The following is a 72,089-nucleotide window of genomic DNA, read 5'->3' on the forward strand; positions in this document are numbered from 1 at the left end:
TACAGAGGAGGATAAGGTAGAAACAGGGGTGCACAGATTCAGGGCAGAAGGAGGAATTCTGAGCTCATTTGTCCCTCGTGGAAGCACATCTCATGGCAACAGCAAAAGCAATGGTAGTGGAATTCTCAGAAAGTCACCCTTACAGCAAAAGCTTTTCAAGGTATATGGTACTGCCCAAATGAGCATGGGTGTCGGTTTGTATGACCACCAGTAGCAAATCTTCATAGACTAGGCACACTTGGCTGATTTCTTCCTGATCTACATAGAAGACAGTAGCAAATCGTGAGTTGGAGCAGAGACATGACCTCCTGGCAGGTGGGCCACTGCTGCTTACCAGGATAAGGAAGGGCAAGGGTGGTGCAGCACTCTGCGGGTGCTTTTGCACCAGGCCTCCCTGTTGCCTCTCCTCTCCCCCTCCTGGTAAGGAGCAGTGACTCACCAGGTCAGACAAGTGCCTCCACCTCACGCCACCACCTGCTATTAACAAAAGATTTATAAGCAGCCCGCTCATTATATGTGATGTAACAGTGGCCATACCCCGGGAATAGCTTTGACTGGGCAGCTGAAACAGGTGAGGGTAGCTGACGGGTCTCAAGCCCTTGGTGAGTTAGGGACTTCTCCTGCGTGTGAAGAAAGGGTCCAGCAGATTGAGCAGATGAGGCCAATAGTGGGTCAAGAAGGCCTTCAACCTGTGGGTCCCCAGATGTTGTTGGACTACAATGCCTGTCATCCCTGAGCTCTGGCCTTGCTAGCTAGAGGTGATGGCAGTTGTAGTTCAACAATATCTGGGGACCCACAGATTGAGAAAGGCTGCTGTAGAGGGAAGTGAGGGGCAGATGGAGCTTGTCAACCCGGGAACAAAATGGCCAAGATTGACACTTAAATGGTAAACGATTAACTATGGTTTTACCATGCTGTGTGAATGTGGCCAGTGACACTCGTCATGCTCATTAATTTACCACTGCTTAAACTGATAGAGCCTATTCTCCATTTCAAAATGCATTCTGCTAACATGTGCATATGCATAGCACATGCAAGGTAGGATTTTTGTACCCACTGCAGGTTGAAGCAGGAAAACCTAATTGTCAACACCATCTGAATGCAATTAGCTGGGGAAGATGAAATATTGGCTAATATTGGAGCATTTCCAGGTGGAGCCAAACAGAACCCTGCCACTTGAGAGACCCTCTGGGCTTCCCTTCCCCTGAATGCTTCCCCTGCTCTAGGCAACCAACATTCTACGACATCCTTCCCTCTCTATAAACATACCCAGCTGGCTTCTGGCACCGAACCACATCTTCCCTTTGAAGGAGTTCTCCATTCATCCCTCCTTCTCAGAGACAAAATCTGAAGTCTTTAATCAAACAAAAGTGTCATTGAAATCAGCTGGAGGTTTGCTCAGTCAAGCAGTGCATTACTTGCTAACGAAGTTCTGAAGTTCAGAAAAGATGACGTCTGCATTTGCTCAGCTCTGGTGCATCAGACTCACAGAGTTAGATTTGACTTTCTGATGGCTCATGCTAGAAGTAGAGGCTGTGCTAGTGGCACTAGAAGAATAAAGGAAACTAATAAAGAAAGGAAAAACCTAAGCCCACAAATATGTTTTCAAATAGCTTTAGACAACCACAGTAGGATGCCCCTAGATCATGATTTCCAAGGTGATGGAGAGGAGGATAGGGGAAGGCAGGTTTGCAGGCATTTGGAATCAGATGGAAATATGGTTGTATGCCTTCACATGAATGTAGATATATGGCTGCTGTGATTTGCATTACCTCTACATCCTGAAATATGCTCTGTTTAGGAATGCAAGAAGCTCTCTTCCACTTTGTCAAACCATTGATCCATCTAGCTCTGTATAGTCTGTGATGACTGACAGTGGCTCTTCAGGGTTCCAGACAGAGGTCTCTCCTAGATCTACCTGGAGATGTCAGGTATTAAATCTAGGACCTTCTGCATGCAAAGCAGGTGGCCTGCAAACAAAATATGGCCCGTCACATACAAATTGCATATACTTGCAGTAGATGTGTGTGATACACACAGAGACAGAAATGATATTTCTGCACAACCACAGGTTGGTCATGATCTAGGAACATCCCATGGAGGGCACCAGCTGTATGAACTGGCCAATGCTTTCGTTGGCGTTCTGAGAATTGCTACATTCCAAATTATGATCTCTCCTTCGCTCTGCAATATACATCTTAAAATAGGGTTCAGTATGAAATGGCTTAGCTCGTTCTGTTTGCTGCATCCTGAATGTTGCCAACACAGGGATACGATTTGGGACACATTTTAGGACATATTTCAGTAGTCTGATATTTCAACTGCGTTTTGAAACACGGAGGACTATGATTCTCATTCTAGTGGAATCCACTTCTTTGTAACTGACAGGAAGGATCAATACATCCAGTCACTCAAATTCGTAAGGTCTCTGAACAGCAAACCCTGTTTGGACATTTTTTCTTGTTGTTTCTAAAGCAGGAAAAATGTGTTTACATCCATTGAATACATATCTATACACAGAGATATACACCACAGACACAAAACCCAAACCTTATTTGCTTTCATGAGGCAGGGGTGGGGGATTACTACTGGGATAAATTTCCATTTCCATCTTCCCCATCCCCTTCCCCTGGTCAAAACAGAGAAATAACTCATGTCCTTTTACTGGTGAGTGGGCTAGAAAGAAGTCAGTAGATTTCAGAGAGGTTGAAAGACTCACCAGCCACTGATCCTGCCTCACATTGCTTTTCTTTTTAAAATGCATAAAAATAAAAGAGAAAATTCTACCCTCGGCCACCACATCTATAAGTACGGTAAGCCAACCCTCATATCCTGAAATCCTCAGAAATTTCTACTGGCCTGTGCCATTCTTTGCCACATTTTCATTTTGCCCTTTCCTCCCAGCATATGGTCAGTGCTCAGTGAAATATCAGCCCGGCCTTTTGTTTTGATTTCCCACTAAATGCATATAATCAGGATATAAGTGTTGGAGAACATTTCAACTAAACAGAGCCAATTTAGAAAGATTTTATTCTGGAAGGCAGCCAGAATAACCCTCTCCTTGTTCCTGTGAAGTATTTTATTTTTTCCCTCATCTCCACTGCCTCCTTCTGGTGCATATCTCACTTTCTCTTCCGCCCTATTACCAGACAACTGCTGCCTGGTTAAACCCCAGAAAGTTCACTAGCATACTATAAAATGGATAATTTTCACGATAAAATGGTGGAAGTGGAATATAACTCAGGCATAATCCACTGCTTTATGGAAATGTGTTCCTTCTTTCTAAGACATAAATTCCCCAACAGATACCCCATTTAGGGTCAAACTACATATTCATAAGAAGCACAGGGGTAGCATTGATATGAATGTTGTCATGTCACATTCTCCTCCTACAGTGGAATGTGCCTTACCATATACTCAGTGTCTTTATATTATTATGGGAATTCCACACACACACACTATACATCAGCATTAGCTAGTAATATGAAATGGGGATAGGGAGGAATGAAAAGTGTACTGATGTCAGAATACAATTTTAATATCAAAGAACAACTTAGTGTGATTACTATTCAAACCCAGGACACCTGGAAGATTGTTTCTTCCTATACCATTCTACCCTTTCCGTAAGATCAGAAGCACAAGAGTCTTCTCTGTCCCATCTACAATGGAGGCATGGTTGATGGCAGCAAGAGATAGGGTCTTCTCAGTAGCTGCACCAGTATTTTGGACCACCTTGCTCAGTGAACTGTGGCCGGTCCCATCTGGATCTCTTGTACTATTTTTATTCCAGCAGGCTGCTGTCTGTGATGTAAAGGTCATATTTCATTTATACTCTCTTTTTTTGTTTTATTTTATTCCATGGTATTGTTGTAAGCTATCCTGAGTGGTTCACAGGCACTCAATGGGCAGACACAAATTTCTATATAGATATGGAAACTTTAAATATAAAGTTGCACTCCATCTTATGGAGGTGGAGGGGAGCCTTAATAACAGCCTGTCTTCTTTGGAAGAAGCCCTGTGTTCCATTAGGACATGTATTCAGTCCTCAGTCTCTACAACCTATGAATGCAGGCACCCCAATCTACAGAACTGTCAGGGCAGAATATCTCTGTGCCACTTGCTGATGAACAGACATAAAACTTCTCATCTTAGCAGATGGATGGCTATGATTGTCAATGGGTGACAGAGCTGACCATGTGTTTAGCAATGTGTGAATGTTGCAAAACTGCCATATGTGCAGTCCTAGAGGCGGGATATGAATGATTCCCCTGCCATGTACGCAAGAGCCTTCTGTGCTTGTATTACGGAGAATCTGTGTTTGGAAAGCTGTTGCTATGCATTATTGTCTTCCATTATTAGACTGGGGCCAGATAATCCACTATTTCATGGAATCGTGGAGTTGGAAGTGACCCCAAGGGTCATCTAGTCCAACCCTCTGCAATGCAGGAATCTCAGCTAAAGCATCCATGACAGTTAACCATGCAAGCTCTGCTTAAAAACCTCCAAGGAAGGAGAGTCCACAACCTCCCGAGGAAGTCCGTTCCACTGTCGAACAGCTCATACTGTCAGAAAGGTTTTCTGTATGTTTAGTCAGAATATCCTTCCTTGTAACTTGAAACCATTGGTTTGAGTCCAGCCTCCAGAGCAGGAGAAAACAAGCTTGTTCCCTCTTCAATGTGACACCCCTTGATATTTTTCTTTTCACTGTTATGATTTCCTTCTGAAGTCTTCTCCGTGACTTTGATCCAGTACTTCACAGTGACCCTGAAAATAGGACCTTTTTTTATTATTCCCCTTCAATTGAGTACTTCTTTCAAGGAAACAAGAGTCATCTATTGTTCTTCTGTAAAGGCTGACCAATACAGAAGCTGTTATTTTGTCTGCAGAAGAGGAACTATTATACATCTCATGGGTTCTGTGCTTTCAAGCAAACAGAGCTTTCTTAACAATTGTCCTCATCCAGCTTTTCCTTATATACTATATACTATATAGTATACCATTCATAGAAGAGAAGAGAAGAGTTTGGATTTGATATTCCGCCTTTCACTCCCCTTAAGGAGTCTCAAAGTGGCTAACAATCTCCTTTTCTCTTCCTCCCCCACAACAAACATTTAGGTAGGTGAGTGAGGCTGAGGGACTTCAGAGAAGTGTGACTAGCCCAAGGTCACCCAGCAGCTGCATTTGGAGGAGTGGAGACGCGAACCTGGTTCACCAGATTACGAGTCTACCGCTCTTAACCACTACACTACACTGGCTCTCATACTATACCTTTCACTTTAATGCAGGGGTGGATAACCTGTGGCCCCCCAGAAGTTGGTGAACTGCAGTTCACATAACCTCTTACCATTGGCTTGGGGCTGATGAGAGTTGGTAGTTAGCAGGCTTATGTCCTCCCCCCCCCTTCCCTCCTCTTGTGTAGACAACTCCTTTCCATTTTGGATCTCAATGTGCTTTCTTTAGTTAGCATCATTTTTATCCTGCTGTTCTGCTTCTATTGTGTTAAAAAGAGAGCACTAAAGGTGGCTAGGAACATTTTTTTTATAAAAAAAAACAAACCAAATGCAAAACTGTAATATAAAGACACAAAAATGCATAAAAGAGACAGGGGAACAGGCTTTTTTTTTTTAACGGAGTCAGCGTAAACAGTTGGTGTTGTGTGTGCCAGCTTTTCTGCCATCTGTAAATTAGCACTTTATTACATTTTGCAAATACAGTTAGAAGCTGGTTTGCAGTGATGGTTAGAACAAACTATGGTTTGCACAAACCCTGATTGTACATGCAACTCTAGTTAGCTCTGAAAAGGAATAATGTCTATACAAGATTCAAAGAGCCTGTGGGACACTTGAAATTGCCCATTAATGAATGATTCAGTAACCAAGCATGATGTAGCTAATTCACTCATATATATATTAGAGGGAGCTGGCTACATCCTGCTTGCTTGGTTACTGATATATATATATGGAAATTCTGATCTTGCAGGCATTTCATATGCACATCAGAACATTTATGAGGCTCAAGAAAGACAGTACCAAATGGGTACTTTGATCATCAAATCAATAGCTTTTTCTCCATAAACTTCAATGGGATAAGAATTGGAGACATGGAGTGCTTTAAATTAGAATCTCAAAAGAAGGTCTGGTATTTAATAAGCAGGTAGTTTTGAAAAGAAAGGGAATGGGCAGAATTCCACTGCTCCCCTTGAGAGAAACAGAAAGGTGTATATAAAGGCATCTGAAGTTAGATTCTGCACCAGCTAGGTCTGGAAATTAGTTTCAGAAGTTCATATTTTCCATTTACTCTAATCCCCTTATCCCTTCAACTAAAGACACTGGTTTTTTATTATTATTAGAAAAAGTATAATTGAAACTTTTGAAAATATATATAGCAATTCTGCATATCCTAGAAACTTGGCATTCATGGAGCATTCCCAAAATGTAGTGATTTTCTTTATTTCATTAGAACTTTAAAAAAAGTAATTAACATACCTATTGAGGAACAAGAACAACCCCAAAAAGATTTTCTAGAGTAATAGCATTCATATTTCAATAGTCTGAAAGAGATGGTTAAGGAAGTCTGAGGCTATTACATATTTAAGAGCTTTGAGACAAAAGACCTTGTTTTCTCATCAGTTATGAGCGCATAATTAAAACAAAGAACTATGTTAATTTCATTCATTATTTAATCCACATACTTTGCCAACCTGCCTTTTTAAACTGCCCAGTGGAGATGGTGAGGATATTACTGAGGTCTTTAGAAAGGTTTCCTGCCTATTGTTCCAAGAGAAACTACAACGCCATAGACCTGTAGTAAACCCCTGTCGGTCTCCAGTTTATCATATTGGCATGAAAGCCTTCTGAAATGCATCAGTTCACTGCTAAACCCTGATTTTGGTTGACTCAGAAAGAAGAACAACAGCTGTTGACATTTGATTTCATTAATTACTGATCTTCTGAGAAGGGCCAGATGACAGACTCAGAACATGTAGGGCTATCGCAGAATCTGGTTGGGACAAGGGTGAAGCCAGGGAGAGCTTGATGGTTTGTGGATGGAAAGTGGTGGCATGAGGTTGGTCATGGACAGAGCCTGGAAGAATCTGGAGTCCATTGAGGTTTCACACTCCAGTAGTGGTTTACCTGACAGAAAACAGAGCAGTGTTTGAATGTTGGGCATATCAGGGGAGCATAGCATCTTTAGCAACTGATTTAGAGCAAAGCCATAATTTGCTCTAGAGATAATTAGGCTCCACTCCTATACTTTCTGCCAGGAGCAAAACCCATTTTGGAACTTGGTTTTGAGTAGACATGCTGAGGATTCCACTGTAAATAACAAAACCAGAAAAGGTTACCATCTCTCACCTCTCTGCTCCCCATAGTTTGAATCACATGCAACTCTAGGGAATCTGGTGAACCAGTTTCTGAAGGGGAATCATCTGATCCAACCCACCCAGACAAATGTGCAGATCAGACCAGCAGTCTGCTCCAGTATCTGCAAGTTGCCACATTTCCTAGTAAGCATGTTGTTGTTGTTTATTCATTTAGTTGTGTCCGACTCTTCATGACCCCAAGGACCAGAGCACACCAGGCACCCCTGTCCTCCACTGCCTCCCACAGCTTGGTCAAATTCATGCTGGTAGCCTCGAGAACACCTTCCAACCATCTCGTCCTCTGTCGTCCCCTTCTCCTTGTGTCCTCAGTCTTTCCCAACGAGGTGGTTTGAGGGTGTTCTTCTCTTGGTTGTTTCTCAAAAGTAATTACAGCTAACATGAGTTTGACCAAACTGCAGGAGGCAGTGGAAGACAGGAGTGCCTGGCGTGCTCTGGTCTATTGGGTCATGAAGAGTCGGACACGACTAAATGGCTAAACAACAACAAATATATCCAAAGAGTTCAGAAAATGGATGCTCACCCTTGCCAGGTGAGTGGTAGTTGCTGCCCCTTGCCCTCCACCGCCATCCCATGTTTTCTGGACGTTTGGGAATTCCCCAACTGGAGCAATCTCAGGGCGGGACTTCCCATCTGAACCCAACTTCAAATGGGCCAATCTGAGGCCCCACTGGAGGTGCAGTGGTCTGCTGGCTGGAAAGGGCATTGGCTGTTTCCATGCCCATGCCAGGCAGCAATGCTTTAAATCCCTCCACTGCTCTGAAGCACCGTAAACCTGAGCACCTTTTTTGGAAAACTTTGAGGCCTTAATTCCTCCCAGTCCCAAAGCTAAACTTGTTTTGGATACAAGATAGTGGCTGAAACCTTTCAGATATTCATTTCAGCATTTCCCCAATACATACATTACAGAGATGTTAAGAAGTGACAGGTTAATTTTTTCTCTCAATTACACTTGGGTTATTCTGTAATTAAATACAAACGAATGGGGTGATAATTGCCCACAACAGTATTAGACTCAATAACAAAGGGTAGCTTGATCCACAGCAATTGGCGATGAAACATCAAGGTGCCTGCCAGCTGTGACAGGATTCCTTCCACAGTTCAGCTGGTAATTTGGACCCCCAGTTTATAGGATCAGCTTTCAGTTTAAAAGAGAGAAGTGCAGCATTCAACCAGCAAAGGAAAGTGTTGTAGAAGCAGATATTTCTAGCTTGCTAAACTGCAGTGTGTCCTCATGACAGCTCTGTGTAGAAGTAATTTCTCCCCAGACACTCACCAGATGGTGGTGCATGTTGCAAACAGGTTACCTGGGTACCTTGAAACCATGTGCAACTTGCCAGGAGATCAGCAAGCAGCAACTCACTATATCAAAGTGGGCTTTGTTTCAACTGGTAATCAAAACTCCACACACACATATTAGCATTTCTGAAGTATGCATATAATGATGGAGCAGCTGCTAAACCTAAAAGACAAGGCATCTACAAGAAACCTGACAACCACAACAAGGCACCATGCTTGCTTATGACGCTTTACTACAGGAGTAGCCAACATGATGCTCTCCAGTTATTGCTAGACTATAACTCCCATCATACCTGGCCATTGGTCATGTTGAGTGGGGCCTGACAGGAGCCTGACAATGTCTGGAGTGCACCGTGTTGGCTGCCCCCAGTTTTACAGTGTAACAACAAGGTAGCAAGTCCCTCACCTGATATATTTACAATCTAAAATTCAACTCAGGAGGCACAACAGAATGAGGGGAGGAACACAGAGGCGAAGATAAACCACACAGCTCATTCCATCAATCTTCAGCTACTTCCATCAATCTATTAATCCCCAAGATACTACTGTACTATTTTGGGTGTATTTGCTTAAATTGGTCTATATTGCCACATTGCCTATGTTTATACAGTGTTCAGTGTTGCCAAACTATATATATATATATATATATATATATATATATATATATATATATATATAAAATTATGGGGAAAGGGTTAAAAATTCAAGAAGATAACATTATCTTAAAGGAGCGTCTCCACCCCCATCGTTCTACCCAGACACTGAGGTCCAGCACCGAGGGCCTTCTGGCGGTTCCCTCACTGTGAGAAGCCAAGTTACAGGGAACCAGGCAGAGGGCCTTCTCGGTAGTGGCGCCTCCCTGTGGAACGCCCTCCCACCAGATGTCAAAGAGAACAACTACTACCAGACTTTTAGAAGACATCTGAAGGCAGCCCTGTTTAGGGAAGCTTTTAATGTTTGATGTATTAGAGTATTTTAATATTTATTTTTTGGAAGCCGCCCAGAGTGGCTGGGGAAGCCCAGCCAGATGGGCGGTGTACAAATAATAAATTATTATTATTATTATTATTATTATTATTATTATTATTATTATTATATAACCTAATCGATGTTGTGAAATTTTGGGCTCACACAAGGTGCTGCTGAACTTTGAAAGACTGAAGTCTTCCCTGGTTTGTGCACTGTCAAGCATACTTCATCTGACACCACAGGCACAAACATAATCTCGGATCTACATTAACCCCCCCTGCATTGGAAATCTCACTGGGGGAAGCCCACACTGTACTCCAGACGTTGTCAGGCTCCCCCAGAAATCCCCTCCCCAACACTGGATGAAGGATAAGAGAGAAAGAATGAGAAACTAAAATTGACAGATTTGTTCATCCTGAATCACAGCTTAGGCTAAGAATTTTTATTTCTCCTGCTTGTCTGAGGCAATCCTGAGCTATATAGCCCAAATGTCAAGCCCAGAAAAAGGCAGGTTTCTATATCCCATGCCAATCATTTTCACTTTTTGGTCTTTTTCCACTTAATTTGCTCCAGATTTTTATACACTTAAATGTTTCGGTCTCTTGGAAAAAAATAAAGTAATAATAATTACTATGATTGATATAAGTATGGCATTGAAGTTGAGCAAGTTTAGTGAACTCATGCTTGAAACTTCTTATACATACATTCATCTCTACCGTCTTACATTATGATGTATGCTTCTGTTAAATAGTTTTCTCAACATGGTGGGGGAGAGGACACCCTCCGCTTCATAGTTTCCAGAAACCTATCTCCATAATGTAATTTATTTTCTGCGTGTCCATTTAACAAGTCAGAGAAATTGCTAAAAATATATATATCGTAGTAGCTCAGAAATTTTTTTCCCCAACCGGGTTTATGCAATCATTGACAAATGGCTTGTTCTGCAAATTATACAATACAGCTCAAGCTTGCAAACTCTGCTTGCTGCTGGTTGGCAAACTCAGAGGGAAGTTAATGAACTGAAACTATTTTACCATTTGGGAGAATAACTCCATGAGAATGTTAATAAATGTACAGAAACTTACGAGCACAATTGCATGATGACGAAAATGATATTCAAGCAGAGTGGCTGACTCACAGCATTAAAAAAAACCAAAAGAAAAAAAAAACAGTGGAAAGTAATTAAAACTCGCTATTTGTGAAGGAATGAGATCCATTTGGAATGGAAATTTGAATTATTTTTGTTCATGGCAAATCAACACTCTTCATAGAACATAATGAAAAGGGAAGTATGGAATTCCCTGTGGGATTTAATCAAATGTAAAGCACAAATGTGATTTCAATTTCATTCATGTAAATTCTAGAGATTGATTTAAATGGGATATGCAAACACCACAGCTGTATTCACTGAGAGTCTTCCTCTGTTTGTTCGGAACTGTAAGAAAAGGCTGTCCATTCACCATTATTCAGAAGAGTTAGTTGAGACAGGAGAGGCTTTGGAATCGCACTCAACAAGTATCATTTTCAAAGCAACAACTTTTTAAAAACAGCAATTCCTGGGCAACTTGGGTAATTAAATGTTGCCTTTGCCTAGTCAGGGAGTAACAGCTGGTCTCTGAGTCAGGAAGCAAATATTTCCTCTCCAGATTTTTGGTCTACAGCTCCTATCATCCCCACAGGTTCCCACCTCACCATTTTTGCCACCACTGGAGAAGGAACACATAGCTAGCTACTGGTTTCCCCTGCCACTAGGGAGGAAGGAGACAAGCAGCAAAGCCTTGTGGAACACCTCTCTCTCTCGCCTAAATGTGGTGAGGGGGGACATTCAGAAAACTCTTGAGGAGTTTGCCCACCCCCTGCAAAGTGACAAGGTTTTGCAAGGATTCATGCTGCCTCCCCCCAGCACAAGGGGGGCAGTGAGGCACTTTGTCTCAGGTGCCAAAATGTATTGGGCCATCCCTGTCCCCTGTGTTCCCTCTCCACTATGCCACTGTTAAGAGGCAGTGGGTTGTGTCCAATGTTAGTCATAAAGCAAATCCACTAAAATGAATGGACATGGTTAATTTGGGACCATTACTTAGAGTGGGTCTGCTGATAAGGAAGGGAATGAAATTTGATTCAGCTCACACTTCAGTCACTGAACCTGCCTAATTCACATTCTACTAAACAATATGTGAACCGAAACACAACCATCCTTTGAAATTTGCACTTTTCTGACGCACACACAGCAGTTGAAATTTGCACTAAAATGATGGTTGCAAACTGTTTTTTTCAGTTGCAAACTGTTACGGAAATGTAGAAAATGTATAGTTGGGGATGGGTAAATAGAGAAAATGGAATTCACAAATTTGCCCATCCCTAACTCTAAGTAGAATTTGTTTGAAATAAAAAAGAAAGAAAAAGAAATTTTGGTCCTGAAAAGCAGGTGCTAAGGGCAATGAGGAGTCCTGCTTGCGAGCATCCCAGCAATTTCTAGCTAGACACTGTGGGATACTGGGCTAGATGCAGCATTGGTCCATTCAGAAGGGCTCTTATATTCCTACTAAATATTATCAGGATCCTTACCAATACTTTCTGCTTTCGCCCCTCCAAATTTCAACGCCACTTTTCACATCTTCAGAAATTGACTGTTGAAGATGTTGGCATATCATCTTTTTCCCCTCTGTATGGCTGGCCAATGTGTAATAAGAGGTCTGTTCTACAATTCTGACAAGCTGCTACAACGTTAATACAGCCGAAATGGAAACCAAATCCTTTTCATTATCGGCTATCATCACAAATTCCTTGCTGTTGACACAACATTTCCACATATCCAAATTCTTACTGAAAGCAGCAAAATTATGTGCCTGAAGTTACAGCTTTCGTATATGAGCTGTTCACACATAGATTCTGGATTTTTCATCTCAGTGATGGAAGCATTTTTTAAATTGTAAAAAGTAGGAGGGTTCCTTGAACAAGAGCTGAATAAAAGCTACACAATAAGATAATAATCAACACAGGGGATGAAATCTAATTCACTGTCTTGGTGCAATGCAGTGAGTGAGCATATGAAGTTGCCTTGCATATTTATTCAGACCATTGGTCCACTGAGCAGGTTAATGAATGATAACTGTCACCAGCAGTGGTTCTTCAGTGCCCCAAACAAAGATCTTTCTCAGCACAGTTACTAGACACTATTTCTCTGGAGAAGCCAAATACCTAACCTAGAATCTTATCAAAACATCTACATGAAATCCTTCCCCAAACCCAGTCCATAGACGGCAGGGTGCAAGGAAGCTACACATAGTGGCTATGTCTTCGCCACTTAGATGGTCCTGTAGGCCACATATGCTCATGTGATTGCCAATCGTCTTCTGCTATACCTACGAGCATCCAACAATCTGTTTATCCCCAGCCCCCTGTGTATAGGTCTGCTCTGATCCAACAAGCCTGGGGAGGGCTAGTCACTGCGCTCTTGGTCACTAGTTAGGTACAGGACTGTTTAATTTTTATGGACTTCCATGCCCAGCAGGGAACTCTGTCCTATGAAACTCCCAAGTTACTCAGAGACAAGCGAGATCAAGTCTTTTCTTGTCCTGCGGCTATGGACACAATGATGCCTAAAATCTCCCCCACACCCCGGTGCATTTTTCATATTTATAATTTGACTGAAAATCTTAAAGTGGCTAGAATGAACATTTCCTTTTTATTATTTCCAAGTGACTCCCTTCTGCTCACTCAGCTGCATTAAAAGCATTCAGAAGTAATGCCTCTCATACCAAAATACCCATCCTTAGCATCATTTATGAAAACAGGCTCTGATTTAGATCTATGGAACTGCCTTATGAGACCATTTCACATATTACAAAGCAGCACATTTTCTCACGTTACACTCAGCATGAATCCTTTCTCCTTCCACAGTTTATCCAGTGCAAATCAAATCTCTGGTGGCTTCCCCCCTGCTGGGATTCAGAAGGTTCATTTACTAACCTTATTTGTATCCCCTCCCTTTCTCACAGTGAGCTGGCTTCAGCTAAAAGGCAATGACTGAACCCAGTGATCCTCAACAATGAGCTTGAATTTGAACACCAGGTCTCCCTAGGTCAGAGATGGGGAAGCTGTGGCTCTTTAAATGTGGTTGGACTCCCATTTCCATCAACCCTAGCTCCACCCAGCATGGCCAATGGCCATCAGTGATGGAAGTTGTAGTCCAACAAATTTTGGAAGGTCAAAGGTTTCCACTTCCTGACCTAGGCAACTCTACCCATTGCAACACACTGATGCTGCACATAGCAGTGCGCTGTTAGTGCATAATAGCATATGATGGCAGGAGAAAAATAATGGTCAGACTCAGCCCGCAAGCCAGAATTTCGTCCACCATTTATCACTGATTCGTCAGATTCAAATCCAGTTCTATAACAACCACAATGACCCTGCCCATGGTATGTCAGAAGTGGAACACCAATGCTCCAAGTTATCCAGCTTGGTATATAAACAAAATGCTTCAAAACCCAGATAGCACCGAATGCTTTGTATCAAGCTAACTGGGACATTGGGACATGAATCCCAGCACTCCATATGTCAAATGTCAAAGGCAACTTTATAGTAAACCCCTATACACATCCTATTGATTTCAGTGAGACTGACTGAATGCAGAATCCAATGAACTGCTTCCACTAGTGAATTTTGGCTGTTCAACACAACTCACACAGTCCATGTGCACAGCCTAAATCTGCTCTTCAGTTTTCCCCAACCCTCCAAGACTTCTGGAGAACATGAAAGCTTTCCATTATTTTGTGACATTTTGGTTGTCCCTAATAAAGGTATTGCGGATATCTTATATAAGAAGTGTACTATGCTATCACCTTTTTAGCGCATTTCCCCCCTCGCAGGCACTTTTATTTTATCCACTTGGTAGAAGAGAAATAGTGAGTTATTTAGAATCATTGTTGATGCTAGACCTAGCACAGTTTAGCCTTGAGCACTGTATTAGCCTCTCAAAGGGACCAACTTTGAGCAAAGAATTGTCAGCGTATATAACTGCTCTGCTCCACTGCGATAAGTCCATAACATGGACAAGTGCCACTCATTCAAGGCTTACACTACTGATGGAGCCACTCTTTTCTTGAGGAAACAACATAAATGGAAGGTTGCAGTTTGAACTGAGCTGGTTTACAGCCGCCCAGAAACATCTTGAGGCTCAAATAAAAGGTACACAAGTGGATGAAGAACCTCCCACCCACCCTGAATACAGAGGTGGAATTAAATGTTGCACTATTACAATTGTTCTTCTTGACAGATGGAAGGATCTCCCCCTCTCCATCCCTATACGCTGTTCTGGGGGGGTTCTCCGAAGCCCACAGAGCTGATTGGGGGGAGCACAGGGGAACAGGGGGTGGAGAGGAAAGAACAGACCAGTTGCACCAGTGGGACTCATTGAACTGGCCTAGGCTAGTACAACTGTTAGTTGGAAGAGGCCCGATGTAAGCAAAGTTTTAAGTCCCTTTTATGTTAATGTTAGATAAAACAGCAGTAGAAACATAGGAGACTACTTTAGACCAAGCCAGACCATTGGTTCATCTAGCTCAGTAATACCCACTTTGACTCGACATGGCTCTCCAGAGTTTCAGACAACATACATTCCCAGTCCTACCTGGTAGTGCCAAAGATTGAACCTAGGATGCTCTACCACTAAACGGTGGCCCTTCTCCAAATAGGATATGACTAGTTCATCAATTAGGCAACCTGAATTAGCACCACATGGATTGGGCCTACATATGGAGCACCCATAGTGCCCAAAATTATATACATAGGTCATCCTAGCTACTTATATAGGCCACATATGAAGGCTCCGTTTCACACAAGTTGTGCCTCAATGTGATTCCTTTCCAGGTTTTGAGCCCTCTGGCTGATCCATGCTTCCCAGTAATAATAATATAATAATAATAATTTATTATTTATACGCCGCCCATCTGGCTGGGTTTCCCCAGCCACTCTGGGCAGCTTCCAACAGAACACTAAAATACAATAATCTATTAAACATTAAAAGCTTCCCTAAACAGGGCTGCCTTCAGATGTCTTCTAAAAGTCTGGTAGTTGTTTTTCTCTTTGACATCTGGTGGGAGGGCATTCCACATGGCGGGTGCCACTACCGAGAAGGCCCTCTCCCTGGTTTCCTGTAACTTGGCTTCTCGTAGCGAGGGAACCGCCAGAAGGCCCTCAGCCCTGGACTTCAGTGTCCAGGCAGAATGATGGAGGTGGAGACGCTCCTTCAGGTATACTGGACCGAGGCCGTTTAGGGCTTTAAAGGTCAGTAGGTGATCACATTGGGAATAAGATTACTACTGCCTAATGTCTGAGATTCCACAGACAGAGCTGAAAGTATAAGATCCACTGATGATAGTGGTCCCTGCTTTGGCAATAAATTGAGAAAATCAAACACGATTGCTTGTTGCAAATACTTGGAGGTGGGGGCAGGGGGGAGGACGGCATAGAACAGCCTGAGGATCAGCATTGCATCTAATGTCTGGCTGCTGCTACTGCATTTTCAAGACATAAAACAATAACTGTAGCAAGTGGCAGCTTGACCATCCTTCATCCTTTCTCATCATAACATTGTAGGCCACATGCCCCATTTCAGCTGATCCAATTCTTATGCTGAGCAGAGGGAATACAAGAAAAGCCTGATCATCAGCCTGAGTCCATTAAACCCAATTCTGACTCTCAGACAAAAGAAAGATTAATTGAAGAGATAAGGGAGGGAAAAGCTATTCCAGGTTGGATAAGCAACATGGTACCCTCCAAATGTTGTTGGACTACGATTCCCATCAGCCCCAAATAGCACAACCAATGGTCCAGGATGATGGGAGTTATGATTCAGCAATATCTGGTGGGCACCACATTGATTACTTATGCCTTTGAAAGTAACTACTGAAGCACCCTGGGAAACTGGGTGGAGGAAGCAACTGAAGTAGGGTAAGGGAGAAAGATGTGGTAGATCTACTCCTATGCTACAGGTCCTGCTAGCTTGCCCTTGCAAGGGCAGGAGGTAGAGGAAGTTTCTTCCAATTTTTCAGTACACCAGATCCTGTAGATGAGGGATCTGAGGTCCTTTGGAATATCCACACAGACAGGGTTTCGGATCACGTGGATCCAAATCTGCCAACATCCCAACCCCAAATGCCACATTTTGCAGATTTGTTACTTCTACCACTGTCGAGATAACTAGGGTGAGGGATAGTTTTCCACCCACCTAGGAACAGCCCGCAACTGGTGCCACATCTCTCTGCTGATGTAGGCGGGTGAAGATGCAACTAAGCATGATCATACCATCCCAGTCAACAAAACATCAATGTGTGCATTAAGACTGCACTCTTAGTCCCATATCAAAACTTGACACAGATTTGCAAATCCTTAATTTGCCTGATGACCAAACAAATGAACAAACTTAGATGTTTTGAGGTTTTTAGGAAGACTGAACCTGAAGTAAAATTGTGCACAGGAATTTAGCCTGGGTCTTCTCCAAGGCAAAGATTGGGAATCTGTAACCCTCCAAATGCTGTTGGACCACAACTCCCATCATCCCTGACCAATGGCCTTGCTTCTAGGACTAGTAGGAGCTGGAGTCCAATAACATACAGAGGTCCACAGGTTCCACTTCTCACTGTAAGGCCAAGTTTACAAGTAAAGCTGGTATTCCAGCTGGCCCTGCAAGCCCCACCTATGTGAGGGCCTCTCTCCTTCTATGAACATGTAACAAAATGGTCCAGGCTAGGTAAAACCACTACTGGGGAACCGCTTGAAAATGAAGAGTGTCCTGAAAGCTGATATAATTAACATGAACCACAAGGGTGCTTCTTCATCAAAGAGACTAGTCAGATGGAATGGCAACAGCCGGCCAGTATTTTAACCAATGAGGCTCATTTTGGTGAGCTCTCATTAAGCATTTTGGCATTAACGACGTCTATCTGGACCAAGGTTTAAAGAAAACAAGATGATTTATTTCTTGTTTGGGAGAAGAGTTTGGCCAGTGCTGATTTTTCTTTTCAAGGTAGCTATTTATTTCAATACCTAAAACACAACATATTCACGATATTTTACTTCCACACTGTGTCCTTTCCCCCATCCATTCATCATAAAGCTCCAAATACCACCCATGCTCAACTGTTTCCAATGCGATCATATTGTTGTCCATTCCACAACCAAATATATAAAGCCCATCCACCATGCTGCTGCTATAAGCAGAACGCAACACTAAAATAAGAATGTAGGATATGCACCGAAATAATCTTGGACAGCAGCGCTCTTCTCAAAAAGGAACCTCTAATTCATATCTTAGTCAATTCAAATTGTAACATTGCACAGAATAAATCCCATTCAGCTTTCTAATAAATACGCATGTGAGATGCCCATATACATTCAAGCATACATTCCTATGGCAACAGATGAAGTTATGGCCTATTCTTAGCTTCACAGTATCACAGAAAACACTCCGTTTCAAGCTATGGAAGTAAATAAGCAATCTCTTTTTCCTCCTTGCTTTCGTACCTGGTATTACTGAAATCTCTTTTAAGTTTGACGAATTGAAGACTGATTCAACTGGAAGCAGCATCCTTCACGTAGCAAACACAATATTTATAGCTTCACGGTGGCTCTTAACACTTGAAACACAGAAGACTGTGCAACATGTATGCATACATAAATGACTAATCAGGTTGTGGCACTTATATCGTATGTTCCCAGTTGCATAAATATTATGGAGGCAGTTATACTTTATCAGGATGAATAAAACATTTTGTGGGATTGAATAATTGATGTGAATGAGATCTATTGAAATATCTCCCTTCATTACTCATTTGCTGGAATTATTCCATATATCTGCCTCCTGTTATAATTTTATACACGTTCCACAGATGTGTTGACCATATATGGCATAAGAAAAGAAAAACCATCTTGAGAAAATCCAAAAAATATTTATGGCATTTTGCAAGTTAGCTACCCATGAGTTTTGGTTGTTAGAGTTTCACTTAAGTGCCCTTAAAAAAGAGTGTAAGAACTTTAAACGTCAATTATAGAACAAGCAGATTCTGAACCACAGAAAGCTCTATTTTTCTTCTGTTGGTGATCTATATAATAACTTGGTGCTATTCATACTTTTTACTGAAAATAGTCAGCATATGCTACAGGATGATTAAAATACATTATACCTGTAGGGTTTTTTTTAATTAACTTATAATTAGAAGAGATGAACCCATGCTTATGATGCTTCATTTCATTTTAGGCATAAAAGAGGAAGATATAAATACAACGTAATGCTGTTGTCATGTAAAATTGCAAAGCAATTGGTACCCTGTTAAGTTTTATAGTTCATAAAATTGTATGGATTAGATCTTATAAGAACTTCCCTCCATAAGCTGTGTTATTATTTTTACCTCCACTTCTAGCTCTGCTGTATATTCATAACTGGTTTGGTTGCTAAAACTCTAAGGTTGCTAGACATCCATAGAGACTATATTTAAATTAAGAAAATGATTTCTTCATTAATAAAATAGTTTCTTACACAATATTTTTTTTTAAAAAAAAATCTGCTTAATTGATTTCTGGATGGGGTGAGAAAGGAGTGTTTGCTGAAGATTTTGTTTTTTAAGGAACAACTCACTGGAGCCAACTAATTACTATTTTTACCCCTCTCACCCACAGAATATTCTGGATCACAGCCCCCAAGTAATAAAAAAAATGGTGAAGGGTCTTTTTAAGTAGCCATAGTTTGTACAAAGCAGCAGGTATTTTTTTTATTACCAAAAAGTTATACAAACAATATGAAATAGCAAGACAAAGTTTAAGAAGTTCCCAAATGCTCTAGGTGTATCATTGAGTTCCCACCTCTGCAAAGGTCTTTGTACACTTCAGCTTAAGGTTTGTTTGTTTGTTTTCAAACTCAGTTTTGAGAACCTTGTTCTCCTCTCTCTGTCTTTCTCCTCTTCCTTTCCCCCCCCAAACCACCTATGCACAAAATGGACATATCGTTATTACTGATTTGTGTTTTCTCTCTTCTCCTCTCTTGCCTTTCTAAACGCAGCTTCCCCATCTGTTCTTTCTGAAGTTGTGCTTAGTCCCTTCCAGTGTTTTCCTCTTTAAAAGGATTCTCTGCCTGCAGAAAGCCAGGAGCAACGTGACTGAAATCTTTCATTTCTCCACTGGGACTTCAGCTAGGAAGCTGCAATTGATTTGCAGGGGGGCTTTCTGCCTCTGCTTGTATTATCTAGTTAAGGGCCAGCCTACTGTGCAAGGGAAATCAAAGTAGATGGAGTTGAAGTCAAATGGCAGAAGGGAGAGAGATTTATTACAAGTCTGAAAGGTGCAGATCTGGAGGGAGAGGGGCTGGGGTTAGGAAATTCCACCACTAATTAGTTTGAGGCGGTTTCAACTGCCCCCCCCCCCATCTCCATCCCTAACAGATGCTGATGCCCAATTGCCACCAGCATCCTAGCCTGCCAATCATCGGGTTTAAAGAATTGCTGCCCAATGAAGCCTGGTCACCGTATCGTATTAATGAGAGAGATCTAAGGCAGAGTCAATTAAATCAAATTCCCACCCACCTCCCTAGTCTATCTGCAGTGTGCAGCCACAGCAGCAGTATTGGCACCAAAGGCATCCCCAGTATTAATAAAGGTTTTCAGTGCTGCATTCAAGGCAGGGGGAGGAAGGGGGAGGCAGCAAGAATTGCTGAGTGAAATTGACATGGTTAAGAACCAGAGAGAAACACACTGCAGCTTTCACACTGGAGTGAAAGCAAAGAGGCTTTTTTCATTTATTCCCCCCCCCAACCTTTTTTAAAAATGAAAGGGTGGGAATCCCACTTGTGTTCAGAAAGTGATAGTGGGGGGGGGGGCGTTTAAAAAAATTGGAATGACTCGAGCTTTGAAAACATTTTCACTTTAATACTGAAAAAATATGCCATTATAAAATCCTCGAATATAATTAATTAAGTCTCGCTTGCTTTCTCCTCAGCTCAGTTTTTTTTTCTCCCTCCAGTTTTTAAGAGTGTGATTTACAAGCGCACAAAACAAAAAAAAATTCTTACTCCCATTCAACTTTGCAGCTTAAGCACTCAAGTGGCATTAATTGAACATGCTTAACTGCTTGGGATGTCTTTGTTTTTTAAAAAATAGTTTAACACTTTTAATCATCAGAGAAAATGCTGAGGGTATTTTTTTTTTTTTTTTACATTCAGATGGAAAGGCATTATTGGAGATGTTAATTTCCAAAGGAAACTCAAAAATAACCAGAAGCAAACTGGCCCCCTCCTCCCTCCCCCAAACAGAGAGAAAATCCACCCAACAAAGTAATTCATTTTCCTACACCCCCAAACGCAAAACCTGAAACCCATGAGAGTATAGCCATGCAAACATGTCTTAAATAAAATCTTTACATTTTTTCCTTGTTTGTTTCACAGTAAAAGGACGATCTCTACTGCCTAGCAATCACACAAAAATAATGGCAAAATGGCACTTTTTATTCTTATTATACTGTATTTTTTTTTTATATAGAAAGTTTGATATGATGGAACTTATCAGGTAAGAGGGAGGACGAGGTGAACTGGACGCTGCTTCCATTGGGGGCTGAAGCGTCCCTGGGTGGTTTGTATCCATGCGAACCATGCAGCAACTTGGGTTTGTTTGTCTGTTTGTTTAGATCAGAGTCATTTATTTACAATACATTCATGCCTTCGTGCAACTGGACACTCTTGCTTTGTTTGCAATGGGGAGGGCGCCAGGGGGAGCCCTCGTCTCCCCAGCACACACATACACACACAGGGCCCATAGATCCACCTGGTCATAGGTCACCTTGCAGGAGAGTGCGTTCATATTTACTCTCTCTCTCTCTTTAACCCCTAAGTCGAGCCATCCTCTTTGACTGGAACTTTCTACCTTTCTTTTCTTGCCACTGGCTTTGCGGTGCACACTTTTTACACCAAGCACAGCCTCAAGTTGGAGGCTTGGCCAAAGGGGTGGGGGGAAGCAGGCCTCCACTCACAGCATTTCTCCCCAGTTTGGTGAGTGAGTGGGTAGGTGTTTTTTCACCAGAAGGTAGCTTTAAGGTGGGCAAAGCCCCATCCCATGTTGTGGTCCATTCACATCAGCGGACGAGACAGCAATGCACAGATCAGGAAAAGGGAGCTTTGAGCCACCGGAGGGAAGTTGAGGTTGCTAGCTGCTGAACTTGAACTGATTGCCCATAATATGATTTAAAATTTTAATGGTTTTTTTGTTTTTGTATTTCCCCAGTCTGTCGTCTCAGTCTGATAGGGAGTGAGAGCCACAGTCGTATACTCGATGGGCTCCATCTGCATTGTAGGGTCCATTATGCCAGTAGGAGGAGTCGCAGACTGTCTGTAAGGAGTTGATCTCTGAGGCTGAGGAGTTGGCATCCCTCCTCTTTGAGCGCTTCCGGTTCCTCAAGATGAAGACCAGCATGCCCACCACTGTGAATGCAGAGGTGACGAAGACCAGCAAAAGGCCAGGCACCAGCACCGAGATGGAGACCCTGCTAGTCTCCAGGTAGGAGTTGGAATGTGTCCCAGTCTCAGCCAAGCCAGTGCTGTTCTTATGGGAGGAAGTCAAGGTGGGCAAGACCTTGAGTTGAGGGCAAATGGCCTCATTGGAGAGGGATTCAAAGTCCTCCTTGAAGAATTCTTCTGGAGTCTCACATCTCAAGTCACTCATCATCACCTTGGGTCGCAACATCTCCACCCACTGTTTGAAAGGGACAATGGGGCACTTACAGTCCCATGGGTTGTCATGCAGGTCTATTTGGGTGATGGAGGTGAGCTGGTCCAGCACCCCTGCCACTGGCAGGTAAGGGAAATAGTTGTTGTGGATGCTGAGTTTGGAGAGGGAGACCCCAGCAAAGACATCAACAGGGAGGGACCTCAGAAGGTTGTTATTCAAGATGAGAACCCTCAGCTTGGGCATGGCATTAAATGTCCCTGGCATGATGAGCTGAATGACATTAAATTCCATGTTTAGGTATTCCAGGTTCTGCAATCCATTGAACTTCTCCCGAGAGAGTGTGTCCAAATAGTTATTGTCCATGTAGAGCCACACCAGCTCCAGAAGGTTCTTGAAGGTGTTGTTCTCCATGGTGGCGATGTTGTTGTTGCCCAAGTCCAACAGGTTGAGTTTGCGGTAATCCACAAAATGGGATTTTCGAATGGTGTGGATTTTGTTGCCCCTCAAGAAGAGCTCGTGCACGCTGGACGGCTTGGGTTTCAGATCCACCAGGCTGCTGACGTTGCCATCGTTGCAATTCACCTTGAATCCTCCTGGGATCTGGTGGCAGACGCAGGTGGCAGGACAAGGTGTACTGCTGGAGGACTTGCCTTTCACGTTGATGGTCGAGCCGGCAGCCGTAGGTCTAGTCTTAATCTGCCAGTTCACCGGGATCTTTGTACCCCCGTGAGGAGCAGAGCCCGGGGTGGCGGGGTCTTCCTTGCCATGGATCTTAAAGGGGGTCGGGATGGGCCCGGGATCGCACGTCTCCTCTTCCGCGGGAGGAGCAGCCAGGCTGGAATCCACTCGGTTTTTCCTGCACAGCTCCTGCTCCGTGGTCTCGTTTAGATCCTTGCCCTGCAACCTCGTAGGGGCTTCACAAATCACCCGGCCGATCAGGGCGTTCTTGGGGATGTTCTCCAGCCATTCTTTCAACGAGAGCAGGTCGCACGTGCAGTCCCAAGGGTTATCCTCCAGCAGAATCTCAGCAATGCCCGGGATCTGCTCCAGCACGTCCTCGTAAGGCAAGGTTTTCAGGCGGTTGCCCCGCAGGTCCAGGTGGGTGATGGGCACGTACTGGAACACGTTGGCAGGCAAAACGCTGATGAGGTTGTCGTTTAAAATCAGCACCTCCAGCTTGTTTAAGTCCCGAAAGGCCCCCGGGTCAATATCCCTCAATAAATTAAAATCAGCCTGGAGGTATTCCAGATCGTCCAAGCCCAGGAAGGTCTGCTTGCGAAACGATTTGATCTTGTTGTTGTTGATGTGCAGCCGCTTCACCAGCTGCAGCCCCAGGAAAGCCCCCGGCACGATCTCGTGCAAGCCGTTGTTTTCCATGTGCAAGCTGACTGCATTGTAAAAGTTAGCGAACTCATTGGGGAAAAGGCGAGTGAGGGAATTGCCGTGCAGGAACAAATGGTAGAACTGGGAAGTGGGGGCCGAGAAGCGTTGCAGGCTGGTGAAGCCTTTCTTCTCGCAGTCGACGTGCAAGTCGCCCTCGATCTCGGTGCACAAGCAGATCTTCTCTTTGCAAACATCCCCTGTAACATTCCCGGCAGCGAAACAAAGAGACGTCTCCAGCAGCAGAATCCAAAGCAGCATTTTTAAACCGAGCGAGTCATCCCCGAGCTGGAGCACACAGAGGAAACGGCAAGGCGGAAATTCTCCCCTCTCACGCCGTCAAGTTCCTTCCAGGCATGGAGTGTCCGAACCGATGCCAAAAAAAAAAAGAGGGGGAGGGGGAGGATAGGGGGCAAAAGCCAGAAAAACAGAAAGAGAGAGAGAGAGAGAGAGAGATAGTGCTGGGTAGGGAGGAATGAAATGGGGAGGGGAGAGAATCGGAGGATGTGGGGGGCGCTGCCTGGTCTCCTCTTAGCCCTCTCTCCCCCCCAAAACACTGCAACAGCCCGGACTCCAGTCAGCGATCATATCCACAAACTATCCAGGCACGTACTGCGAGGCACAGGAAGGGGGGGAAGTAGAAGACCCCCCTTCATAACCTCCACCCTCAGAGGGGGGCCCCCCGCCCCCGAAAAAGAAGAAAGCGAAGTCGATCTCCGGCCGCCTCGGCGTTAAGGAACGATCTGGCTAGCAATTGGCAGCAACAGCCGCTGCATAGGCAGGAGGAGCGCGGAGGAGCCGGGAGCGCAGCGGCAGGAGCGGCCCGTGTGCATGGCTTTGGCTTCGGACTGACCTTGCTTTTTTCTCTCGTGCAAAGCCGGCCTCCGGGATCCCTGCTGCTGTTGCTGCCGTCGCCGCTGGATGCCCAGGAGACCCCACTCTGGGTGCTGTCCAGTCCCCCTTGGTGCTGAAATCACGCCCCAGCCTAACGACTGGCTGCCGAACCAATGGCGCTGCAAAAATTCTGCAATCGCTGCGTTTTTTGTCTGTCCATTTCTCCCCCTTACCGCGTTCCCTCGCGTTCTCTCTCTCTCTCTCTCTCTCGGCTTCTCCTGTCTTCCCCTGCGCGCTCGCTCTCTCCTCCCCCCCTCTCCCGTCTTCCGAGCTGCACAGTTACTCACTCATTCACGCACATAAGGCAGGAGTTGCTAAGAGGTTCTGCTCTTTCCAGCCTGGTGCACTCGGAAAGATCTGACACCCTCTGCTGAGCCGCAGTGGCAAAAATCCATCTGCTGAGGGAATGCTGAAGAAAGAGGGGGCGCAGGGAGACGGGGTGGGGAGAGAGGAGCGGGGAGAGATGTAGAAAGAAAGAAAGAAAGAAAGAGAAAGAAAGAAAGAGAAAGAAAGATCAATCCAGGTCCAGGGCAAGCGTCAAAGAAATTCTGGCGTGCGAGCCGTCCATCGCTTCTACGGGCTCCTTCCTAAATGGATTCTTTCATGTCTGCCTTTTAATACTGGAAAGTTGAACATTTCCTGTTTCGCTCTCCATCTGCCCGCCAGGCGGGCGTCACACCTGGATCCGATGTTCTTTCTCTCTGGGAAAGGGCAGGGGAGAGCCGGAGAGAGCCTCCGCTATGCTCCCAGCGTGGCTTGACTCGAATTAGTGTCAGGGTGTCAAGCGACTAGCGATCGGAGGTAATTATGCCGCACGCCATTTTTTCAATGCATTCCTTCCTCCCTCCCTGCAGCAGAGAGGTTGTCACGCTGCATTTGGCATCTTTGTGGCGTCTTTCCTTCTTTCTTTCTCCGTCACCCTCTTCCTTTCCTTTTTTTTTGGAGGGGCTGTTGCTGTGGAGCAATATTTCACAGAGATTCCGAGTTCCTTCCTGCACCTTAGGACCCTCTTCCCTTTTGGTCTAGAAGGGAAAGGGGAAAAAATGATTTCCACCCCACAACTGACTTCTATGGAGGTTGCTGCTGCCCCTCTTTGCTCTTAAAAAAATATTTTTTTTAAAAAATCACCTTGCTTACCTTATAGAATTCCGCCCGAAGTAGCGTCTTGCCTGTGTGCTGGTGTGAAAATACATATATTTTAAAAAGACTTTAAAAGTGTTGCCGGGGGCTTGTTCAAACCAGGGGTGTTTGCATAATCTGGAGAATTCTTTTTTTGAAAAAATACGATGTCCTCAATTAAATAACCAGTTGCATCTCTGGTGGTGCATAGAGGAATCCCAGTTCCCGAATCGCTTTGCGCCAAAGGAGACCCGGGGCTGCTGTGCTAACATGCCTTCCCGTCCGCGGCTGGATCCTCTCCCGGGTTTTGCGCATCTGCCGTCCCATAATTGCGTTGGCTCCATTGGTGAACTTTGCATCCAACTGGCAGGACCGGTGCGGTGGCGGTGGTGATGGAGATGCAGAGAATCCGAAAGATGGGGTGGGGAGATGCAGGGTCTGTGGATGAGGAAAGGCTCAGGGAGCCATCGGAATCCTTCCTCCCTGTCGAGCTGAGCCTTTCTGAGCGGTACTTCAAGTCAGACGCCCACCACCCTTTAGCTCACCAGAATGCATTTTCCAATAGGACTGCCTGACACCATTCCAAACTAGAGTCGATGTGGGAGGAAACATGAAATTAGGAACGACAACGAGACGGGCAAGAGCTCCCCCCTCCCCCAGCCCCCTGCAAATAAACAAGCCGTTCCCCCTCCCCGCCAAAAAATAAAGAAAACCAGGCAATGGAGGGATCGCTGCATGTAAATGAGACCATTAAAGCAGCTTTAAATAAAGAGAAGAGAATCTGGCGATGCGGTAAGGCCATCAAGTCATTTCCTTTGCTCGCCATAATTTATCTGACTTCGTTTCAGCGCTGGATAAAGGTTTGGCTTGGTATGGGTTATTTATTTTATTTTATTTTTGGAGGGGGGTGGGAGGGTATATTTACTTTTCCAGAGAGGTTTACCCAAAAGACGCTCTGGGAACCTATGGAAAGCTTAGAGGGGTGTAAGATGGGTGGGGTGAGTGGGAAGCCTGAATAAAGAACTTTGAAAGGGGGCAGAAAGGGAGATGGGAGCCAAGAGGGCATTAAACATGCACCACACAAACAGAGGCAAGGGGCGGGGGGCACCATCATTTGCCTGAGCTAAATCCCTGAGCTATTTGACTTTTCTCTAGCAGCCTTGCTTGGGGGCTTTGCTACAATGCTGAGACCAGGGAAGGAGCATGAGGTTCCATAGAGTCATGGAATCATAGAACTGTAGAGTTGGAAGGGACCCTGATGGTCATCAAGTCCAACCCCCGCAATGCAGGAATCTCAAGTAAAGCATCCATGACAGGTGGCCATCATCAATTTCTTCTTTAAAACCTCCAGTAAAGGAGAGTCCACCACCTTCTGTTTTTATAATTATAAAAAGAAAATCAATGACCAAAAAAAAAAATACATGAATTCAACAAACAATACATCGACAATAAAAAAGAAAAAAACAATACAGCAATACAACATAAGTAAAAAGAACAAAAACACACATCCATATTTTTATATCCCAATCTTTCATTAGCTTATTTCCTCGACTTCCTCACACCTCCCTTTTTTTGTATTCTAGTTCAAATTATCTAGTTCAACAAATCCTTTCCCTCTTCTTCAATTTTTGTTCTATAATTTATCTTAACACAATTTAACTTTCAATTTTCCAATTTAACAGTCCACCACCTTCTGAGGGAATGCACATGTCCATGTGAGAGTGAGAGCCAGTGCTGACCTGCCCACAAAACACACTGAGGTAGCTGCCTCAGATGACATCTCTCCACCCTCAGGCCCCCCACCCACTGCATTGGAGAAGGGGTGGTGGTAATGCAGCCAGACAGCAACCTCCTTGATTCACACTTAGCTAAAGGTAAAGGGACCCCTGACCATTAGTTGGTCCATGGACCATTAGGTCCAGTCATGGAAGACTCTGGGGTTGCGGCACTCATCTCCCTTTATTGGCTGAGGGAGCCGGCGTACAGCTTCTGGGTCATGTGGCCAGCATGACTAAGCCACTTCTGGCAAACCAGAGCAGCACATGGAAATGCTGTTTACCTTCCCGCCAGAGCAGTACCTATTTATCTACTTGCACTTTGGCATGCTTTCAGACTGCTAGGTTGGCAGGAGCTGGGACAGAGCAACTGGAGCTCACCCCATTGTGGGGATTCGAACAGCCGATCTTCTGCTCAGCAGGCCCTAGGCTCTGTGGTTTAACCCACAGTGCCAACTGCAACCCTTCACACTTGTTGTTGTTTAGTCGTTCAGTCATGTCCGACTCTTCGTGACCCCATGGACCAGAGCACGCCATGCACTCCTGTCTTCCACTGCCACCCGCAGTTTGGTCAGATTCATGTTTGTAGCTTCGAGAACACTGTCTAACCATCTCGTCCTCTGTCGTCCCCTTCTCCTTGTGCCCTCCATCTTTCCCAACATCAGGGTCTTTTCCAGTGAGTCTTCTCTTCTCATGAGGAGGCCAAAGTATTGGAGTCTCAGCTTCACAATCTGTCCTTCCAGTGAGCACTCAGGGCTGATTTCCTTAAGAATGGATGCATTTGATCTTCTTGCAGTCCATGGGACTCTCAAGAGTTTCCTCCAGCACCATAATTCAAAAGCGTCAATTCTTCGGCGATCAGCCTTCTTTATGGTCCAGCTCTCACTTCCATACATCCCTACTGGGAAAACCATAGCTTTTACTATACGGACCTTTGTTGGCAAGGTGATGTCTCTACTTTTTAAAATGCTGTCTAGATTTGTCATTGCTTTCCTCCCTTCACACTTACAAAGGAGTAAATCCCATTGAGCTCAGTAGGGGTGGCCCAATCTGTTTTGCCACCAACACCACAGGAGAACTTCAGTGCCACCACTAGCAGACTGGCACAGTGAGAAGAGAAATCTATTGAATCAGGAAAGGGATTTGACTGTCTTCATTGTAGAATGATGGGCCTTCATTTAGGTGGCTTTAAAAACAGGCAACCTCAGGGAAAACGATCAACAGCAGTTTGCTTTTAGCCATGGTGATCAAAAGAAACCCACCTAAATATATCTACACACACCTGTATCAATCAGGACAAACCTCCATGCATCTGATGAAGTAGATAGGAGTCCACGAAAGGTTATGCAATACTAATGTGTAGTGTACTAGCCTAGGGATGAAAATATTAATAATATTCTGTTTATACTCCAGATATAAACTCCCACAGACATCTGATTGACCAAAACATTGGAAACATAGAGTGATTTTCAGTGATATACATATATCAATGGAGATCAATAAACAAGTGGATCCTCATCTGTTCCAGCAAATATATTCTTATATCTGCTCTGGTTGAACTGGAAATAGAGGTTGTGATCGAATCCATACTAAGTCGGGCAGAATTATGTCTGAATCCCATAGAAATCAACAGGACAAGTTAGACATGACTTAACTCCCTTTGATTTCAATGGGAGCCTAGTTCAGTTTTCTTAGTCTGGATCCAACCCATTATATGCAGGTGCCAGGTAGTCAGTTTGGAAGAATCCTTAATATATAAAAGGAACCTGCTCAAAATAACCTCAAGAAGGTGATCAAATTTGACGAAGAATGAGCACTGCTTTCCTTCCAAACTCAGCATTAACTTTGCTGCCAGAATGAATTTCAGTGGCTCCATAAAATGCCATTGTTATAACAATTCTAGACTACCGAAAATTAGCAGTTGTGATCAATATACAATATAGTGCTGCACTTTTACTAATTTGACCTTTTTGCTGAGTAAATTCCTTTCCCTGTCTTGACACATTTGACGCTGGAAACCAGAAGGGCAATGAGGCAGCCAACAAGTTATAGGACAGAATATTAAATTGATCAAAGCATTTTCAGCACAGTACCCTTAGTGGGCACGTGGTAGGTAAAAATTCATGCTGCCCTTTTCTCACATAAGTATTAATACATTGAGAAAGGATTTCTCAATTTAAAAGCTGCAGTAATGTGACAAAGAACTGCAGACAGGCATAGATCTAGTACTTTTTCCACAGAACACTGGTTTCTTTTTAAAACTTGCATAACACTTTTCCTCCTGGGCTGTTCAGCTGGAGGCAAAGCAAGCAGCTAAGTACAGTCTGGGAAAAGATTTGTTTTTCACTTAAGCAATGTGCATAGCTCATTCTGGTCTAGACAATAGTATGAGGTTTTATGGACAATGTAGAACCCTATCTTGCCTTTTAAGGGAGGTGGGGAGGTAGGACAAGGCTTTAGAAGTGGTGGCACCCAGGTTGTAGAATTAAGCACTGGTGGAAATCTAGCCTTCTAGCATGAAATAAGGGCCATCTTTCTAAATCATCGGTCCAAGCCCTGGTCCTCAGTGATGGGGCTGGTGGAGCGATGGAGCCACTTCCACTTCCACAGCTAACCTGCTTGCACTGGCCAGGGCAAAAGGTGAGGGGACAGACTCTATCGGCTCCCAGGCTGACACAGTACTGAGACCCATATTTGACCCACTGCCATTATGTGATGGCAGCAGAATCAGCACAGCATCCATCTCCACCCCTTCCCAGTCAAGGAAAGCTCCACTGAAGGAATCCTATTGGCTATCAGTGGCAGAAATGTCTTCCATTCGCCCACTATTTGGCTCCCCAATCAACAGCACAGCTGATGAGAGAGGCTCACAGAAGTAGGCAAAGTTGAGGGGAGTGACACCTCTGCCTCCTCCCATCCTCCAGATTTGGGAACACGGTAGCTCCTATAGAGGTATTTAGATAAAGTAACTCGGTCCAACTTCAGGTGGGTAGCTCCAAGGATTGTCACGGGTTTGCTTTTTCCAAAGAAGGTCCACCCACAAAAAAGATACTGTCCTATTGGGGGGCAGATTGTCAGCAGCAGGAATGATAGAGGGGAACATAAAAGCATTATTTAATGTTAATAATATCACTGTGATTGGAGATATTGTTGGGTGAAGTGATCCTGATAATGTCTATGCCAGGGATCAGCAAACTTTTTCAGCAGGGGGACGGTCCACTATCCTTCAGACCTTGTGGGGGGGGCAGACTATATTTTTGGAGAAAAAAAGAACAAATTCCTATGCCCCACAAATAACCCAGAGATGCATTTTAAATAAAAGGGCACATTCTACTCATGTAAAAATATGCTGATTCTCAGACCGTCCGCGGGCCAGATTCAGAAGGCGATTGAGCTGGATCCAGCCCCCAGGCCTTAGTTTGCCTGCCCATGGTCTATGCTATCCCTGCAGCTCTCATTAAGCAAAGTCTAGCTCCTCCCCTCAAGCACTTGATTGTATGGTGTTGGGTGAGTACGATCATGTTAGCATCCCTCCACATTCCCTCTGCTCCTCTCCCCACCCTGGTGTTCTCCTAATATGGTGTTGGAGACACTCTGCCTGGCTTTCTGGGAGACTGTTTCGGGGTACAGATCTGTACAAATCTCTGCAAATTGATTCAGGAAATCTAGATCTGTTCTGTAGTCATTTGTAGCTGCTTCAGGATACAAATTGTCCCGATTTGGCCAAATTTGGCATACAGCCTTATATAACATATATTATGGAAAGTGGCACACATTTAGTACTGGTTAGAACACTGACCTTAATTTTAATTAGTTCAAGCTGCAGACAAGGGAAAGAGAGGAAAGGGAGAATAAATGGCCTGGATTGCTGCTTTATTAATCAAGCAGGGGTTTGATCTTATCCACCACTGCAGTTTCAGGAGTTCTCTTCAACTTAGTTCTATTGGGGTGGATTCAGATTACTTTTTTCCTCATATTCTAATGTGACCTTTGTACAGGCACTGCGTGAAATTGCTTCTCTCCAGACAGTTCTACTGCATGATGGGTCCCAGTGCCACAATGCTTTTCACAAGATTAAAAAAAGAATTCCAATACCATGAGGACCTATCTGCCAAAGTCACAGTATGATGGGAAAGCAAATGATTTTCTGAATCCACCCTTACCTTCAGCTGGAGAGCTGAGTCATGCATTGATTCTCTAGTAATCCCTATAAAATGTGTTCAATATAGAAAAGTGCAGTTTCTAATAAAGAGGATCTGTGGTTCTTTAGCTTTGCTTCAGAGGCCCTGGAGATATGTGGAGGAACTCCCAGGTAATGACTTCATTTAGTAAATATCAGTTAAAACATGGACATCAGTAAGAGTTACATGGGCAGTAATCTTGACATGTACTCATATTGGTAGGGACCCACCACAGATAGAATCATAGAATTGTAGAGGTGGATCATCTAGTCCAACCGCCTGCAATGCAGAAATCTCAGCTGAAGCATCCATGGCAGATGGCCATCCGACCTCTGCTTAAAACAGGGCAGGGATATGTATTGGGAGAGGCAAAATGTAAAGGGAGTCCAAGTCATTCAGGACTTAGTAAAAGATTTGATAAGACTCTATGAGTAGCACATGTCTTCCTTGTAAAGGTAAAGGGACCCTTGACCATTAGGTCCAGATGTGGCCGACTCTGGGGTTGCGGTGCTCATCTCCCTTTATTGGCCAAGGGAGCCGGTGTACAGCTTCCGGGTCATGTGGCCAGCACGACTAAGCCGCTTCTGGCGAACCAGAGCAGTGCACGGAAACGCCGTTTACCTTCCCACCGGAGCGTTATCTATTTATCTACTTGCACTTTGACGTGCTTTCGAACTGCTAGGTTGGCAGGAGCAGGGACCAAGCAATGGGAGCTCACCCCATCGCAGGGATTCAAACCGCCGACCTTCTGATCGGCAAGTCCTAGGCTCTGTGGTTTAGCCCACAGCGCCACCCACGTCCCTTGTCTTCCTTGTAGGAGACAGCAAATAAATACATCTTTTGTATGTGGTCTATCAGATTGCCTCTGAAAGCAAGAAGGCTTCTGAGGATCCTTAGGAACAACCCAAAGAGAGGGAGCATCAGGATACCATATATATATATATATATATACCCCAGGGTACCTGGAGCAGGGCTCAGTAGTATAGCATCTGCTTTGTATTTAATTCCCAGCATCTCTAGGTACAAATGGAAATGCCTCTTCTCTGGAACCCTGGAGAGCTACTGACAGTCTGTGTAGGAAAACTTGAACCAGGTGGTCTGACTCAGCATAAAGCAGCTTCCTACCTATATTCCCACGCAGGGCTGTCATATTTCAAACAGTGGAAACCTGGACAGAAATGTTGTTGAGCTTTTTAGGCAAAGTCACTTTTGAAAATGCCACTTCCGAGCAATTTTTATGGGAAAACGGCAAATACGACTTCCAACATGGGCTTCCCAGACATTTACCTTATATGTCTGGGAAAATCCTATGTAAATGTGGAGTATCTCCCTTACACTACCCTTTATTGCAGGAAGAGTATCTGTTAAGTTGTGGGTGAACATATCAGACGACACAGCGATTCATCAGACAGCTGTTGTTTATTCACAGGCCAGGACAGAATTGAACCAAAGGGTTCTGTCAGCCTGCTTATATAGAGCTGCAGTACAATGTAACTGTAACAATTTCCAAAAACTATCCAATCACTGAACATCACTTTCGATCCCTTATTTGCATAACTAGCTACAGTATCCCCCTGCTGGCCCAGGGTGAGAACTTCAGTACATAACAATATCCGTGCCCACTTTTTCTGCCACCATATGATAGTTCTCTGCCTGCTCAGTATATTAAGAGACTGATAGAAATTCTGCATCCTTAAGCTATAAGGCCTTAAAGAGCATAACCAGAAACAAAACTGGAATAAATAATGGTTAATGTTCTCAGTCACCTGCGTTTCAACAATCTGTTGAAGAATTGCTAGATGGACAGCTATTTTTGTCACAATTTACACTTTCAAAGGGCACAAAATATGTGTTTAGGTACTCACAGGAAAGAAGTGGCAGGAAATCTATCTATTTATCTATATAAATCTACATTTCTGTCTACACTCACGCAAAAGTGTGACAACTCGTGTGTGCAGTGTATGGATTTTAATAATTAGATATGTTATGTATTTCAATATAGGCCCAGACCCCATAAGGCAAGCAGATGCTGTTCTCAGTGCAACAGGGAATGGGAAATTTCATGCTTGACGAAGGGTTTGTTTACTAGTCGTAATTCTTGTTGAGTTTTCAAAAGTAGAAGAGTTTTGTCTTTTTGGTAATCTGATTTGCATCGGAATGTGCAATTTAGATTTTATTATCACTCTATTGAGGTTATGGAAATCAATCCCTTTTGTGGGAAATTAATTTCATATGAATGCATATTTTTAAGTGGGAGAAGCTGAACTGTGAATTAAGGCTATTAAACTGCTCTCGTACAAACGGAATGACAAGGGTGATGTCAAGAATAAGCTTCTGTTGCTAAGACTGTGTATTTCCTCAACTCTCAAACCCAAGCCTGTAGAGATTTATAATTTCCTTCTGTGACCTAGCTGCCATCAGAGAGCTGACAGAAAGCAGAACTAAAGAGCTTATTGCTTAAAATTCACTTTCAAAGGAGAGGTTACTAGCATTCTGTTGCCTGACCAGCCTACATAACAGGGCTGGCTAACCTTTCTTTGGCCCACAGGCTGTATTCACCATTGCTCAACACTCTGAGGATGGTATAGTCAGCCCTTGCCAGAGGCTCCCCTGAATCAAGGGAGAATTGACACCGCTTTGCTCATAAAATAATCAATCTGATGGCCAGGATAGGACAATTAGCATCAATATCAGGCCTTGGGCTAGGCAGAGAGCCTCAGTCCTTTGTGCCTACTTTATTCTTCTCTTTTTGCTGCTGCCACCAAAACCAGTGACCAGAAACACCTCCTTGAGGGAGTGAAAAAGGCCTCCAGGCCAAAGGTGAGTGATCCTTGGAGGAGACAACAGTATAAAGGAATCATCCAGATGGTGGGATTCTGGAAAGCTTTCTGATTTAGACGCTAATATGCCCTGATATGCTGTTGTCTTGAAGACATTTGTCTGCCACCCCCTGAAATGTATATTTTTTCCTAAAATTTTCATCTCCCTCACCCCATATTTCCAAATACCAAAGCCAAATGCTTATGACAACATAAGCTTCAATTGCATGATTAATATCTCTTATTTATTTGGGTTTTTCAGGTGTCAAATGCTAAATCCCACCACAGCTGTTAACACCACAGGTGCTAACATTACCACAAATACAGGCAGTGTTAAATAATGTTGCATGACGTGTGAAATGCCTGCTGATCCGAAAGATTGTAGCACATCACTTGTCAATCATAAAATGCTCTTAATTATGACTTGTCGTCATAAGTTGTCTCAGAAATTGTGGGGCAGGAAAGAAGGAAATGCACAGGGGATCTTCTTTCCTTCCCCATTGATTGTTTGCTTATGAGGCATTCATATTCAAATACCGTATTTTTCGCCCTATAGGACGCACCTTCCCATAAGGCGCACCTAGTTTTTTTGGGGGGAAATAAAGGAAAAAAATTATTTCCCCCCCAGGCGCGGGGTTGGGGAAGCCCGAGCTTCCCCCGACCCCAGCCCCCAAACAGGCAGGTCTCTGCAAGCTGTGGGAGCCCAGTGCTGGCTCCCGCTGCTTGCTGAGAGGTCCACGAAGCCTGGACGCGCTGAGCTCAGCGCGCGCAGGCTTCAGCATGCAGGCAACTCTCCGCCAGCAGCGGGAGCGCTCCCGCTACTAGCGGAGAGGTCCGTGAAGCCTGGACGCGCTGAGCTCAGCGCGCGCAGGCTTCAACATGCAGGCAACTCTCCGCCAGCAGCGGGAGCGCTCCCGCTGCTAGCGGAGAGGTCCGCGAAGCCTGGATGCGCTGAGCTCAGCGCGCGCAGGCTTCAGCATGCAGGCAACTCTCCTCCAGCAGCGGGAGCGCTCCCGCTGCTTGCGGAGAGGTCCGCGAAGCCTGCATTCGCCCCATAGGACGCACACACATTTCCCCTTCATTTTTGGAGGGGAAAAAGTGCGTCCTATAGGGCGAAAAATACGGTATATGCCAGTGGAGAAAAGGGGAGGGGATTCCTGTGCTTGTAAACTATTATACAAGGAACTTCATGGGACAAGGAGCGGAAACCTTGAAGTATTTCCTTTCTCCTTCTTTGTAGAAGTAAGAATAGCAAAATCGCAGCTAAGAAGCTCAAGTTATATATATAACTGACAACCTTCTTTGGATATTAAACCAATGTCCAGACTTGAACATTCAAAAACTTTGCTTGCAGAAACTTACAGATGAATTGAAATATAATATTTACAGTCACATGCTTCTCTAAGCATGGGTTTATAGTCTCTTCATCTAACTTCCAAACAACTGTATTTTCCTCTTTCCGGAGCTCAGAGCTCAGCCTTCTGCATCTCAGTTAGGCCATGCCTTGCAGCTCTTATGAGAGATGTCCACTTTTACCTTCTCCTTCAGCTTAGCTTTCTTTCAAGCAGAGAAGCACTCCAACACTCTATTCAACTTAGCAGTGTTCACAGTGGATTCTAAAAGACAGTCATCTTGCTTCACATAAAATGGAGTCTCTCCTTCACTAGATACCTTCCACATGACCAGCATTAGCCAATCAACATGAGAACTACTAGAGAACTCTCTAGAATTCAGTTACCTGCTAATCAAACGTAAACATATAGTAATGCAAACAAGCATTTATAATTTCAGTGAATTAAAGCACTATGCTTAACATTCTTCTGGTAAGAAATGGGTTTGTTCACAAATAGTCTAAAGGCCACAATCCTGTGCATACCTCCTTGGGCTGTAGCTTAGTGGTGGAGAATCTGCTTTGCATGCAGAAGGTCACAGGTTCAAGCCCTGGTATCTCCAGGCAGGGCTGGAAGGGAACACCATGTAAAATCCTAGAGAACTGCTGTTAATGTAGACAATGCCAAACAAGATAGAAAATTGGTCTGGCTTGCTTCTTGTGTTCCAATGAGTAAGCCACAATGAACTCAGCAGGACTTGCTTCTGAGTAAACTGACATAGGATTGAGCTGCACAATTTAAAGCCAAGTTATCTTAATGGTTTATGGCCCACATTTTTTCAGTTACTCCGACGACTCTTGAAACAGTTTTTATATTGATCTTTGCTCTTGATAGTAAGAGACGGCAACCAAAAAAAGTGTCACTGAATTGCAGTTTTAAATAATGGTTTGGAGGAGCTAGATTTAGTACTTGATAGATTTAAAAACAAACAAACCACAGACACATCTATATCATATGAAAGGCAGGACGATGCAACATATACTATATATTAAATAGTCAGTATGAAGTAAAGCCATTCAAAGTGATAGCCTGCAGTACTCCTGTAGACACACAAATCAAGAGCTTACACAAATGTTCTCCGTATCATAAATGAAGGCAGCATAAACAAGTATAAGCACAGAGATTAAAGATTTATACAACTGCTATATTGTGCCACTATTGGCCAAGCTAAGGCTCCTGTTGAAAAGAAATACTCAAATGATTGTTATGCCACTGAGTAAATAACATTTGCAAAAGGGTCAAAATGAACCAGACATCTCTTCAGACAAAACCATTTTTTAAATGTAGCTCTCTGGCTCTGAACAACAGGAGAAGAACATTCCAGTCTGTAAATAGGCATGAACTGCTTCCCTCTGTTCTGTTCCTCTATAGCTCTTACATCTCAGTAACCTTTTATTTCAGTAAGCTTTTAATTTCACTCCATTTGAGTTCTCATAGGTAATCCAGATTTTTGAACAAATGCCAATCCCTCTGCCCCACAAAACAACAAAACGTGTTCTCCCTAGCAGAGAGCATGGGTTGCAGTGGGGGATACAGCCCCCCCCCCATTGTTGCTGGGTGGATGTTTGGAGAGATGCAGGCAGTGAATTGGTTAATTGGGTCACTGGGGAAATTTGCTTGTTGCCAATTTTGAAGGAGGGGTCAGAGGTTTTAAATGCTGGATGCCCAGCTTTGGGCGTCCTCTTGGCTGCTTGCACCGGATCACACACCCACCCTCCCTGTATTGGGGGGGGGGGTGTTGTTCGCTTGACCTTGCTATGCCAGTCATGGGATCGTCTGCTTTTGAGGCAGGGGCCTGGTACAAATTTTGTCTATCTGGCTGATTGGCTGGTGCCATTTGGTTTTTGCCTACTGTGTAGCAAATCGTCACAACTTGTAACGTTGGCAGTTAGGCATTGGTTAAAATTGGTTGGTGGAGGGGTAAGTGCCTACCCCTCCAATGGTGGTGCGGAAAGGGAATTCCATTAAAGGAATCCAGGGGCTTGCCATTCTTTTTGTCCTTGTCGCTGGCATAGGACTTGGGCCATGCAAGCCCCCAGGAGTGTACGGGTGAGAAGTGAGGGACTGATGCCCAGCTTCATTTCTCCCCAACATTGTTTCCCTGACTGGCTTCCGCTGGAATCCGGAAGTCAGTTCTGTCTCTGGGCAAGGGCAGATAGTCGTAACCAATGCCTAAGCAACCACTCACATGTGTGTATTTAAATAAAGTTGTGGCCAAAATCATGCCAAAAACCTTAAACAAAAATTATGTGTGATGGGTGAGTTATTGGGGGTGGCTTGGGGACCTCGACACGCAACAACAAAAAACCTGGGAGGAGAGGAAAATTTAAAACACCATTCCCATTTTAAAAACAACAACAAGCACATGTATTGTGGTTTAAATTGCTGTGATCCACCCCAAGTTCAGGTGTGAAGAGGGGTGGGATATAGAGCCATCAGATAAATAAGGTACCCAGCCCTGACCTGTACCTTTGTGTCCAGCATCTAGGAGAGGGGAGGGGATATTTAGCAGATGTAGCCGAGTGATGAAATGGGCTTCAGATACTACTCCAAAACTGTATCATCTGGTGTGTGACTGTACCTTCATACAATAAATATCATAGAGTCTAGCTCCTCCCCTAATATGCAAATTTCACTTGCATGCAGTTAGCGTAATTACACATCACTTTGATCAATCTGTACTGAGTGCACAGATTTCATTTCTCATACAATAAACTTCTGAAAATGCTATTGGAAAATAAAAAAAAAATCTAGGTCATATACTGAAAGCTCTTGAGGCTTCACTCCGCAACTCATTTTGAGAGTTGAAAAACTATGATGAGTTGTTTTCTAAGTCACTGTCTCCTTTTAAAATCTATTGCAATTTTGTCTGTAATATTCAGGTGAGAGTCCCAGGTTCTAAGAAAACCTGTTTGTAGTATGTATTAATATGCCTTAGGTCTTACATGTAGTTTGCAAACCATATGTCAGCCATGCCATTGCTTTCCTGTTCTAAAAGAAAATGAAACTTTCTTCTTGCTTTTGATGAAATCCTGTGCAGCATCTGACAAGTGAAAAATGATACGGCCCCTTCCTTCTGAAATAGGTTCCTATCTCTAACTCAAAGAGGATTGAATGTTAGGAAAAACACATCTTTCTCCTAACCTCCATGAACCTAGTAACCTTTCTGTAACACTGCAGGAGCAAAAGCTGTTCAACAGTGGAACAATGGAGGTTGTGAATTCTCCTTCTTTGGATGTTTCTAAGCAAAGGTAGGATGGTCATCTGTCTTGGATTCTTTAACTGAGATTCCTGCATTGTAGGGGGTTGGACTAGATGACCCTTGCGGTCCCTTCCAACTCTACAATTCTATGATTCTATGTTTCCTTTCTATTTGCATTGAATTGAATGGCCTTTGGATTTAAATGAATGGTGCGGAATAATGGAATTATTCTCCACCCCCATCGTTCTGCCCGGACACTGAGGTCCAGTGCCGAGGGCCTTCTGGTGGTTCCCTCGCTGCGAGAAGCCAAGTTACAGGGAACCAGGCAGAGGGCCTACTTGGTAGTGGCACCCATCCTGTGGAATGCTCTCCCACCAGATGTCAAAGAGAAAAACAACTATCAGACTTTTAGAAGACATCTGAAGGCAGCTCTGTTTAGAGAAGCTTTTAATGTTTGAAGGACTATTGTATTTTAATATTTTGTTGGAAGCAGCCCAGGGTGGCTGGGGAAACCCAGCCAGATGGGTGGGGTATAAATAAATTATTATTATTATTATTATTATTATTATTATTATTATTATTAATTTAATTATGTACAATTCCATCACAGGGGTTTTGGGGAAGCCAAACTGTAGTGGAAGAGAAACAGTGCTGCATGCAAAGAACACAGATTGGAATAGATATTGATGCCTTCTCATATTCCTACACACAGTCAACACAACCTGACCTGCTCGCTCCTTCACCCAAGTGCATCAGATATATGGGACTCTCCAATAAGCTGGAATCAAGTCATGCTGTTTGCATTTAAATACAAAAACTATTTGAGTTTCAGTGTACTGTCTCTAGAATCTAGATCCTCAAAGTGAACAAATGTGGGTTGTTGGGGGTTTTTTTGTTTGGCTAGGGGGGATTTAACAAGAATGTGAGCTGAAATCACTCCAAACTGTCATTTATTTATTTTTGAAAAACAAGTTGGAATTTCTTGCCAAGGACTTTCTGAAAAAGTGCTGTGCCTTCTTCTGCAATGTGTTGAGTGGTTTTGTGCCGCTCAGCTTGTCCAATGTCAGAGTGACACTTCAAGCAGGACAACCCAGTCTGTCAAATTAGAAAATGACATCTCCAACTCCCTATTCCTGGCTATTGTAAAGTCTATGCCAGGGTAATATGAGGCTTTATGCCTCAACCGGCTAGCCCTCAAATTCCTTCCCAGCTCCTTCTCCCTGTTTTCTCTCTCATTCCTCCCCTACCGCATCTAATCGATTATAATAAATCCTAAAATCTCACTGACAACAGTGAGGGCAGACTTTGGTCTTTAAAATTTCAGCAATGCCCTGTGTGAGGCCTCACCTCTCTCCTTCCATTTTGCATGTACATGACGACATAGCTGTGATGCCCTGCGGTGCCCCCTCTGCTTGGAGCCCAGTCCGGGGAAACCGGTTACACTTTCCTCAGTCATCCTCTGCTAGCAGCTATGTCTCTCCCATCTCCCTATTGCATGGAGGAGAAATGGCATGTTTCGTCTGGCTACAGGCTTGGCTCCTAGTCATTCTTCACGGACAAGGTGACCAACACCCTCATCCTTCATCCACACAGAAAGGAAGCACAGAGGAAGGACCCACATTGGCTATGCCTGCCCTGATTTTCTTTTTTTATATATATAATGATATTTATTAAATGTTTAATAGTTACGAAAAGAAAAAGAAAAAAGAGAAAAAGAAACAATAAAAGTTTAACAAACAATACATCAAAAAGAAACAGAAAAAACAATACCACAAAACAACAAGAAAAAACTAAAACATTTAAAAACACATCCAATTTTCATTTAATTATCTTTCATATCCTTGTTTCCTCGACTTCCTCACACCTCCCTTTTTTGTATTCTAGTTCAAATTAGCTAGTTCAACAAATCCTTTCCCTCTTTCTCAATTTTTGTTCTATAATATATCCTAACACAATTTAACTTTAAATTTTCCACTTTAGTGCATTAACAATTAATATTCATATAATTCTTAATAACACTTCTGCTAAAACCATGTAACTTCATTCCAATATTCTTCTAACATTCATTAATTTTGCAATATTTCTGTAAATATACTTTAAATTTTTTCCAATCTTCTTCCATCGACTCTTCTCCCTGGTCTCGGATTCTGCCAGTCATTTCCGCCATTTCCATATAATCCATCCGCTTCATCTGCCATTCTTCCCTGGTGGGTAGCTCTTGTGTCTTCCAATACTTTGCGATGAGTATTCTTGCTGCTGTTGTGGCGTACATGAAAAAAGTTATGCCTTCCCTGATTTTCCCTCCTTTCCTCAACATTTTCCTATGCTCTCATTGCTCATAAAGTCTTATCCACAACCCTCCAGAGAGGTTTGTTGAGGAGAGAGCCATAGATGGCTGCATGGAGGCGCAGGAGATGGCAATTTTTTCTTATGTGAATTTCCTTAAATGAACATCCAAGCCTGAGAGCTGTTTAGCATATTCAGTCTTGAGAGCCTGGGAAAAGGTTACAATATAGTGAGTGCCTCACCATCTCCTTTGGAGTCAGCTTTGCACGATGATAATTTAAGAACTTATTTCTCTGACTTGAGAGCATTCTTCACTTAATTGATCTCAAGATCTGTTGGGGATATTCTGAATGAGCAGATTACAACCATGTTTGGTGAACAGGTTCAGTAACAACATGTTCTCGGCAACAATTGCTTTGATTGATGAAAAAATTGTTAACTGTTATCCTTGGATGACATTCGGAATTAATTCTATGTGTGTGAAAGTTTAGAAAGAATCTAAACAAATAGGCTTACATACTATGAATAGATCTATGAATAGAATAAAGTTTATGAAAGGGGACTTCCTGTGCAACCCTCCTTCCTACAGGCCGCTATGCCCCCTCCAAAACTCTGGGTGATTAAGGACCCCTCAGAAGAGGTTGCACCAGCCAGGGGGCAGTTGCAGTCTGAGAGAGGATCCCCCAAAATCATGGGGTGGAGGCAACTCACATTTGCAAAGCACTGGGTGTTCTGATGGACTATATGGAAATGGCAGAAATGACTGGCAGAATCCGAGACCAGGGAGAAGAGTCGATAGAAGAAGATTGGAAAAAAATTAAAGTATATTTACAGAAACATTGCAAAATTAATGAATGTTAGAAGAATATTGGAATGAAGTTACATGGTTTTAGCAGAAGTGTTATTAAGAATTATACAAAAACTAATTGTTAATGCGTTAAAGTGGAAAATTTAAAGTTAAACTGTGTTAGGATAAATTATAGAACAAAAATTGAGAAAGAAGGGAAAGGATTTGTTGAAACAGCTAATTTGAACTAGAATATAAAAAAGGGAGGCGCGAGGAAGTCGAGGAAACAAGCATATGAAAGATAAAGAAATGAAATTTGGATGTGTTTTTAAATGTTTTAGTTTTTTCTTGTTGTTCTGTGGCATTGTTTTTTCTTTTCATTTTTGATGTATTGTTTGTTAAACTTTTTATTGTTTCTTCTTTTCTTTTTTATTCTTTTTCTTTTTGTAACTATTAAACATTTAATAAATATTATTCTATTGCCAAAACAAAACAACAACAACAACAAAAAAGCACTGTGTGTTCATGCTCTCTCCTTCCTAACTTCATAATCAATTTGTAAAAAAAACAGGGTGGACAATCCTGTACAGAATAAAATACCATTCAGCTATTCTGTATATATAATTTTGTACACCTAGATAATTTTCTTGTAAATACCATCCTTGCCCATCTATGTCATTCATTCTCTCTTTGTATATGGAATACAGAAAACATGGGGTTATCTAACCAAGCCATACTCAGAGAAGAATATTGAAATCAATGAAGTTAGTCATGACTAACTTAATTTTGTTGATTTCAGTGAGTCTACTCCAAGTGTAACATAGATGAATACAACCAAATATGCTTGTCAGGGTGCTGTCAGTGGCTCCCGGATGGTTGCCCGGGAAATTATAAAGACAAGGGAAAGTTTTTTTATTTCAAACTTTTCAGAGAGAGGCTATAGACCTCAGCCTCTTGTATAATGGCATTGTCCTGAGTGAATCTCCACCCCCCGTTCTCTCCCACTTCCTCATTCATCATCATCATCATCGCCGCTACGGCTGCCACTAAGTGCCCTCTGTCTTCGAGCTCTTTGCTCTCCTACTTTTAAGGCTCGCCAGGTTCTGGGAGATGGTGGGTCTGGAATGCTTTCTAGTGACAACGTGTCAGCCAGCTGCTGCTCTGGCTCTGCCTGCTCCCCCTCTCCCATTATTTCCCAACTTCCCCCCTCATCTGCCTCTGAGCTGGGACCTCCCTCAAGCCACTGTTGTAAATCTATACTGTCTTCCTCTTCTTCCTCCCTGGAAGGGCCAGGATGGGGAGGTGGTTTCCACCACTCCTCCTCCTCTGCCTAGCCCCTGACATCACCCCCCTTTCCAGTGTCCCCCTCTTCTTCCCAGTCCCTGCCATCACTACCTTTTATGGTACTACCATCAATAATAATTTTGCTTATGAGATTCGACACAGGATCAATATTGCCTCAAGTTTCCAATGGCTGACATACCTACATGCAAAACAAGAAACTGACTAAAGGAATATTGGAATGCTGAAGAAGTCTTTCCACAATCTCAATGAATGTAATTTTCACTCAGGCCTCTTTGCCTCCTGCTCCTCCTTTTTTAAAGGATCATTTTTGCTTAACAGTAGAAATGGTACACGGTGAGGACCAATGTTGCTAGGAAACCTAACATCTGAATCCACTGTCCTACCATGACAACCACAGCAACAAAATGTAGCCTTATACTTTGGAACTGTACACATTCTGTGCTTTCCATTCATCTTAATATTTGTAGAAGTTTCAAAAATGTATACAAATCCAAAGTTTTCATGGCACTGAGTAAATATCACACAATTCTGGGAATCGTTTTCACCCCCTCTCCGTCTCTATAGCCCTCAGTTTTTCCTTAATCAATTTCTGCTTCATCCATGAAAGACAAGAACAACATTATGCTACCGTTTATAGAAAATGTTTCATTAATAATCCTGAATGAATAAAAATGCTGTTAGTTCAGGTTCCAGATTCAGTACAGTATACAAATACTTAACTGAAACCGGTATATATCCATTTACTGAAGCATACAGGAGAAAAAACATTGCTTATGAATAACCAGGTACTGAACTGTAAAGCATATGGTCTTATCAAAATTAATCTGGGGAATTCTGATTAATTATTTGAATGAAGAAAACAAGCGGAACTTAATCAAACTAGTCAGGAATATTCAGAGTCCAACGGTTGCTAATAGGTACCTAAATATACTGTAGATGATATATCGCCTGTTGAATACAGGGACAATATGAAATCTTATCCAGCATTATTGCTGCTGCTGTTGTTATTGATACCTCGCCTTTCGCCCTGAGAGTATTGGCAGTTGTGGCAGGAAGAAGCTCTCCAAATACTGCAGTGGTGGTCCTTCCCAGTCCTTAGATAATGGAATTCAGCAATGAGAGACCTGTTCTAGAACCCCAAATTACCATCAGGCACAAGCACTACAGTCAAGTATGTCAAGAATGATGGGAGTTATAGTAGTTGTTGTCCAAGAATAACAGAAGGTCCAAGGCTTATCTATCCCTATGATAGCAGGGGTTGAACCAAAGATCTTCTACATGCAAAGCACAGGCTTAGTCAAAGTGTTATGGCAAAGCTGCTCAACTGTGAGCTTAACCCACCAATATTTCAGTTTCTCCCAATGAACATCACTATCCAAAGCCCCTACAGCATCTGTTCCAAATGAGTCATACAGTACAGCAAACATCAGCTTTGTGAAGGGACAATTTTCATCAGGAAAATTTAGGCAAATGGGTTCAACCCTACACATTGATTTACAAATTAGAGAGCACTTTTAATCAAAATATTTCCCAAAGCAGCTTACAAAAAATCTCTAAGTAGATGTCTTTCCTGCCATGTTGGGCTGCTATTAAACATTTCAAGAACTCTGGGATATCCAGTAATGTACAAAACATGATGGCTAGGGCCACTCTTAGGATCAGAATAATCAGGAGTTTTATGTTAAGAGAGGATTTTGTAAGAGAACTTTAAAAAGAAACAAAAAGAAAGGTGTGATGTTCTTCCAAACCAGGAAGGCTTCAAGCATTTTTTTCTCTAATTACACTGGGCAACAATTTTTTACTTTTTGAATGTTGTCTAGATTTCTACAACTGATTTAGGGTATTTTTGCACTACTGAATCAGGAAATGGCATCCGTTTCTCTCCATTAGGTCAGGTTTACTGTAAACTGAATGGTGGGCATTTATAAAGGTAAGTACACGTAAGTTGCATGTTGCTTCACCATTTTTCAAACTTCAGGGCTTGAACTTCTATTTCTTGGAACTCCAGGAATGCTCAGCGGCAGGGAGGTCTCTCTTCAGAGTCCAACAGTAGTCAGCCATCATGACTGTGTCCCAGCAACCCTGATATCTGGGCTCCATCTCTTTCATGTCCTGATGGAATCTCTCCCCCTGCTCGTCACTCATTGAACCCAGGTTCTCAGGAAACCGGTCCATATGTGAAAATAGGTAGTGCATCTTGACGGTTATGTTGCAGCCCAGGTTTCTGAAAGCAGTCAGTATGTTGTTGACAAGTTCTGCGTAGTTTCTGGCCTTATTGTTGCCAAGAAAGTTCTTCACTACCAGAACAAATGCCTTCCACACTTCCAGTTCCACTTCGTTCATTGAGTTTCCAAACTCTGGATCTCTGATGAGCTTACGGATCTGAGGACCATCAAAGATGCCAACTTTCAACTTCTCCATGGTCAATCCTGGAAAAGCCTGGCACAAGTAAGTGAAGCAGTCACCATCCTTGTCCAGAGCCTTGGTGAACTGCTTGATTAAGCCGAACTTGATGTGCAGCGGTGGGAAGAGTATTCTGTCTCTGTCCACCAGAGGGTCGTTGATGACGTTTCTTTCTTTGCAAGGTACCAATTCCTCCCGCACAGGTCAGTCCTTCTTCGTGTAATGCTGAGCACTGTCCCTACTATCCCACATGCACAGAAAACATGGGTACTTGGTGAAGCCAGACTGTTGTCCCAACAAAAAGTTCACCATCTTCAGGTCAACACAAATAAACCACTTATAGTGATCAGAACCAATTTTCTCCAGGACATACTTCACTGCTTCATAGTTCTCTTTCAGTGTACTTGAGTGAGCCAGGGCTATAGAGGCAAACTGGTTGCTGTTGTGTAGCAGAACACATTTCAGTGATCGCTTGCTGCTGTCAATGAACAGTCTCCAATCTTTGGGTTCGTACTGTGGCACTCCAAGCTTGAGCAGAAGCTGCGCAATATCTGCACAGTACACCAAGTCCTTCTCTTCCGAGAAAAAACGGAGGTACTCTTGATGCCTGTTGTGGAAGAAGCTGATGCGAGCACTGTCAGAGAGGAGGTTTTTTTCCTTCAATCTGGATGCCAACAGTTCGGCAGAGTCCTTTGACAAGCTGAGGTCGTGAACTAGATCATTCAACTCCTTTTGGGAAAATGGATGTGGAGCATCATCTTCAAGAACCACTTCTTCTTCTTCATGTCCTTCAACACTGGAGGCATCTTCGTCACTAATGTCAGGAAGTTCTCCAAAGATAGGCACTGGAATTTCATCACAATGAGCTACAGGACGACGTGCTGATTGAAGATCAGGATACTTCATGGGGTGGCTGCCCCATTAACTTAGTTTTGATCCCCCAACTTTATGCTTTGCCGCACCAATTTATGGAAGATTTCAAGGTTTTATGACTTCAAACCGATCCCTTTTCGACATAATCACCCAGAACTATCGGACCTTAATACTTCTTGTCATTAAAATAATCATTTCCAATCAAAACAATTATTCAACATGGCATTTTACCCCCACCAACTTCTAAAATGCTCCACACAAGCGTACATGTGAACAAAAACGTAAAAAAACGACATGTGGCCATAGCTCAAAAACTTGACCCGATTGAGCAAAACCAATGTGATTTTTGGATTCAGTGCATCAGATTCATCCTAAATCAACTGAAAAAATGCAGACAACAAATTTGTTGTTGACCAGTGTTATATGTGAAGGACTAAACAATTGGATGGTTAATTGGCAAAGTTATTGCTGTTAGTTTGTCACAAAAGGAAGACTCTGTTTGCAGATGCTTCAACGGTTTCATAAATCTGGGGGTGTTATCTATATAGCAAACACCTACAAGTTGAAGCCTTTTTTTGTTAAGTGTACAGCATCAGAAGAGAGCAAAGCCTGTATTCTGAATCATAGTTCACATTCAAGGTCAGCTTTCAACTTAAGCTCTAAAGTCATTTCTCCAACATCACACTGCATACACATATAACAATAATTACAGTGTACGTGCAGTCAAGACAAGCCTCGCCTGTTCTGGGCTCAGCATGAGACACAGGCATTATTTTGACACTTGAAAAGAAAAAAGAAAAATTAAAATAAACCGTTTGTTTGCCAGCTGTGTTTCCATCACTGTCACTGTCACTACAGGGCAAATAAAAAGAAAGAGGAAGATATAAATATTGTGATACCAGGTAGGTATGCTAAATCAATCAAACACTCTTTGTTCTTGTGGATGGGGCTAGTCCTATCCACACTAGTGTGTTCTATGCTACCCATTGTTTGATCTCTATTGTATCTGGTGCTTTTTAAATTTTGAGATAGAGACATAGGTCGCCTAGAGAGTTTTTTTGTGGGGCGAGGAATTCAGCATGTTGTAAATATAGGTTAGCACAATTAAAATGGATTAAAGCTCTGTTGCCCTAGAGCAAGAAATCCAGGTTGGTTTTTAAATCTGTTTAAATCCAGTTTTGAACAAAATATAAACTCTTTCACACTGCATCAGTTCAGGTGATTCCATAGGGGCAACACAGGAAGGGATTATTATTATTATTATTATTATTATACCCCACCCATCTTTCTTTCTCTCCAGCCACCCTGGGCACCTTTATAAAAACATGATAAAATATTAAAGATTATAAATTTCCCTATACAGGGTTGCCTTCAGAAGGTGGCATAGTTACTTATTTTCTTGGCTCGGGGGGTCACATAACTCCATACACTCCGATGAAAATAGGGACATCCTACCATACGCTCAAACATAAACCACAGAGCCTAGGGCTTGCTGATCAGAAAATTGGTGGTTCAAATCCCTGCGACGGGATGAGCTTCCATTGCTCTGCCCCTGCTCCTGCCAACCTAGCAGTTTGAAAGCACGTCAAAGTGCAAGTAGATAAATAGGTACCGCTCCGGCAGGAAGGTAAACAGTGTTTCCGTGCATTGCTCTGGTTTCGCCAGAAGCGGCTTAGTCATGATGGCCACATGACCCGGAAGCTATACGCCAGCTCCTTCGGCAGTAAAGCAAGATGAGCACCGCAACCCCAGAGTCGTCAGTGACTGGACCTAATGGTCAGGGGTCCCTTTAACTTTAACTTTAGGGGAAAGTGGGAGATTCCAGGGTCAAATCAGAAACCAGGATGACTTTTGTAAATCTGGAACTCTCCCTGGAAAATAGGGAAACTTCGAGGGTCTGCAGTACTGATTGTACATGATTTGGTGCTAAAATTCCTTCTGAAATTAGTTACTTATCTCCTTGGCATCAGCTTGGCTGCTGGAGCTGCTGGAAGGAGACATAAGACTCTGTGCAGCCAACTTGCTTTCCTGACCTGCTGTCCGTCAAGGCAGCAGAGTTTCCTCGGGGTTTATTCCCAGCGCCTTTCCCACGAATGAAGCAGTGGTGGTTTAGGATCAGAGTTTTCCTTCTCCTAGGCAGGCTAACTTCCCAGACTGATGAGCTGCATTTGCCCCTCATTTCCCTCTGCAGCACATGCAGAAATTGCCTTCTTGATTGGACCCACTTTTTGGGTTGGACCCACCACCAGTCTCGTCCATTCAATCTGCCAGACAAATGATGTAACATGTAAAATGTGGGGAGGCTGACTCAAGCAGTCCCTGATGTTGTCTGTGCCTCCCTCCCTCACAATCTTCTAACAGCCATGCAACTCTCATATTGTTTCCATTCTTCTGATATATTTAAAGAGTTTGTTGAAGGTTTTTAGCAATATGTTACTCACATACTTGTTTCTGTTTGTTTGTTGTCGACTTACAGGTGTTTTCCAGCTCAATGGTGGAGCATCTGCCTAGAAGATTCTAGGTTTGAAAGATGTTAAACTATTTTTGTATGCCACAACTTCGGCTCGTATTTTCTTAGCTAAAAAGTGGAAAACCCAAGAAATACCAACAGTAGAAGAATGGCAGAGGAAGATGATGGACTTTTTGGAACTAGCCGACCTAACCGGAAGAGTCCGCGACCAGAAGGAGGAGGAACACCACGAAGAATGGAAGAAATTTAATGATTATTTAGTTAAATGTGTTAAGCTAAACTAATCGGAAATAGCTTCCAGATATTTAATGGGCCTAGGATTGTATTTATGTTAACTGATAAAATACAGTGGTACCCCGCAAGACGAATGCCTTGGAAGACAAAAAACTCGCTAGACGAAAGGGTTTTTCGTTTTCTGAGGTGCTTCGCAAGACGGATTTTCCTAAGGGCTTGCTTCGCTAGACGAAACGGCTCTGCCTCTCGTGTCATGGCGACGGTCACTGCATGCACGCGCGCTCGCTTCCCCACTCCTCCAGCTCCCTCCCACCTTCCGGCTGACGGTTAGTGCCTCGCGCTGCTGCCTACCCCCTTCGCACGCTCCCCTCAGAGAGCCATTGCCGCCAGTGCCTCTCTCTCCCTGGTGGCGGTTCCGCCGAGTCGTGCTCCTGAGCCCCGCCGCCCTCCAGCAGCCGCGTCGCGTGGTGGCCACAACGCGCGGGTGAGTCTGAGGTACCGGCTGCGGCAGCTGTCCTGCTTCTCCCCGCCCCTCCCCGCCGTTGTCAGTGTTTAAATGCAGTGGTGCTTCGCAAGACGAAAAAACTTGTACAACGAAAAAACTGGCGGAACGAATTAATTTCGTCTTGCGAGGCACCACTGTAATGTGTTTAATACTATAAGGAGAAGATTTAAAGATGTTAACATTCAATTTAAAGTGTATAAAAATTGGGTTTTGGAAAACCGTTATAAGGATTTGCAATGAAATTCAACTAAGGGGAAGCGAGGAAGTTGCTTTACAAAGTTAATAACTGTTATTTTCAATAAGGTTATGATTTATGTTTGTTATGTTTGTTGTTTTGTGTTTTTGTTTGTTGTTAATATTGTAAAAATCAATAAAAAATTGAAAAAAAGAAATAAATAGAAGATTCTAGGTTTAATCTACAGCATCTCCAAGGCAGGACTTGGAGAGACCCTCACTATGTGAAATCTTGGAGACCTCCTGCCATGCACTGACCTAGATGGACCATTTCAGAAAAAAGTCAGCTTCCTATGTTCCTATGACATGCCTCAGAAATAAATTGGTTTATTCAGGGGAAGGACTGTACCCAAGGCTTTTGTTTTTCAGCTGGAACTCGCCGGAACTCAGTTCCGGGACCTCTCAGCTGGGCACCATTGTCATTCTAAGAGGATTTGTTCATGGTGAGTTCCAGCACCTCTTTTTCTAGAAAAATAGCACTAGTAAACCATCTGCTTTGCATACAGAAGCATACAGAATCAATCCATAGCATCTCTAGGCAGGACTGGGAATGTACCCTGCATAGGTACCAACTCCCTGGGTGCCCAAACACACAAAAAATTCCCCATGAAGGGGCTGGGCACCCACAAATTTCAGTGCCAGGGCCATGCACGCTGCATGACACCCACAACCCCAGGCCGCCACAGTTGTGGGGCCAAGCTGGCACTCCTGTTACCCTGTCTTAAATGCTACACAGCTCCTGCCAGTCAGTGAAGTTAGCTTTGAACTAGATCAGGCTTCCTCAACCTTGGCCCTCCAGATGTTTTTGGCCTACAACTCCCATGATCCCTAGCTAGCAGGACCAGTGGTCAGGGATGATGGGAATTGTAGTCTCAAAACATCTGGAGGGCCAAAGTTGAGGAAGGCTGAACTAGATAGACCGATGGCTTGTTCTGATATAAGGAAGCTTCCTTAGGTTCCTATGCATTTCCAGCTCAGGCAATTCAGAACTCTGCAATGTACAAGCATTGAAGAACAAACTGAAGCAGAATAAATCCAGAACTAATGCATTATGGTTGTGTCAACAGCTTGTTTCAGCATACACCCTCAACAAAACACCCATCTGGAGGAAACCTTTAGAGAGTTGTAAAATACTGATAGGGACGCGGGTGGCGCTGTGGGTTAACGCCTCAGCACCTAGGGCTTGCCGATCGAAAGGTCGGCGGTTCGAATCCCCGCGGCGGGGTGCGCTCCCGCTGTTCGGTCCCAGCGCCTGCCAACCTAGCAGTTCAAAAGCACTCCCGGGTGCAAGTAGATAAATAGGGACCGCTTACTAGCGGGAAGGTAAACGGCGTTTCTGTGTGCAGCTCTGGCTCGCCAGAGCAGCGATGTCACGCTGGCCACGTGACCCGGAAGTGTCTTCGGACAGCGCTGGCCCTTGGCCTCTTTGAGTGAGATGGGCGTACAACCCTAGAGTCTGTCAAGACTGGCCCGTACGGGCAGGGGTACCTTTACTTTACTTTACTTAAAATACTGATATGATGATTAGACACCTTATGAACTATCTGTATTAGATTGAACCTCCCAAATGCCTCCACTCCGTTTCCTGTCTCTTCCGTTAGCTCTGTGTGTTGCTGAGCAACTTGCCTGCCTTTTGGTTATAGTTTTTAGTCATGTTCAACTTTTATGTGAGAACTCAGAGAGTTAAAATAAAATAAAATGATGGCAAACAGCATTCTCTGACTCACATCTTGAGCTCATGAGGAGTGAAACCTCTCTACACCTTTACTACCTAGCAGCTCCAACCGTAAAAAACATATTCATTTGGATGTTAAGATCCATGTGATTACAACAAAGCTTCCTTCCATGTAAGAGTATGTTCAATCAAATCTAATTCCAGGTTGCTTGCAACATAATGTACAAGACAGCAATGAAGAACACCAGCCTGATTATGCATGTTGAATGTTTTGCTGCCCTCAACAGGACACCTTAGTACATACAATTTGATATCTCATTTGTTTTTGCTTGTTTTTTTAAAAAAAATCCTGCTTGAGTACACTGAGAAAGATAATAAACCATATAACTCTGATGTATCACCCAGTAATACCACACAGATGTATTTTTCATAGTATGAATATGATCCTTTTATGTATAGATTGTGTGTGTGTGTACTGTGTATGTATATATATAGAGAGAGAGAGAGGTGGGGAGGAAAAGTGATTGGTTCATGATCTGTCTTATATAAGCAATAAAGAATCCTATCTGGCAGTATAACAAAGCAGCAGAGTTTTAAATATACACTCTAAATATTAACCCATTCATAATATAAAGCTATTTTTTCATATACTGTAAAAAGTGATCTATCATTCCTGGCTCTGAAATTAAACACAACAGAAGACTTTGAGCCAGAGCTATAAGGGAGTTAGAACTGGTCAGCAGCCATATATTGTGGACAGTTTATGTGTCCAAGAGGTCAAACTGGGAACTGCAAGTAGATCACACTACAGGCGGGACACTGCATGTCTACATGTTTCTTTTATCTTAAAACGAAGAATGCCTGAGCATACGAAAAAACAGCACATCAAGAAGAATAGTTAAGTATTGCTTTTGCCCTGGCATGTCATTTTATGTCCTGGGTGAAGTCTGATGTCTGAAATTAGATAGCTGCCAAAGTTATTTCTGAAGGCTGCCAGCCAATGGAAGGTGTTACCCATTAACACTGGTAGGGTTAGAATGCAGGGAGGTCAACAGTAGGTGGAGCTAGAGCGAATGGCTAGCAGTGTTACAGCCCATGAGAGGTTAATTCTGCCAGCTAATTCTGCTTTTGACTCCATCATCCTCCCAGCTGAGTTCTACAAAGGCAACATGACTGAGGAGGAGGAGGGGACTGAGAACCAGCGAGACTGTAAGTAAGAAGGTGCTGGCTGAAGGCAGTGTTCCACTTGCCCTAATGGACCAGTCCCCACTGAAATTGATTCCTTATCTGAATCTTGCTTGGAGGCTCCATTATGCCCCTAATGCCATCTTAAGGTGTTTTGACCCTTCTGTACCCAATCAAGCATGAATCAGATCCTCCCTGCTGTCCACAACTCACCTGCTCCATACAGTGGTACCTCGGGTTACAGATGCTTTAGGCTACAGACGCTTCAGGTTACGGACTTCGCTAACCCAGAAATAGTACCTCAGGTTAAGAACTTTGCTTCAGGATGAAAACAGAAATCGTGCAGCAGCGGCGCAGCAGCAACAGGAGGCCCCATTAGCTAAAGGTTAAGAACAGTTTCAGGTTAAGAACGGACCTCCGGAACGAATTAAGTTCTTAACCTGAGGTACCACTGTACTCAACAGAATCATATATGGAGGGGCACACCAGGCACAGAAGTCTCTCGGGAACACATTATTTTCAGAATCTAGTTCCCCAAATATAGCGGAACTATAGGTGGAGCCTGTTTTAACTCTATAATGTTCATGTCAACCATTGAACCATATGGCATCACAGGTCACTGGTCATTAGCTGTGGTTTAGCATCCTTGAGGCCAGGACAATTACAGCATGGCATTAATCTTGTCTTTTTGTGACACCCTGATAGCAAATGTGTAGCACAAATGCCCTCCTCATTTATTCATTCACCTTAGGACATATCCTCCAACATGTTCCTAAGTTGGAGCAAGTCTTATGACCCGCAGCTACTTCAGGTGTCATCTCTCCTTCCATTAAAACACTGCCAGAGGGGGCCACAGGGGAAGTGGGGAGAGGAACTGAAGGTGGATGCGCTGGGTTGCTAGACAAGAGAGAAGCAAGAGTGATTAAAACATCACCACCTTAAAACTGAAGGCAGCAGATATTCTGCTCTGAAACCAGAAGGCACAAAGATAGGCTTCCCAGTCACTCTCCAGGGAACGCAAGTGACCCCTGAGCTGCAGAACGGACACTGCAGCTGTAATCGGTTTAAAAATAAGCATGGAAAACATTTGCCTCTTCCTTTTTCCTTCACCTTGTCTACTTCTTTTCACTTAGCCGTCACTGGATTTGCTTGTCAGCCTCTAGAGGATATCTGAGCAAAAGCATCTGGCTTCACGGAGCGCTCCACGGGCATCTGTATAGCTTTTCTTCACTCGCCTCTGGGTCTATTATCTAAGCTGCTTTGGTGCTGCTTGCCTCCTGTTCTCTGTGTGCTTAATTTCTTCCTTGCTGCAGCAATAACTGAGGACCTTCATCAAACCCATCATTACTTCCTTGGTCATTTATGGAATTATTCCAGAGAAATAAAACACACTTAAAAAAAGAAGAAGCCCTAATTAGCTATGGTCTTTTTTGTACATCCTGAAACTGACAGATGAAAGGAATTTTTCTCTCTCTACCAACTTTTAGTTTAAGAAGAAATCCATGAAGGCAGTGCTTTTTGTATACTGATTGCTCAGAGTCAAACACTGGGTTGTTATTTTCCTTTCATGCTATAAGAATAGGGGTGTGTTTTCACATTTTACACACATTTTACACCCCCATCATTCTACCCGGACACTGAGGTCCAACTCCGAGGGCCTTCTGGTGCTTGCCTCACTGCGAGAAGCCAAGTTACAGGGGACCAGGCAGAGGGCCTTCTCGGTAGTGGCCCCCGCCCTGTAGAATGCCCTCCCACCAGATGTCAAAGAGAACAACAACTACCAGACTTTGAGAATATATCTGAAGGCAGCCCTGTTTAGGGCAGCTTTTAATGTTTGAAGGACCATTGTATTTTAATATTTTGTTGGAAGCTGCCCAGAGTGGCTGGGGAAGCCCAGCCAGATGGGCGGGGTATAAATAAATTATTATTATTATTATTATTATTATTATTATTATTATTATTATTATTATTATTAAAATAAATACAAATCAGGGATAATTGTCAGAACAATCCTAATGGGGGTGTGGGATTCTGTGGTGGATCTGTAACCAGATCCAAAGCTGTGCCGGATCATGACAGCCAAGGCAGGAAGTGGAGAGCACTGACATTTTCTCTCCCCCCCCCCTTCATCAAAAGTGTTTTGTTTTAACCCCTTCCATCAGCTCCAGTGGATGAGAATTAACTATTTCAGCTGTGCCACTGATATAGTTCAGGGTCATTTTTCAGAGGTGGTGCTCAAGGAGTGAGCAGGGTTAGTATCCTGAGGACCATTGACATCTTCTGACACCTCACCAACATGCCCTGTTTGGAGGCACATTGTTGGAAAAGATGGCAGAACAGCATCAGTGGGAAATGTTCAAGCACCAATTTCAACCAGTGGGAGATGTCACCACCCTCTCTTCATGGTTAGAAAGGGAGGTCCACAGCATCAATGGTCCCTGATCTGCTCTCCTTGGGAAGTTAGGATTCCTCTTGTGGTACCATAATATCTTGCAAACCTTTGGATTTGGATTTGGGTTTGTTTTAAAAAGAAAAACAAACAAATGTGTGTGATCTTGTGCATCCAAGGGCCTCCCATTAGGCCACGATGCTATTAGTAGTGGGGAAAACGCAAATATATGACCAACACTAAGATGCACCTAATGGCAAATAGCAGCTGGAGGGGAGATAAGTTTATCAGAAGGAAATTGCCGCCTTTTCACCATCGGTTCGTGGAAGCTGTGAGCCACGCCCCGGGCGGGAGAGTCACCACCAACCATGGCCAAGGAAGGCATTGCTGCTGGAGGTGTAATGGATGTCAACACCGCCCTTCAAGAAGTGCTGAAGACCGCACTTATCCACGATGGCTTAGCCCGTGGAATTTGTGAAGCTGCCAAAGCCTTAGACAAACGCCAAGCCCACCTTTGTGTTCTCGCATCCAATTGTGATGAGCCCATGTATGTCAAACTGGTTGAAGCACTTTGTGCTGAACATCAAATCAACCTGATAAAGGTTGATGACAACAAGAAGCTGGGTGAATGGGTAGGTCTCTGCAAGATCGACAGAGAAGGAAAAGCCCGTAAAGTTGTGGGCTGCAGTTGTGTCGTTGTCAAAGACTATGGCAAGGAATCTCAGGCCAAAGATGTCATCGAAGATTACTTCAAGTGCAAGAAATGAACCAATAAAATATATTTGCGCCTGAAAAAAAAAAAAGAAGAAGAAGGAAATTGTCGCTCTTTGCTAAACTTTAAAAAATAATAATGTATGATCACAAATTTCTTATCATCATATCCTAGGGCCCTCAGCCTGATGCCCTCCAGATATTATAACCAACGGCTATGCTAGCTGGGGCACCAGGCTGAGGGAGGTTGTCCTAAGTGATTTTATGTCTATTTAATGAACCACATACAGAGAGGTATGGCAATAAGCAAAATAAATTCACTTTCTTAAGAGATATCACCCCCTGTTCTACTTGATGTGTGGAGGGGTTTTTGTTCAGGTACTTAGGAATCTGAAACACAGTGTTCCCAAATATAGATAAATATGTCTTCATACATCTATCCTGAATTCTATGCACACAGTAAAGTGTGTGTGTTTGGATGGGGCACGTCAACCTGGTGCTTTTTCATTGTAGCCATGTATCTGAAAAGAGCGTTGATTGACACTGAAAGTCACCCATCTCCCCTGGAAACCCTTTCTTTATTTGTGTGGATTGGTTGTGATCACATAAAGGCAAGGGAATTGCATTGCAATTATTCCTCAGGCAAAGACAAATCTTTCTGAAAACTAAAACTGTTCACTTCCTTGTGGAATTATGGATTTACAGGATTATATCTATCAGCATTTGTGATGAAATCTGAAGAATTAACACAAATCAAGCATGTAAGTGCTTTTTTGTGGGATTAGAGGAAAAAACCCTATATTAGAATGAAATTATGCATTGACTTCAATTGGTCTCATTAAATAAACTCCTTTGTGCAAATAGCTCCGCCTGATGCTTTCCCCAGGGGAAAAAAAGAGAGAAATAAGCAAGAGATTGAATTCTGCAGGAGCAAGCACAGCTCAAATTTAAAATGTATAAAGTCAGCCAGTGATCCAGCCGTGTAGATAAACTGTATGTTTGTCTTAGAGAAATCATAAATGTTGGAGACCATGCCTTGATCTGACCCAACTTTTATACAACTATCATAAAGAATAAGAAAGCTTTCATCTCCAATCTCTGCAAGACAGAAATGATGAGGATGACATCTGAAAAAAGCAAACCCATCAGGCACATGGATGCAAAATCCACCAGCTCCCTCCAACATACAGAAAACAGCTGCATGACAAATGGAATCACACCATTTACTTTAATTGAATGTAGGAGTTGATTTGCTAAACTGATGGCTCTTTAAGGGAAGGATAAGTTAAGATTGAATAAGAACATTCCCTCCCCCAAAGGTTTTAATTCTATAGTACAGGGATGTTGTTGTTTAGTCATTTAGTCATGTCTGACTCTTCGTGACCCCATGGACCAGAGCATACCAGGCACTCCTGTCTTCCACTGCCTCTCACAGTTTGGTCAAACTCATGCTGGTAGCTTCACGAACACTATCTAAGCATCTCGTCCTCTGTCGTCCCCTTCTCCTTGTGCCCTCCATCTTTCCCAACATCAGGGTCTTTTCCAGGGAGTCTTCTCTTCTCATGAGGTGGCCAAAGTATTGGAGCCTCAGCTTCATGATCTGTCCTTCCAGTGATTTCCTTAAGAATGGATAGGTTTGATCTTCTTGCAGTCCATGGGACTCTCAAGAGTCTCCTCCAGCACCATAATTCAAGTACAGGGCTAGGGAATCTTAAAACATGGGAGTCAAATGTGCCATCTTCATCATCCCCAGCTGCAATAAAACATGCTTTCTTTCCTATAACTGTCTCTAAAGTCACAACAGGCACTGTAACTCTTCAATGATTTGACTTCATCCCTGAAGGTACACTTTTTCATTGTCTCCCAAGACAGACAGATGCCAATCAAATGTGGCTCCTGAGAACTCTCGTTAGATGCATCCCAAGGCACTCCCCAGGCCACACACCCTCCTGATCCACACCCCTCATAGGTTCTGCTTCACACCCTCCTTTTAGTGTTGCCATATGTCTTCTTTTTCCAGGAAACACCCACTTTTTCAGGTGTATGTAAAATGAGAGTTGTCATAGCGGGAGTTGTAATCCAACATCTTGAGGCCTGCAGATTCCTCATAACTGATCCTAGGCCAAAACAAAACATAGGATCTTAAAAAGACTGCTAAGCTAGGCCCCAAATTGAGGTCATCAGTTTTCTCATACTAATACTACTGTTCCAAACAGTAGGCCTATGTCAGTTAAGATTGGACACCATTCGGACTGTGTAGATAACATTTTGCCATTATTTTCAAGACTTTGTGAATATTGAACAACAGTTTTGGCAGGAACAGAGTGTTGTATTCTATGTTGTCCTTATATGTGCTCAGAAGTCACAAGGGGAGGGAAGACACGGTTCTATCCAGCTCAATATATTTCACTACATGTTTAATTAAGTGTTGACCTAACTGTACTTTAATTAAAAACAGAAGGTTAACTAAGTAAAACTAATTGTCAATTTGGAGTGTTGATATCAAGGCGGGTTTAACTTTGAGGCCCTTTTGTAGGGCAGGCTCTAGTTATCCTTCTTATTCAGCCATCTTGTTTCCTGCTGACTGTTATCTCCAAAGTCCCAGAAGCATTTATTGAGTAGAGAGAAGAGTGTTTAGAAATGGCAGAGAAATTAATGCTTGGGGCGAAAAGTTGAGGATGTCATATTATACTGTGAAAATGAAGCTTTTGTAGGGAAAAGGATTTCTGTGGCTTGATTAAGGGAAGTCCCTCACAGCAACATTAAAATGAAAGGACTTGACAAAAATATTAATCCCCAAAGGCTTCCAACAGTGTAATACTAAAATCAAATGCCATAATAAAGATATTAAAACACAATCGTGTCCATGAAAGATATATTGTAAGTATGAGTCTCTATTGTTGCTACAAGTGGTCTGCAATAAGTCTTTTAGTTTCAGGTTGTTGCTAGCAAAGGTCTACAGTAGAAGGCTGGAGGAGTTCTCTATCCAGACTGAATAGTCCACACAAGAAGACAGTGGGGTATAGATGGCTCCCTGTTCAAAATTTTAGCCAATCCATTCCAATCCCACTCCAGTCCCCCCCCCACCCCCGTCCCCAAATAGTCAGCATTCCATATCTACTGAACATCTTCAACCCACAATGGAATAATTTGAGTGGGAGAGGTTCTTTCTCATCTTGCTTCTTCTAAATGCTGTGTGTGTGTGTGTGTGTGTGTGTGTACATCTCTGCTAGCCTCAGAGTACCCCTGGAGCATTCTGATGCCTCCCCTTGGGAGTGGGTTGCACCATTTTGTCTCCATAAGGACTCCCAGCAACCAGAGACAGAGTTTCCATTCATGGGTTTGGAATAGGGATAAGTTACAAGAGCATGACTTACCACAACATAACTATGCTAGATTCCTCTAGTGCAGATTCCTCTGTTAATCTTTTCTATCATCGCTGCCTTTCCTGCCCATCCCTGACATTTTCGGGGGTGTATGTGAGAACATGCTCTTTGAAAGGCTTCCATTTTCATAAAAAAAACCAACAACCTGTGCTTACCTTATTCTTCCACTCATTGAGAAAGTTGATCCTATTAAATTGGTAAATTGCTAGGTGTTCATTTTTAGGAACAGAGGCATAGACTACATCCCCCCCCTCACAGAAACCAATTTTTACAAAACAATTCTTTCCAACGAAAATATTTTACACTCTCACTCATCTGCTCATTCCTCTCCCCCCCTTAGATTGTTTACACTTCTATCGACGATTCATCCTCATGGGGTTCGTGTGTTACCACGTGTAGTCATTTCTTCCTCATTTTGTTTCCAACTATTTATTTTATTTTCAGCATTGCTCACTGCTGCTCTCCTAAATTGGAGAGACTTACTGTATCTATGGTTTTCTATTTGCCACTACCTCATTTCCCCTCTTAGATGTAAAATGTATTCCATCTTTCTTCCTTTTACAGTTTTGTATCCTTCATCTTTGACTACCTGATTCCCCTCATCCTTCATGTACTATTGCCTATCTGACATACTTTTCGTGAGAATTCTCATCATTATAGAGTCTGGTGCTTAACCATTCCTCCAGCACTCTGCAACATCCCCATCTGCCTACACTTCCAGATCTGAAAAGCCACATGGGAGAGGACCACTCACCTTTTTGGGTGGGTGGCACTGCGGCCAGGCATTGGGGACCCTGAAGTGATCTGGTGGGGGGCAGAGATTAAGGCACCCCTCATCACCGTCCAGAACATGACACTGGTGCTGGGCAGGGCCTCACCCAGGGATGGCTCTGTTGTCCAACTGGCACTGGCAGGAGGAGTGGCTGTGGAAAATTTAAACTGTGGCATGGCTGGTGAGACCTCCTTTCGCGCCTTTCTCCAGAGGTCACTGTCAGGATATAGTTCCATTCCACCTTTAGAACAGGCATGTGGAGTTGTTGTATGTCGCATGTCTGTTTACTTCCAGCATAGTCTGCTGGGAACTTCTGTTGTATATAGCTTTGGCCTATGCTCTTTGCTTGGACACGAAGGGAAGCAGACATGTTTTTCCTTTGTCCTGATGTTGAATAAATGCTTGTAAATATGCTTACATATGCCTCGGTCCGCTACTTCTGTTGCAAAGAGTTCTTATCTCTGCTGGCTTGCGTGCTCAGTCTCTAAAGGTCTCTGAGGCTTGAGTCGCAATTCCGAGAACCAGACTTTGCCTGGCTGCTGGCCGGTGGGCTGGAGCCAGCTGGGGGCCTGCCAATTGCCCCCGTCTCCCCAGACGCATCCCAACAGTCACTGTATTATGTTTTCTCACAAACTTTAATTAAGGCATGGGAAGCTGAGTATCAAAGTCAGTGCAATTCCTGATTTTGCTTTCAATGCAAATTCTTCATTTTACCATACCTCCCTACCTATGTCTACCTCTCTATTTTCCACACATATTTCTTTGAAAAAGACTTCACTTTAGCTTTTAAAAAAATGAACAGCTGTCTGATGCACAATAGGAAGTCTCTCAGACCTTCCCATACCTACAGAAAAGCACAGCTCAGGAAGCACAGGCCTCTAGGAAGGCTGCCAAGTGCAAACCACTGGTAATGCTATTTGCAGGATGCAAGAAAGGACGCTCGCAAACACCATTTTGTCACCACAAACGTAAGGTAAGCACCAGGCCAACCAGAGTGGATAAAGAGCAGCAGAGCTATTTGGCCTGGACCTCAGGCTCAACATGCGATTCAAATGTAGACACTTGTTGATTTCTTGGCATTTGATAAGTTTAGCAAAATGTGACACACACACTCATCTTAGAGATTCTAATTTAAGCAAATAAGAGATGCAAGAGATGTAAAATATTTGGGATATAGATGGATAGATGATAGATAGATAGCTAGCTAGCTAGATAGATAGATAGATGATAGATAGAGAGATAGATAGATGATAGATAGATAGCTAGATAGCTAGATAGATAGCTAGATGATGATAGCTAGATCGCTAGATCGCTAGATCGCTAGATCGCTAGATCGCTAGATCGCTAGATAGCTAGATAGATAGATGATAGATGATAGATGATAGATAGAATAGAGACGTTTTCATTTTGAGGAGTTAAAAATGTTCATAAATATTGATGAAAAATATATTGGTTCTGTAGGCATGAGATTAGACCATGATGAACACATCCTCTCACATTAGCTGATTTCATAAGCAAACCACGACTAGTTGTTATTATGACTAGGGGCCTCAAAAATCTGGAAGTGGCCTAGGCTTCTGTTGAACTCTGAGAGGGCCTGTTAAGCACAACAAAAGCTCTGCATCCCACCCATGAATATTTCAGAAACTTGTTTTGGGTTGTTGTTTTTTTGCCATAAATGGATGGAGAATTGATAGGGAGGAAATGCAGGAGATTATTAGTATTATTATTATTATTTGCAAGACACTAGTATCCACATGTGAGGCATCCAGTTTTCAAATGGTGGGGTGTTATTGTTTCCATGTTTGCTTCATAATAGTGTACTTGTAGAGTGCCCAGTACACTGATAATAGATAATAGATAGATGATGATGATAGATAGATAGATGATAGATAGATAGATAGATGATAGAGATAGATAGATAGATGATAGATAGATAGACAGACATACAGACATTAAGGTAAAGAGAGAGTTTTATTCTCTGTGTACACATAAGCACTTATCAACCTTACTGGATGGGTGCAAGACTGTTAAGCTCTGCAGCTAAAAGTCTGTTTTATGTGGAGAGGGAGAGAAGATTTGGGGGGGGAAACAGACTCAAGGTCCTTCAGCAATATATTTCTTTAAAATATAAAAGGGCACAAATGTTACTGTTCCCACATAGAAGCAGGTGATGTGCTTAGAAATACTAGCATGGCCTTACAGAACAAACTATCTTCTATTTACTAAGGAATCTAGGCTGTTTTTTTAGCCTTAACCAAAACCGAGAGAGAGAGAGAGAGAGAGAGAGAGAGAGAGAGAGAGAGAGAGAGAATTCCAGTCTTGCATTAATGATTCTATAAACAAAACAGCATGACTTCCACCTACATTTTAAATTTGTTTTTGTGGGTGGGAAATGTTTGCATTCTTACTCATTTTTCCCCTGTGTCATCAGAAAACTATAGTACTTCATTTCTTTATAGGTGCCCATAAAGAGAATCCATCGGAAAAATGCTTTGGTATGGTACATTAACCTTTACAAAGGTTTAGGAAATGGCATTTGTTCAAATTTGGGTGATAATTCACTTACTATCAATTTCCAAGGCTTCGCTGCCTCACATCTTCTGATGAACAGATTGCAATCTGTTGTTCTGTCAAGATGTTAGCAATGTTTATACTGTTGCCTTCTTCAACACAAGTCACAAAGAGCAGCCTCTGTTTTTTTCTCACGCTACATTTATTATCTTAAACATTTTTAAAAATATATATTATCAAGGTAAGTGTTGTTTGTTTGGAGACAATGACACATGAACAGTCTGGAATGTCAAGAAACTGTCTTCACTCAGGCTCAAAGACGTTTTTGTAAGGGCGGAAATGTAAATATAGAGGGAGGCAGGGATGGAATGGAGCATCCTGGGAAAGGGGGCACTGTTGGCTGGCCGGAATCCTGAATGGGAGCACTCCATGCTGTGAAATTTTGCTGCAATTCCCCCTTGTAATAAGGGGCAAACTTTGTGTTTCTACTCAGTGCTGGGCCATGATTGTAAACTATATGAAGTACAATACAAATCCCCACTTCTAAAAAAAGAGTTTTGCTGCACCTTTCAGATGCGAATTCCTGCCATCTATCCTTGATTCATGGTGCCACCTTGATTCTGTGGTTTGGAAGCCCCTTCCTTCCCACAATCTGTTTTAATAGGGTACTGCTGTTAATGGGTGAAGACTACTGTGAGACAGACAGGGCGGTGAGCACAGTTCATATATAGTAAAGGTAAAGGGACCCCTGACCATTAGGTCCAGTCATGACCGACTCTGGGGTTGCGGCGCTCATCTCGCTTTGTTGGCTGAGGGAGCCGGCGTACAGCTTCCGGGTCATGTGGCCAGCATGACTAAGCCACTTCTGGTGAACCAGAGCAGCGCACAGAAATGCCATTTACCTTCCCGCCGGAGCGGTACCTATTTATCTACTTGCACTTTGTCATACTTTCAAACTGCTAGGTTGGCAGGAGCAGGGACTGAGCAACGGGAGCTCACCCCGTCACAGGGATTTGAACCGCAACCTTCAGATCGGCAAGTCCTAGGCTCTGTGGTTTAACCCACAGCGCCGCCCGCGTCCCTTCAGTTCATATATAGGTAGCATCTAAATCAGTGTTTCTCAAACTTGAGTCTCCATCCCTGACCACTAATCTGGCTAACTTGGGTTGATGGGATTTGTAGTCCAAAAACAGCTGGACTACAACTACTACAAGTTTGGGAACCACTGATCTAAATCAATACTAAGGCAGGAATGAGCATGACAATGAAGAACATGGGGTTAAGGATGGAAGTGGTGCTAAATAGTGAAAGGGGAATAATTCATTTGTGGAGAGCACAGTGTACTGAGGATCTCTGCTATTATTATTTTTAAAAAATGCATTTTATGCATCTGCCATTCCATGAAAGTTCATTCCATATAAATAGGTCTGTAAGGTGCCACAAAATTCTTTGTTTTTCTTATTCTTCAGCATTTAAATAATTCCATTCCCAATATCCATATGCAATTGTGTGGTTGCTATTTTATTTTTGTAGCTGGATTTACAGACCAGTTTCTTCCTTTTATACTAAAAATGTGCTCTTACGTGCACATTTTAACAACAACCCAAAAAAAATTATATTAAAAATAGTGTAATTATAGTTACATCCCTTCCTCTATAATTTTAGGGCTCATTTCCATCTGCAATAACTTTCTCCCAGAAGCTCATCAGATCTCATCACTACTTGACGAGGAAACACACCAAAAGCTACAGAATTTTGAATAGAAGCTATTGAAGACTTTAGCTAATTACAAATACCCTGCTTGTATATCACTGTGAGCTCAGAATGTTAATTTAGAGTGAGAAACTTTGGTTCCTATGTTTGCAAACAATGTAAAATCTTTTCATACTGTCTGGCTGACAATGAGTACCATGATTAATTGTTTCTGAAGAGCTGAAGTCAAAGATTGTCAGTTTAACTCAAATCTTAATTCAGGACTTTCCTTGGCCTTCTATATATTCATTTTGGGATGGAGAACAAATTCAATTTAGTTTACAGTCAATCCTTTACAAGCCACACTTCTCTGAATATTGCAGTGTAGTTCACTAGCCAAGTAATGTATACAAACAATGTATATATAAGGTCACATGCACATAAAATCTCCAAACGGTCAAGATTCCAGGGACTCCATACTTATGCAGGGTTTGTGTTTCCTTTGGAACAGGGGGCAACAAAGACTGTGGTGCCTTAATGGTATCTTCTTGTTTGGCGATCACTCATAGCCGAGTAAGATTGTCTTCCATAAACACGGTTTTAACAATGAGTCCGTAACTGATTGTGGAGGCCAATTCTGGACCCATGCATCCTTCCACAGTGGGGACATTGGTTCCCGGGCGGGAGTTGATCACAGTGTGGATTTGCCAAGCATGCCTTCCTCTTAGCACATTTCTCCCTTGCATTCTGAGTGTCTTCAAAGTCCATTGCACCTTTGGTAAAGGCTGTTCTCCAACTGCAACACTCGCAGGCCAGTGTTTCCCAGTTGTCGGTATTTAAACTACTTTTTTTTAAAGATTTGCTTTGAGAGAGTCTTTAAACCTCTTTTGTTGACCACCAGCATTACACTTTCCATTTTTAAGTTCGGAATAGAGTAGTTGCTTTGGAAGACGATAATCAGGCATCCGCACAACATGGCCAGTCCAATGAAGTTGATGTTGACGAATCATTGCTTCAACACTGGTGATCTTTGCTTCATCCAGTACACTGATATTAGTTTGCCTGTCTTCCGAAGTGATGTGTAAGATTTTTCAGAGACACCGTTGATGGAATTTTTTGAGAAGTTGGAGATGGCGTTTATAAGTGGTCCATGTTTCACAAGCATACAGTAAGGTTGGTAGTACAATAACTTTGTAAACAATCATTTTTGTTTCCCTGTGAATGTCCCGGTCCTCAGACACTCTGCACTTCATTCAGGAGAAAGCCTCACCCGCAGAGCTCAGGCGATGCTGGATTTCGGCATCAATGTTGACCCTAGTGGAGAGATAACTGCCTAGGTACAAGAAGTGATCGACATTTTTCAGCGTCACACCGTTGGGTTGGATATGGTTTATTTACACAGATATACAATTGACGCACTCACAGTGGCCAACCAGATGACTGTGGGAAATCTGCAAGTGAGACCCAGGCACAAGAGTGTTTTTGACCTCCAGTGGTTTCCAGAAATAGGTATTCAGAATCATTGCTGCCTTGAGTTGTGGAGGAACAGCATAGCCATCCATAGGTTGCAACCATGGATAGCTTTATGCTCCATGGATTTGTCTAATCCTCTTTGAAAGCCATCCATGTTGATGTCCATCACAGCCGTCTGTCACACGTTCTTCCAGATGATAGAATACCCCTTCAGTGGACAAAAGGATACAGGAGTATCATCCAGGACTCCCTCCAAGAAAATATGTAGACTCTGTTATATTTGAATAATGACATATATATATATATATATATATACCGATCAACAATCAAGTGCACATATATACAGACTTACACTCCTTGACCCTAATGTGTGAACAGCCTTCCAATGTGTGGCGTTTTGGGGGGCAGGAGCAGTAACTGCAATCCTACCCATTCCTCCACACATTGATTGAATGTATGGCAGAAGGTACATCAAGAAGGCTAGTGAATGAATACAGGAGCATACATAATAAAAAAGCAATGATATAGGGCAGGATTCACCTAACAAGTCCCAGCAGCAGAAGCCCTGTGCTAGGGCATCCATTTGTGCCATAGTGCATCCCTCCTCCCCTCCTCCCATGCAACTCTGCAACTGCCATATTGGCTTGGAGGGTTGACATGAGTATCCCCAAAACAACATGCAGAGAGGTGAGAGGAGGGAATCATGTTGTCTAGCAAGTTGCTGTGCTTATGCATTTGGAACATTTGTCCTGGTGTGGCACTAAATTCCACCCAGGGCAAGTATCAATTTGTATTTAATATAAAGAACGTCATAGTCCATTGGTTATAAGATACTGAATATTAAATCCTGAAAGTCAAACAGTGTCATTGGTTCCCAGCTGCTATACCACTGGAGGGCATTCAATATTTATTATCAAATATTTGACAGGTGCTGGATATGAGGAAGAAATCTCCATTGTGCTTCCTATTCCCTTCAGCAAACTTGCCGGCATACAGGACTGTGCAGTAATAAGGTGTGAGCATTTCAGGACAACGAATGATGTCACTGGATCCACAAATAGGGAATACAGCCAGATAAATGGTCTGGAAATGATTTAAGCAAGTGGACTGAGTCAAGATTTTGGACAGACAGATATTCCATCCCTCACACAGAAGTATTATTATTTTTCTGAGAAAACTAATTCCTTATAAATATCACAGGTGCAACCCCTTAGTGAAATGAACCATATAAAATTCTCCCTTCTCCCAGGAGTGTGTGCAGTTCCTGTTCAATTTACTATCAGTCTAATTTGTTGTCACTAATTCTTCAACAAATTAGTCTTAGTATGCTAATCACTATTATTTTAAGGTAGCCGTTTATCCTTTCAGTTTATCCGCATTTGATTTGCCTTATAAAAGCTTCTGCCACCTGTTTTTCTTTCCTTTAATAATGCAGCAAATCAAATTAACATTCCTTCAAAGAAGCCGATTTAATGGCAGAACAAAATTCCTTCAGTGCTTGAAGCACAAAACCTTTTAAATGGAGGCATATAAATAGTACAACTCTGGAGCACACTTTCCACCTAAAATATGACTAAGCTATAAATGCATGCTGTGAACCACAAATTAATTAAAATACTTCTCCATGATAGCTTGGAGAATTAGAAACATGATGTATAGCTAACGTGTAGGCAAAAGCTTTCTGGAAGAGCACACATTTTTAAATCTGAAGTTCCGAGTCCAATCCCTGGTGCTTTCAGTAAACAATCTGAAATGACAGAGCTGAAATTGATAGATATTTTGTACAAGGTACTATGGGAACAGAGGTAATATGGGAAGTTATCTCACAACCATCTATGACTACTTGTCTATGGAGCCCATTAAAGTCTTCTCCAGTTGGCTCGCCAAGAGGTATTTCTCATCAGATTAAGAGCAGCGTTTTTAACTGGAGATGCCAGGGATTGAATCTGGTCTTTGATGTACAAAGCATGTCATCTACCACTGAGCAATGGCTCCTTCCAAGCAGTGGTGGCTCATGGGAGAGGGTTGGAGCAGCAGTAGGGTCATCCTGGCAGCAACACCAACAGCATTGCACCTTTCTGGATGGGGATAAGGTGAGGCAGTGGGATTGCGTACTTGCATCACTGCTGCCAACTTGGAGCTCCCTCAAATTTTCCACTGTTACCTCAACTGATGACTGCAGTGACGCCACTGGGAGGATACACATGCACCAATAGAGGCCATCCTGGTGCTTTTAGGCTTGCTTCCCTCTTCCTGCTGAAAAAGGCTTGAAAGGAGCCTCTTGTAGTCAAATGAATGCTCTTTTCAAGCCTACAGTAACTGTGGTGTGCCAGGGGTGCATTGTGAGATCTGGCGGCAGGGAGTTGATAAGGGGAATATGCCCTGAATGGGGAACTGGTTGGGCAATTGCATCGCAAAATTCAGAGAAGTACGCACTTTATCTTTTTGATAGATTCAGCTTTGAATGTGAACTGAATCAAATTTCTCCCCTGTCCCTATATAGGAGGCCCTTTCAGTCTTTCTGCTAAATACCTCAAGGTTAGAGCAGGGTGAGGTGATCACCTCCCCACAAATGCAGTCTACATGTACAGTGGTCCCTCGGGTTAAGAACTTAATTCGTTCTGAAGGTCCGTTCTTAACTTGAAACTGTTCCTAACCTGAGGTACCACTTTAGCTAATGGGGCCTCCCGCTGCCACTATGCCGCTGGAGCACGATCTCTGTTCTCATCCTGAAGCAAAGTTCTTAACCTGAGGTACTATTTCTGGGTTAGCGAAGTCTGAAGCATCTGTAACCTGAAGCGTCTGTAACCCAAGGTTGACTGTAGAAAGAATGCCTGAGAAGCTCTTTGTGTATTATGACAGTATAAACTCTCTTCAGTCAGGACAACTTGGGAACAAGACTGGGCTGATATTACATGGACTGAGTAGCTTCTTCCTTTGGCATCCCCACCAATGTCTTCAAGCGGAGGACCTTCAAACATACACATGCATATTCCTGCCTAACCTGACATGCTCGAGAGGTTTACAACTTCTTTCTTCTGTCATAATGAAAGCAAGCATCCCACCTTGTCACCCTTATAAAGTTACACACCCTCCCAGGTTGTAGTAAAGGTAAAGGTACCCCTGCCCGTACGGGCCAGTCTTGACAGACTCTAGGGTTGTGCGCCCATCTCACTCAAGAGGCCGGGGGCCAGCGCTGTCCGCAGACACTTCCGGGTCACGTGGCCAGCGTGACATCGCTGCTCTGGCGAGCCAGAGCCACACACGGAAACGCCGTTTACCTTCCCGCTAGTAAGCGGTCCCTATTTATCTACTTGCACCCGAGAGTGCTTTCGAACTGCTAGGTTGGCAGGCGCTGGGACCGGACAACTGGAGCGCACCCCGCCGTGGGGATTCGAACCGCCGACCTTTCGATCGGCAAGCCCTAGGTGCTGAGGCTTTTACCCACAGCGCCACCCGCGTCCCGCCAGGTTGTAGTAGACCCGCTTATTTACAAAGCCCACAACTTCTGAGTTTCCTTGGGCACATGGAGGGCAATATCTTCTGTGAGGAACCTCCAAGGCAGCCTTTCTCAACCTGTGGGTCCCCAGATGTTGTTGAACTACAACTCCCATCACCCCTACCTAGCAAGGCCAGAGCTCAGGGATGATGGGAGTTGTAGTCCAACAACATCTGGGGACCCACAGGTTGAGAAAGGCTGCTCTAAGGTGTGCATAAATGCATAAAGAAAGCAGGTGTCAAGTAGTTATTAGTCAAACTAGGACCTGGGAGACAAGGGTTCAAATACCCACTCAGCAATTAAGCTCCCTGGGCCAGCCACTGTCTCTCAGTCTAACCTACCTCACAAGGTGGTTTTGAGGATTAAATGAGGGGGTACTCATTAAAGAAAAAGGTGGGATAATAAATGCAAGAAATAAGATAATAACAGTATATTGGTGTAGTGCCTACACCAATTGATGCCAAAAGGAAGCCATTATATTGATGCCAAAAGGAAGTCTTTCCTACATTCTCTAGCACTGCATATGGAGGTGGGCAATTTTAAATCTCCAGAGGAGGAGGGGATAAATCTCCCCTCCATGCATTCTCCATTTCTGGTAATGTTCCCCCATCCACATTCCTGGGAAGCCTGTAATTAATACAAGTACTAAGGGAAGGTAGCTGCACATTAAACAAACTTTCAAAACAAGCATGCATGGAGTGTGGTTGTCATATGTCCTCTTTTCCCAGGATATGTCCTCTTTTTCATGGGTAGGGTTGTCTGTAGTTGTCCATAGAGATCCATAGGTGAAAGCAGAAGTCAGCAAATGTGTTCTTTCTTTCTCTCTCTCTCTATTCAAAATATGGCAGCCCTATTTGTCTCGGCCTCACTTCTGGGGAACTAATGGCTTTCCTGTGCCTATTTTCAAACTACTAGCACCAAGTGCAGCGAATCAGCAGATAAAATTGCCCCTCCACACCAGTCAGCTTGGCTGCCAGTTGTGGAGGCTTGCCTGTGCTTGAAAGACAATGTGAGATATGAAGCAAAAATGAAAATTGGTAGGGGATATTCAGATTATCAAGCAGTACCTGCAATTCTCAGGTACTCCATTTTCATGGTAGGTGGGGGGGAAGTGGAAAGATGACATGCTCACATTTACCAAAGCAGGTCTACAATCAGAATAGAATTATGAATAGAAGAGGAAGCAACTCAGGGGATCTGCTGGCATTTGCCTTTCTTTAATGGGCAACCATTAGCAGTTCCTTTTGTTGTGCCAAGCTACTATCAGCAATCTCAGCAGCAACTCTGGCACATTTCAGCTTGGCAATCAAATTCTCTTGCAATAGCCTTAGCAGTTTCCATTTGGAACATAGCACAATGCACAAGCCCCTGTAAGAGGCCACACACATTATCTTTATCTATTGTGTGTTGCCTTTAATAACCCAAGGCAAACCAAATGCAGATAAACTGGCAAGTCCAAGAATTTTAGTGAGGTGTCGGGTTTATTGGTTTCAGTTTACTCCTAACCCAAGGAGGTGTGCTTAGGATCATTGTTTAAGGACAGGACTGAAGTATGATCTGTTTAGAATAACATTTACTTTCCACTTTGGCTAGACAAAGGGCTTTTTCCAGCAGGAACTCACTGGAACTCAGTTCCAGCACATCTCAGGTGGGTACCATTGCCATTAGAAGAGAACAAGGAAGGCGTTCATGGTAAGTTCCATTACCTCTTTTTCTAGAAAAATCGCACTGGATAGACAAAACCGGGAGGAAGAATTTTGTAGTGTTTGTGAGATGGGTCTTGGATTTCTGTCGAACAACCTAAACCCTAGCTAGATCGATTTTCTGTTCCTGTTTTCAGCACCATATTTATGATTGGCTATGGAATTCTATGTGCATTCAGAGCTCTGCAAATAGTGTGACATGCATGGGACATTCTCATCACCCTCCAAATCCCATAGATAACATATTCTCTGCAAAGTGAGGCATTGATGAGGCCACTGCTGTCACATGCCCAACAACCTACCCAATTGCAGACACATCTGGCAAGGCAAAGTGAGGCTCAACCCAGGGCTAAGGACATTTTTGGACTTCAACTCCCATAAGCCCTGAGTGACATAGGCCAATGGCAGGACTATGGGAGTTGCAGTCCAACAACATCTAGAGGCCCACACTTTCCCAAGTATGTCATGAAGAGTAACCAGTGGAATCCAGTATAGGTTTCCAAAATTAATTCCTCACCCTCCAAAAAAACCCATCACATTTTTTTTACTCAAGGGAGGAATTCATAAATCTAGTCCAATCTGTTTTAAAATGGAATTTGAGAACTTTCCTATTATCCAAAGAAAGCTGCAAAACCTGGGTAGAAAAGAGCAAGGCAAATCATATGATAAACATCTCCTATATAACAGTTAAATGGTTCTCCTCCTCACAGCCCCCCCCTCCATGAACAGTTAGAAACTTGCAACTGGAACTCTGAAACACTTTCTGTTTCATACAAATTGTGCTGACCTGATGTCTCATTTATATGGAACTTATAACAGACTCATACTGAAAACAGCCAGATTATTAAAATCTGATTTTTACATAACAGGCCC

The 72,089-nt window shown here is 43.2% G+C and overlaps 2 protein-coding genes and 1 long non-coding RNA gene across 4 annotated transcripts; 2 read left to right on the forward strand and 1 right to left on the reverse strand.

Moving 5' to 3' along the window:
- The first annotated feature begins 6,540 nt into the window (after positions 1-6,540).
- Positions 6,541-7,762, forward strand: LOC310676344. Its single transcript, XR_014510472.1, has 3 exons — positions 6,541-7,124; positions 7,421-7,518; positions 7,694-7,762. It is a non-coding gene; the product is annotated as an uncharacterized lncRNA (long non-coding RNA).
- An 11,643-nt stretch (positions 7,763-19,405) lies between these two features.
- Positions 19,406-26,397, reverse strand: SLITRK1 (SLIT and NTRK like family member 1). Of its 2 annotated transcripts, none has more exons than XM_083437418.1 (2): positions 25,771-26,385; positions 19,406-25,042 (listed from the first exon to the last, which is right to left on the reverse strand). In XM_083437418.1, exon 2 carries the CDS (start codon positions 23,998-24,000, stop codon positions 21,925-21,927), a length of 2,076 nt encoding a protein of 691 aa, XP_083293544.1. In that variant the 5' UTR covers positions 24,001-25,042; positions 25,771-26,385; the 3' UTR covers positions 19,406-21,924. The 2 variants fall into 2 exon arrangements, 1 of the variants encoding a protein (XP_083293544.1); XR_014510398.1 differs by lacking the exon at positions 19,406-25,042 and adding an exon at positions 25,123-25,655 and having other exon boundaries at positions 25,771-26,397.
- Positions 26,398-55,775: 29,378 nt separating this feature from the next.
- LOC310676581 (small ribosomal subunit protein eS12-like) lies at positions 55,776-56,269 on the forward strand. The gene has a single exon (XM_083438557.1). It carries the CDS (start codon positions 55,835-55,837, stop codon positions 56,231-56,233), a length of 399 nt encoding a protein of 132 aa, XP_083294683.1. The 5' UTR covers positions 55,776-55,834; the 3' UTR covers positions 56,234-56,269.
- Positions 56,270-72,089: the final 15,820 nt, after the last annotated feature.

Source organism: Podarcis tiliguerta, assembly GCF_965153285.1.
Source record: "Podarcis tiliguerta genome assembly, chromosome: 4".
NCBI lineage: Eukaryota > Metazoa > Chordata > Lepidosauria > Squamata > Lacertidae > Podarcis > Podarcis tiliguerta.

Coding starts and splice junctions, on each gene's coding strand:
- LOC310676581 (XM_083438557.1), top strand. CDS start 55,835: ATGGCCAAGGAAGGCATTGCTGCTGGAGGTGTAATGGATGTCAACACC.
- SLITRK1 (XM_083437418.1), bottom strand. CDS start 24,000: ATGCTGCTTTGGATTCTGCTGCTGGAGACGTCTCTTTGTTTCGCTGCC.